Raw genomic sequence first — 72089 nt, forward strand, 5'->3', positions numbered from 1 at the left:
TGTACGTATCATAGGTGGACTCAGACAACATTAGTATCATAAAAAGCATGTTCCTGGAAAAACATAATGTCACGATAAAGGAAATAAATGCACAGTGGTTTTCATATGTACACATCAATGTCAATTGTAATTCAGGTTTGGTGTTAAACTTAATCTTCAAATAGTGAAAATACTGTGTCTTCATTTACACTGAGTTTCACTGTAACTGAGGCCTTTATTTAGTCCTTGTGTAGACTGCATATCTATGTGAAACTGTAAAGAGGAGAGAGATTCTTGGAATAGCTGGCAAATTTTGAGTCATTAAAGTTTAATTTAATTTAGTGGCTTTTAAACAAACACAGTGACACATGCTGACAACTGGTCAAGCTGTGGAGGGCTGAGTGTGTGTGTGTGTGTGTGTGTGTGTGTGTGTGTGTGTGTGTGTGTGTGTGTGTGTGTGTGTGAAAGTGAGAGACAGAGAGGGAGAGCATGGGTGGTAATGCGTAGAGGGCCGTGCCTGTACACCACCAGTGAAGACAGCTATTAAAGTTATTTTGAAAGTGACCCCCTCAGACTCGAGCTCAGCAGCGCCGCTGACCGCACACAGCTGTTCGGAATCATGACAAGAGATGACGGATACCGTTGTCGTGGAGGGACACGTTAAACTTCGAGATGGGAAAAAGGTCTCTAAACATCAACGAAATTATTTGTTCGGAACATGTTCAAGTAGCGGTAATGTCAAAATAACTATTAATGTTTCTTTTTTTGTTTGTTTTCTTCAAATGTGCAGTGGAGGAACAGATGGGTGGTTCTAAGGAAGCCTTCCCCGGTTGCAGGTAAGGCGCCAACTTAGCCTGCTAGTTTTTAAAGTTGATAAACTCAGATCGGAGTTGAAGCTGATCTGAGCTTCTTGATTTTCTATGCTGCATGTTTCATGTATTATACTAAGCAGGCTTAGCGGTGCTGTCGGTATTTTGTGAATGAAATAGATCTTTGGCATCCATATACCGAAGCTCGAATTTCATCCTCGTTCCACGTGGGTCAAGTGCGTCTTGCTTATGCATTTATGATATCTTACAGCTTGCAATAACATTACATATTATGCTGCATGTTTCATGTATTATACTAAGCAGGCTTAGCGGTGCTGTCGGTATTTTGTGAATGAAATAGATCTTTGGCATCCATATACCGAAGCTCGAATTTCATCCTCTTTCCACGTGGGTCAAGTGCGATTTGCTTATGCATTTATGATATCTTACAGCTTGCAATAACATTACATATTAATGTTTGTGGTGACGTAGACCTATTTTGCTTTTCTGATAGCCTAATTTGTTGTTTTAGTCGACAGACCCACAGCAGTGAAGAATATGCCAGAGACTATACATTTTCATAAATTATTATGAATAGCTCCACGTTTACCACTGTCTGTTTTGCTTTAGCTTAATTTATTTAAATGTGTAAACAGGACTTAAGTCTGAATTATCAACCTATTTTTACAAAACTGTAGAACTTGGGTGGCTTGCCAGTATGTGTTGTGTTAACTTGTCTAGTAGCTGTCAAATCTATAGGCTGTTCTTACATAATCAATGATGATACCCAGTGATGATAGCGAAGCGCAGGCACGCACACACACACACACACACACACACACACACACACACACACACACACACACACACACACACACACACACACACACACACACACACACACACACACACACACTCTCTCTCTCTCAAGGAGATAGATAGAGAGATACATATTATCTCTTTCTCTCTCTCTCTCTCTCTCTCTCTCACACACACACACACAGACACACACAAACCTTGTTGCAGTTTAATAATTTAGTCCACAGCTGTTTGGTCAGATCATGACTCTGGCCTGTTGTGACAGCTGTTCTTCCAATCTCATACTGTATTAGCAGTATTAGCCCATGTCGGATGACGTAGTGAAATATTCTGTGTCATGACGACAGACTGCGGCCAAAGCAAACAAACTTCAGCCTGTGTTTTTCATCAAGCAAGAATGTGAACACTTCTATAGAAGGCCTATTGGTATTTTTTAAGTAAAGACACTCATAGAAAGTAAAGGTTCTTTGGCTTTTCTTCGCAGGAGAAGCGTTGAACCGTTTTGTTATAACCGTTTTGTTATTACCGTTATGTCAGTCCTGCCTGGGTTGTAAGGGGAACTCTTACAGACTTTACTGTATTAGAAAGTCAAAGAATTCAAAAGATATTTAAACAGAACCTTTTCACAGAGATTTAAATTGGCATGGTTTATGAAAACTGTTTGTTTCTTTGCTCAATATGTCACTGTGTAACAGCATTGTTCTTTATTTTAAACGTTTTATCATTTTGAACTAAAATACCAAATTATGGAATAAGGAGCCTTTGAAGGGCACATAACTGCCTTTGGCACCATGATTAAGCAGGGACAACAAAACAGTGACACTGGGGCAGCAAAGGCAGTTGGGCACCCTCCATAACGTGTAAGCTATGGTTCAGGAAAATCAATGCCAAGTGCATGGCTTAAAATACTGAAAACTGAATACAGTGTAAATACAACTAAATAAAATGTTTCTTTTAATTGAGATTTACTGAAAAATACAGTCTTTCTTGCCCTGAGTAAACTATACTCAAACAATGTGGCACAAATGAGAGTGGGGTTGGTAAAGAGAGTGAGAGTGGGTTTGGTAAAGACTATCCCCATGACTGTGATTCAGGGCTATTCTTAATTTGGATTGTGTATCTCCTATCTTGTTCCAGACTGTCTGTCTCTGCTGGTGTACAAAGACAAGGCTGAGAGGCACAAGGGCCACCGTGAACGCAGCTGCGTTACTCTGGGGGACATCTGTGGCCTCGAGCCCGGCCTGAGCCATGAGGGGGTGGGCTACACGCTAGCCATCGTCAGCCTCACGCAGTCCGTGCTGCTGGGCTTTGACAGAAGGGAGAACCTGCTAGCCTGGGACCTTCGCATCCGCTACAGCCTGGGCGAAGGTGAGAGATGCTGGGTGGGAGCTTGTTGATGTGGAGGTGGATGCTGAGTCATGCTGGCTCACTGTGTAGGTAGGAGTTTTGGATGGATCAGTGTGGGAGTATCGTGTGTCCTAACTGTGGGGGTATGAAGTGGTTACTGTGACTTCTGTTGATATTGTTTTTCCAGTTTCTCTCTCTCTTTCTCTCTCTTTCTAATCTTTTCACAATCCAAAAATCTTGTTTTTCACCTGATCGATGCAACCTTGATGCACTTTTACCTAACCAAATCAAACCATAGATAAAACATACAGTGAGTGTGTGTGCATGTGTGTGACTTTCTTGGGATCCCACTCTTCTGAGTCGACCCAGGTGTCATGTTCTGCTTTAAGGAACACACAGCTAAGTTAGCACTTCAGTGCTATAGACGTGTTTAGGTGCAACTATGATATTTGTGTTCCAAACTTTGTTGACCCTCTACAGCAACTCTGATATGTTCAAGCATGTTACATTTCAGGGTCCTCAGTTCTGGAGCTTGTGTGCTTGTGTGTGTGAGTGTGTGTGTGCGTGTGGGTGTATGTACGTGTCATAGAGGTGTGCATGAATCCATTTAGGTTATGTTGGAGTGCATATGCTGTGTGTTTTTGTGTACGGCATGTGTGCATGTGGACGGGTGCTTCAAGTAAGTCACACCCCCAGATTCCGTTCACTGCAGCATGTGATGAAATCCTGGCCCAGCTCTACAGAGTGCAGTTAAAAATGGCTCCCGCAGGCGTCAGGGATCTTAACAGAGTTGGTCATTCCTCCCAAATATGCGTCCATTAAAATGTGACAATCTATTCCCAAAGTTGAACTACTGCCAAAAACAAAACAACATTGTTAACAGACTTACAAAGCAACAGCCTGTTAAAAGTATTTCTTTCAGCATGTTTGTGTACTGGTTTCAAATGGATAATCCAGTGTATAAAATCTGTTCATTGACAGTCACATGCATTTAGGATGCTTTGTAAAAATCCACTTGTAATGTTCTCGCCCAACATTAGCTTTGAGTTGTGTCTGGCATGCGTTTCACTGGACCTCACAGATCATGGATCAGCGTTATTATTAGCCCTATAACGAACAAAGGCATTCACACACGGAGGGGACCAGTCAGTCTGATATCTTATCTTATACCAGCAGTCCAATCATGTGGTAGGTTCCAATCGTTTCCCCATCGGTAGAATTTTGTTCTAAATCTGGCCGAGTGAAATTCAGGACCCAGGGTGCTCATGTGGTCTGACGAATGGGAGAAAAGCCCAGCTCCTCCTTCCCATGAAGCCACTGTCCATGTAGTTCGCATCACAGCTTATTTACCTAGCTTTACTTCTTTATACGTTTGTTTACTGACTTGTAGCAGGAAGAGACAGATGACAGATGGGATCCAGTTCAGTGGTGGGAGATTTCTCATGGCTCATATTGCTTCCATCAGTCTTTCACCAGGCAATGCACACACAGCTGTCACTTCTGATGCTCGATCAAGGATGTCGTCCCAATCTTATTTCACTTTTGTGCTAAACTGTAGATGTGTAAACTGTGGATGCCACGTGCTGTGTTCTACTGTAGAGACCTACGGTAATCAATCTACAGCTACTTTTTACTGTGCGCTGTGGAACCCTGTAGGTCGTTTCAGCCAGTCTCACATGGGTTTGACAAAGTTGGTTAGCAGTAAGCAGATATGTTTGAAAGAGATTGATATGCAGATGGAGAAAAATCTTTATTTTGACACTGTGATATGAATTGAGTTTTCGTATTTTAATGAAGGCACGACTCCAAGCTCCCTGACCTCCCAGATTCATTCTCCCCTGTGTGATGTTTATGCTGCTGAGGCAGGGTTCCACGCTTTTACACATCAGTTTGTTTACCCTCAGCATGCATAACATGCCATTAACATGTAGATTTTCTTACTGGATATTAATTTTTAGATTCGCCCCATTATGTTTTTCTGACATCAACATTAAAACGCGCAGTAAAGCACATGGATACAAAGGGAGCCGTATTGGCTGGAAAACACTTAAACAGTGACAAATGAATGTAGGCTTTTTTTCTAATGGTTTCTGGAAAAATGCCTTCTAATGGCTTCCCTCATTTATCAAGTCATATAGGAATAACATGTTGCCACTACTTAAATGATCAAATAGTGAGAGGAAAACAGAAAGGTCTAGTATGTCAAAGGTTCAGGCTATTGATTCATTGTTATTTTTGCCTAGCAACATTACCAAGACTCATTTAAAATCTTTCCTCTTGCTCTTGCTGTCTGGGAGAATAATGATGGGCTTCCGTTGTGTTTGATTTGACCACTTCCTGATGTAGTACATATGAACATGAGAAATAGAAGACATTCCATACAACCATTTCATGCAATCATAGAATCTAAAATTGTTCATTGATGCATTCAGACAAATCTATGGCATTCCTTGTTCCTGGCATTCCTTGAGACGTATCTGTGCCATTCATTTATCCTGTGCACTGAACTAGAGCGAGGTTCACAAGACAAGATTGTGCCGAGTCAAGATAATTGTCTTGTGAACATCTGATAACAGTACGAACTGGTTCAGGGGTTCATGTTGTTTAATATCTGCAATAATCTGTATAATCAATTTCCCCTTATAGGTATTAACCCCAAACCCACTGTCTCTCAGCCCACAGATTTAATGGCCATGTCCTCCCAGGAACAAAACTAGAGAGTGGACCAGCCACCCTTCATTTGTGTAACAACCTGCTCGTCATCACCAGGGACTTCCCACCTGTTGTTGCTGGCCAATGGAAACTCTCTGATCTGCGACGCTATGGAGCAGTGCCCAATGGCTTCGTGTTTGAGGGCGGGACACGCTGCGGCTGCTGTGAGTTACACTCATCTGCATGCCTGTTTTTAATGAGACAAACACTGAGTTTGAGATGACATGACTGTGTTATACTGTGTTAAATAATCAAGTTATTTATGGGTATGACGTGTATCTCGAGGTTTAGTAATGTAGCTGATTAAGTAATGTTTTCTTCTCCCCTATACGTCTCTTTTCCAATGTATTATTCAGGTTAGTTCTTTGTTTCTCTCCCTCGAGACTCAAGCGTTTCTCCATCTCTTTAATGTGAAAGGGAGTTGCAGAAGTTCCTCATGCAATGCGCTTGCTCAGGAATCGCCCTCATCTGCCATTCCAGACTACCTGACTCACTCCACAAACAGCTGTCCACCATTTGCCACAGTAGCTCACTTCCCCACCTGGCACCAGCCTTTCAGTCCACTGAATACACACAGCAAAGACTCCGCTAATACACAGAGCTCTGTTCAATCAGAAGCTGCCTAATTAATTTGTCGCCTGCATAATCTGTGACATTCAAAGAATCTACCAAGTGTCTGCAGGACCCTGTTCAGTATTTCAGGAACTCGAGGCAGTTTTATGCATTTAGGGAGTGGTGTTGGGCTCTCAGGGCCCCGTGCCAACTGGGATGCCCATAAATATGCCCTGCCGAATGCCAGGGCTAGCGGACAGACGGCATGATTACAGGCCACTGAGCAGTAGAGTGACATTGCAGTAATAACTTTCACCTCTTTCCTGTTCCTGGTGAAACAAGGCCTCTATAAATCGACCACAACTCGTGCTGTTAGACTGTGAGAGAGCAGGTTGAATTATTCATTGCTCCCTGCTAACACAATAGTGAAAGAAACAACAACAGACACTTCTTAATGAAGTTTCGCCTGTGAGAAATTTGCTGACGGTGAATTATACAGAAAGGAGAATTGGATTTAGACTCAATTTGTATCTGCCATTACTTTCTACGTTTTGTCCAGTGGCAGTGGTATTCGAAAGATAGCCCAGGGCCGCATCATTAATAACAGTAGTTACCTAGTCCAATTAAGATAATACATTAATGACCTTTGATTTGAAGAAGGATAGCCCAAAGCACCCACATTCAATTACCTTCCAAGGATGAGGTCATTACTGGGTCAAATTGATGTGTTTAAGGAGAAATTATCTTAATTCAAACGCTAGGTCAGGAAACAACAGAATCTAGTCCCACACACCTGACAGTGTAATGCAGTGAGGTGCCGTGGAGATAGAATTTCAATTTGTTTCATTGTGCAGCTTGATGTGCGTGGGGCTCGCCTTCAGATAAGCTTTGGAGGGTTATTTTGCCTGCTTGTCTCGAGTCGAAAGAGCAAGCAAAATAAATGCTTCCCTCCGCTACATATTTTAGTAACCTGGGACACAGCTCTACAAAGAATGCTCTGCGCAGACATTTTTCGAAACATAATACATATCTAAAGCACATCAGTGAAATTAATGATCCAAGCTGAAATGAAGGAAAAATGTAATATTCAGTCCTTTCCCAAAAAAGCTAATTTAAAAATCAGAGTTAATGAAAAGCTCTTAGGAGCTTCAACGGGACCGTGGGAAAGTCATATGCACCTGTGGGGCTGCGTTACGCCTTCCTCCTAAAGTATAATCCTGTCTCCGACACGCCGCTGTTTGGGGTGAGGGGTCAGAGGTGTGAAGGATTTCCGTTACAGTAAGTCATCCGGCCCAAATCATCTTAAGTCACGCTCCTTACAACACAGCATAGAAGTCCTACTCCAACACATTGTGCCTGCCTCTGTGTGTGTATGTGTGTGGGGGTGTGTGTGTGTGTGTGCACATATGAGTGTGTGCTTGTATGTGGGTTTGTGTGTATGCATGTATGTGAGTGGGTGTGCATTCCAGTGTATGTGTATGTGTGTATGTGCAGTAGACCTTTGCATTGTACTCTAAGGAGGGCATGGACAACCGAAACCCTAGATTACTCATTACCCCTAGATCATTAGAGAGGAGCAAAAGGGAGGAGATGTTTTGAGTGTCCATTTCACTTTCACTGGGCAAGAGTGCATCTCATATCAGTCACTATGTAGCGCAGGTTTGAAGCCAAGGTTTTGCCAAGATCAGGAGATGGTATCAGATCAGCAGTGAGTTTGGTACTGGTCCAGAAAGGTCTCCAAAAGCTACTTAATGCCCGCTGGCCATCCAGAGCTGACGAGGCGGGCGCCGTGGCGATAAGTCACTGAGGACAACCGACCAGCTCCAGACAGATCCAACTACAGGCCTTCCACACCCCTCAGTCAGCTATGAGATTGTCCGTCTATCATTACCCCAGTCCATCACCTTATCTCCCCAGCTGTTAATGTGTGTGTGTGTGTGTGTGTGTGTGTGTGGTTGTGTGTGTGTGTGTGTGTGTGTGTGTGTGTGTGTGTGTGTGTGTGTGTGTGTGTGTGTGTGTGTGTGTGTGTCTGTGTGTCTGTGTGTCTGTGTCTGTGTCTGTGTCTGTGTGCCTAGAAACACTCAAACATTCTGTACTTTTCCACAGCAGATTCCGTAGGGTCAACCGTGCTAACGTGTAACATTTCACTAAAGCACAGCTTTGCAGAGGTGCCATAGGGACCTGTGTGTCATGCTCAGAACCCCACATATATCTGACCTGTGTGTACTCTCAGATCCCCACATATATCTGGGTCTACACTAAAGTTAGCAGACAAAATGGCGATCAGCTGAGCTTCACCATCCCCCACTAAGTACATTTTATCTCTCATTTTACTCTCACGTCTTTCTCGTTGGTTTGTTTTAAAATGCAATTCTCATTAACACATACCTTAAACAGGCGGATATGCTATCTGTCAGCAGAGACAACACTCGTATTTATAGATTATGTTTTTGAATTATGAAACCTGGTGCATGAGACGTCCTGGCTATTTCGGTAAGCCTCTGTTACTCCCTATACCACTCTCTGTCTCGAGGCTTAAGGGAGCCTATATTTATCTTCATCAAAGGTTTCTGCTGACCTTCCATGGTCCAGTGAGGCAACTGAAAATAAAAGCCATTTATGAACTCACTGTGCATACACAGCTTCAGAACGCATTCGTTCCAACTTGAACTTCTGTTGAACCATTTATGATGAGCTGCACATCTCCTGACTTCCAGGCCTCATACTCAATGAATATAATCATTGGCTACGTGGCAAGTTGTAAAACATTTCAAATGAACCGTTCTCGTTGAAGGAACACACAAAATTGTCCATTTGCGTGAAGAGAGCCACAAAAAGCCGTGAACAAATTATTTTGTTCAATCTATTCCATTTTAAATAGGGTGTATAACCTGCATAGGTCTCCAACTTACACCGTTGGCAAATGCCTGTTAAGAGTACTCTGTCTTTGTATTTAACAAATAGCTTCTTTTGTGTTGAATATCAAAGGGGAAATGACTTGGCACATCACTGAAAGTGGGTTGGAGCTCAGGGTTGAGGCCAATTATTTTCAAGCTGAATTGGTATTCAGGTGGAATAAAAAACATTTCTGGGATTGATCTGTAGATAACAGTCAGGATGGATTGGGGTAAATCTGATTACAAACTGGTAAAGCTTGACTATTCACATGCAACACACTTTTATTTCTCTCTCTCTATCTCTCTCTCTCTCTCTCTCTCTCTCTCTTTCTCTCTTTCTCATTTAGGGGCTGGAGTGTTCTTTCTTGCCTGTGCAGAGGGGGAGCAAATTAGTTTTCTCTTCGACTGCATCGTTCGAGGCATCTCACCCAGCAGGAGTCCTTTTGGACTGCGGCCTGTCCTGCCAGGTTAATATATCCATATGTCCTCTGTTTGTGTGTGTGTGTGGGGGGGGGCGGGGGGGGGTTGTGTGTTTGTGTGTGTGTGTGTGTGTGTGTCTCTGTGCATGTGAGCATACTGTTATAAGGGGGTTAGATGTCAGTGGCGTCATGTCATCTCAAAGTTAACACGTCCTAGCACATTTTCTTGATTGTGTGTATGTGTGTGTGTTTTTTGTGTGTCTGTGAATATTCACATGACTAGCTCTGAATTAGCAAAGAATGGAGAGAGTAATTTTCATGCTTCAACTCCCCTTCTCTCCAACACACACACACACACTCTTGTTTTATTCCCCTCACTTGCTGTGACTAAATTAAAGTAAAAGTGTTCATTTATCAAGCCCTGCCAGTGCCTATTCACAAGACCATGCTCTGTGACAGCAGGAGCTTGCACTCCCACAGATTGTTCCGGATCCGGACTCCAGACCCCAGCAGGTCTGATGCACAGCAGCTTAATACAGAGGAACAGTGCAATTTTACATATGCCACCATTAATACAATAGTTGATGGACATTAAAATAGACCTTTTACTTTTAAAAGAACATTTTACTTTTAATAAACTGACTTGCTGGTCTACCCGGAACAGAAACCTAGACTTATCTGTTAACTGGGTAGGTGAAGTAGCAGATACTACAATCTCTCTGAAATGCTCTGGCCTGAGATCTATCACGTGTGTCTTCAGGTCACCAAAGAGGAGTAAGGGGTGTAATTCACAGGATTACGCTGCAGGTTTTGCGTGATGTGTATGGGCCCCACAGCAAGTTAGCAGTAAGCCTTTTTAAACGGAAACATTGATGGCTGTAAAAGTGCTATAATTAGCCAGGGAGGGGGGCACTGCTACTCGCAAGGCCCAAGCATAGTGAGAGGTTCTGGCATCAGTTACAAGGGGGGAGAGAGTGCCTCTGTGTGTGTGTGTGTGTGTGTGTGTGTGAGTGTGTGTGTGTTTACTGAGTGACCTACCTTTCTCTCACATTTGATACGATAACACATAAACAAATTCTTAAACAAAAATGTACCAGCTAGTCGTTGGTGTAATGCTAGCCTGCTTCCTGTTAATTCACTTGGAAGTCACAGCTCTAGCTGCCGAGGGAAGAGATTAATCCAGCTCTAATCAGAGGGAGGCTTATCGCATGGGGGCGCCTCTTGGGTGGAAATACAGGTGAAATTGGCCTCCAGGCCAGTCACCTGCACTTGGTTGATCTTCACTCAACCTAACCAATTGATAAAATGTTCATTCCAGTTGAGCCATTTTGTTGTGTCGGTTCCAGCAGTTCAGGGTAAAATTTGACTTTTAGAAAGTGCTCTTCACGTCTAAGATAAATAATGAAAACTGCACCAAAACAGCAATGTGCTTTAAAATGATGCCCTGTGTGGATATCTCTGATTGTGATTGAAGATTCTTCTTATGTAATCTAATGATTGATGCTTCAGTACATTGTAATCAAGCGCTTTTTTCAGTGTGCAAGAAATATCTTGCAGTTTGATTGAAAAACATCTTCATGTGATTTGTTACTTAGTGAAAACAGAGAAGAAAACAGACATTATCACATTAGCACCCAATTCATGTCTCTCCATGTCCATCTGTGTGTGGGCTTTACAAGCCCTTGGCCTGGGTTTGATTCCAGATCACTGCAGGTTATCTGTACATTACTTTGGAAAAAAGTGTCCGCTAAATACCTTTACCTCTTTTATTGTCATGAAAAAAACAAATTGTTCTTCTGTCTTGTTGTTTATTTAAATGCTAGGAATAGAAAGCATTGCTATCTTTGAAGTAAGCATTCCGAGACTGTCAGACATGTTTTAGCAGCTTTTGGTCCTTTAAAAAGGAAAAGCACCTCAGCAGTGTGTGTGTGTGTGTTTGCAGTTGCACGCGCGCCTGTGTGTGTGTGTGTGTGTGTGTGTGTGTGTGTGTGTGTGTGTGTGTGTGTCTGTCTGTCTGTCTGTCTGTCTGTCTGTCTGTCTGTCTGTCTGTCTGTCTGTCTGTCTGTGTGTCTGTGTGTGTGTGTGTGTGTGTGTGTACACTCATGTTCATGTATTTGTGGTAATATGAGCCTGAGTGTATGCGTCACCTGTATTGATGAGATCTCCAGTGCAAATCGCTCATCCATCAGCATATGCGGACTGTAAATACGGCACAAAATACAAATCCATCTGCTGTTCAACATTATTCTCTTTGCCACAGAAATGCATTCTGGGATTGTAGAGGCAGGGAGTGGGACATTTGTTATGAATGCAACTCATTTGTCATTGTGCCCTGCTGCTGTGTGTGAGGTGCAAAAATAGTGATGGTCAGTAACACTCTGTACCCAGCTCTGTGTCTGTATGTACTGGAGGAGAGGTGGCCTCTCTTGAGCCGCCGCTTGGCATGCCTGGGTGACAGGCCTGAAAAGATATAAATATCTGGCCCTGCCATAAACTTAGACACTTCAGAGCAGATCTTTTTTTTTCTCTCTCTCTCACCCCTCTCTCTTTGCCCCCTTAGTTTCTTTCTTACTGGTCTCAGCGCTTTTAAGAGTTTGGGTGCTGAAGTGATAAATCAATGTCTGTTACCAATCAATGCACAGCTCTCTCTTCTGTCCTTTCTCCTTGTACTTAACAGTGTGGCCGCTCTCTCTCTCTCCATCTCTGTCCGGTTCTCACCTTTTCTCATCATCTCTCTCTCTCTCTCTTGCTCTCTCTCTCTCACACAAACACACACAAACACCCCATACACAAACACAGCAGTCACAACTTGACTGTTTAGTACTTTTTGAACATAATCTTATATAATATCAGTGTGTTTGGCTCGCTGTCATTGATTCAGTGCTTCTGTCAAGCCACACACCTGTAGGGGGAAAGTGATTTTTAAATTGAGCTCTGGTATTTCCGTTTGTGTGTGTGAGTGTCTGTATGTGTGTGTGCTGTTTTCTCCAAGGGAGCTTGTGACTATGGTGTATGACATAGACTGATGAATGTATCCAATGGTCCCTGACTCCATACAAACACTTCCCATGTCTTTGGGCAATGTGTTGTACAACCAAATGAAAACACAAGCCTGCCTGCTGAGCAGCTGCCGAAACCTGCCGAAACATTTTGTTGTTTCCACAATGACCACCTGTACTGAAGGCAACACACCTGTGGTAGACTTGGCATTAGTATACAACCCCTAGGGAGTTTTTTTTCGTAATGATTGTTGTGACGCTTTTAAATATGTTGTATGTGCTCCCATTTATGGCCCCTTTAGTGTTAATTGAGGTTCCAAACACCTTGCAGGTTTTCCCTCATAAAACCGGTCCTTTCCACAGCTGCTAGTAATCCTGCGTGTAATTTGTGTGGCTCCCTGCAGACACGGGCGGTTCACAGAGCTCCTCCGAGGAGCGCATCCAGCAGGAGGCCAGTGAGCTGGAGAGACGCCTCAGCAGACTATCCACCTGCAGCCGCCAGAGCAGCACGGGTAAGACTACAGCCCCCCCTTTCAGTAAAAGTGTTCCAGATCACGTTAAAACATAAGCATAATCATACAAATAAGTGGTCAAATGAGTGCCATTGTGCTGGCATGGGGATTCGCCAACTGAGTATTGCAGAGCGTTCTTTATTGTATGGGACTGGAGGTTGAATGAGGCATGAATGAAATGCTACACTTCAGATAGAAAATACAGTCGATACCATTCTGGGAAATTGAACTTATAAATCCTGTAGCTGCAGGGTTGGATTGGGAAAGGAATTTGGCCCTGGACCTGTCCACAGTTAATGTAGTAATTCTATTGATTCCATCTCATTTCCTCTTTCGTCATCTGTCTCGTGTCCTCCACTCTTCTCTTGTCTGTCAAATGCACTCTCCTGTCAGCTGTTATATCCTCTCTCCACATCTTGCTCCTCTCCTCTCCTATCTTATCTTATCACTCTTTTCCTTTCTCAAGCCTCCTGTCCTCTCCTCCATCCCATTCTCTTTCTTCACTTATTTTTCTCCCCCCTGCTGTCCTCCACTGAGCATGAATATAAAAAAGTACTCCCAAAAAAAATCATTAGGGCAGGCATGGTGAATGTAGCAAACAATAATAACAATCAATACGGCATACTACAGTAGTACTTTATATACAACATTTAAACGTGGAACCACATATCCTTTGTATTATTATTATTATTGTTTTTTGTATTGGTTTTGCTGTTGTGTTATTGTTTTAATAATCCCATAAATGCAAAAGAAAAAGGTTTGATTGGCCATTTTGGTATACTGCAGAGATTTGAAGACAATTGCATTATTTGTATCTTTCATTTTGAAATGCATAGGCTTACAGTGTCTATGTATATAGCTCACTAGATTAAGTACCCTAATCCTTGATTGTAATGATATATTCTATATAGTCTATTGTTGACAAGTGATTTTGAACGTGTGAAGTACCCTGTGTCTTTTTCAGGACACTTTTCAGTAGGCACAGACTAGATTGTAACAAGTCATTAACACAAAATGCCTAAAAAAGTAACTAATCGCCTGTATGGATCTTTGTTGGAAAATTAGGCTATTGCACCATTCCTTACTGCTATGTTATAGTTATGTTCATCCTAAATGTCCAGAGCTGTTTAACTTTTAACTTTTACCTGCTAAATATACAAAGCCTGTGTCTTGACGCCTGGGTTTGTTTAATGAAGGAAACAGAAGTAAGTCTGAAGTGTGTAAAGTGTCAGGTAGAATGTCACTCTAGCTTGGTTGTGTGTCCTTGGTTATGTCCTGTGTGTCTAAGGCTGTCTGTTTACCTTATTTTGTGCTTATGCCGTGTTTTCCTGGCAGCGTCCACCTGCAGCTACAGCACCTCCACAGCAGGGGACGACTGCAGCATCTCCAGTTCCTCCTCGGGGGCTAGTCACTCCGACACCAGCCTGGGCAGCCGCCTAACCCTGTGGTCCGAGCCCTCCAAATGTCACACACCCTCGGGCCCCTCCAGCGTGGCGTCCCTGGCGTCCCGCACGTCCACACCAAACTCCAGACGCACGCTGACGCCATCGTCGAGTGCTGAGGAGCATCTCTATGCTGCAGTTATGAGTGGTCCAGGCACCGGCCTCCGCCTCTCTTCTTCCTCCTCCTCCTCCAAGCTTACGCGTCCCCGTGGGCTGCAGGACGCTGGGCGCCAGAGCTCCACGGACAGCGGCATTGCCACCACGGGGAGCCACTCCTCCTATTCCGGAAGCTTCTCCTCGTACACGGGTAGCCTGGACATGGCGTTGGGCGAGGCCGAGGAGTTCGGCTCTCTGCTCAGCCTCCCCTCCACGCCCAGTGTGAGCAGCAGCACTGCGGAGCTCAGTCTCTGCTCTTGCCCCATCTCCACCGTGACTGCGCCCACCTCCAGGGCCCCCGTTAACAGCTCGGAGTACCAGGTGCCCCCTGTGTCCAAAGAGCAACAGCAACCACATCCACAGCCGCAGCTCCTCTACTACGACACCCCGAGACGCCTCCTGCCCCCAAGCGCACTGAGGGGCTCTGGCGGACTTAGCTGGATTGTTGGGGATCCGGATCAAGCGCCAGAGCAGTTTGAGGCCCAGGCTAAGACCAGTCCACTGGCCCAAGAAGTTCTGGCTTCAGCACGACCTGCCAAAGGCTTTCTGGTCCCCCAGCCTATCCCAAGCACGTGTCCAGTGTGTAAAAAAGCAAAGGTAAGCGGCTCTCCCAACATGCAGTAGTGTCATCCAGGATATAGATCTAAAACATATAATGCCTTTCCACGCTGAACAGTAATTGTACAGTTAATACAACAGCAGAATTATAGATATGGAAATTCTGAGCGTGCAGCACCTTCATTTGTCATTAACACTTGTCAGTGTTAATGTCTTCTACGACCCCAGAAATGCAATGTATGTCTGACGTGATAGCTGTGTGCGCTTACACACATCTTGATCAGCCGGTTAAATGAAAGTGACTGAGAAAAACAAAGTTAAGGCATAATGATAGTATCAAGTAATAGAAGCGGTGTTAACATTTTTTAATAAGCTGCCTTTGTCCCCAAGCTGTAATTTTCAAGGTCTGCCAGAACAATCAGCAGAAGATGACAGTGATATTAGTTTTATTCAAACTGCCTTCTCTTAGCAGCCCCCTGCTCATCTTCCGGATGAATTTATCTTTCGGTTGAGTCATCGCTCTCTTTGGTTTGATTTGTGTAATTGTCTTTAGGCCTTCATGTTTTTGTTGTTGTTGTGAAACAGTGGCCAATCCCTCCCCTGCAGTCAGTATCTTAAAGCAAACAGACAATTTTTTTACCCCATCCAGTGCAGTCACTTATTTGACACTACCTTCATAACACGAGAGCAGTGGTTGTCAGCTAGGAGAAAGTGTACCTCACAGGTAAGAGTTATATTGGGTAGCGGTATGCAGCGGTCTGATCTCTGCATAACAGAGGGCCTCATGCAGGAACGGCACAATTAGATTTGTGAAAAAGGTTGCCTTGAACTATTTCCTTGAACTATTTCAAAGGAAAAAAATACAAAAATGTTCCTGCATAACGTCCAAAGTGTTGAACTTCCTCACTCAGTAACAATAATCTTGTTGATATTTCCTTACATTTTCAAACTGATGTGTTTGTTTCAGTGATATAACCTATATATGCATGTCAAACTAATACATTCTTGTATGGTTTGAGTGGATAGAAAATATTTTTACCAAAATTGTGTTCCTGAGGATTATTTTGGGGACATTTTGACAAACCTTTCTAATGCACAACAATATTTAGAAATGTAAATAATAAATAATCCCTTTTTATGCATCAGCAGATATTAAATGTCAAATTCCATTACACCATTGCATCACATCAAGCTGACTCTTGGATACACCACACAACAAAATAATGTTGGAAGAATGTGACCATGTCTGTGTTATACTCATTACAGGCAACAGGTTCTTTACAACTCGACGGATTGCCTGCACCAAAATTTCCAGGTCAGTGTTCCAGGTCTGAGATTAAAGTCATTTCTCCTAGTTTAGCCTACAAAGAAAAGACTGCATTGTTTTTGGAAGTCACATGGCTTTTATAGCATTCAGGAGATGGATTGGGGTATGTTCGGTTGAGTCTTTGCTGAAATGGCCTTCAATGGTCTTTAATAAATCCTTTGACTTAAAAAATATCTTTTCTTACGCCTTTCACAAAAGTCTGGTGTAAAGGGTGACTGTGTTCTCTGTAGTGTTTTACTGAGTTTCAGTTCTCCCCTCAACAGAAAAAACTCCAAGACAGATGCCTGATGTCTGTCCCGCTGTTGAGCATACGGGTGAAACTGAAATGGTTCCAGGAACCCCAGAGGTAATTTTAAACAATTGCTTGTTACAGCGCCGTTTTTCTCAATCTAACTGAAAACCTTACAAACAACATCACAGTTGGCACTGCCTACAGGCTTGCTAGCATCCTAACTCATGTGTTTTGGTGATATAGTTTGTATAGTCAATTTGTGTAGTCAATTTTCACGGGGTGTCCTGCATCCTGATTTTAGATTTTTTTTTAAAACAAACCTGGGTAATATGCACACTTGTGTATTAAACAAAATATGCCTCTAACAAAATTCTGTGGTAAGAACACTCTTATTCCTCAGTTATCCTAATCCTTAATGATAGTGTGTTTGAATGACAGACATACATGTCAAACCTTTCCTGGCAAAGCTTCACTCGTAGTTACATATCCTCTCTTGGTAGTTTGAAGAAAGGGGCCGGTATGAGTTGATGGGCAGCTATGCTCAGCTCCAGAGGATCTCTCGGGACACAGAAGGTATGTGTGAGCACATCACCATCGTCTTTCATCATCTCCATGCCAACATGTAAAATGGCACGTCTCTCTCTCTGCTTTCCAATCATGACACCTTTTTTTACTGCTGCTACAGAGTTGCTCACTTCTCTTCTCATTCTTTGTCACTCCTCTCATCTCTCCCCTACCCTTCCCTCTCTCTTCTGCTCTCCTCTCTTCTCCCTCTTCTCTCATCTCATCTCTCCCCCTACGCTTCCCTCTCTTCTCCACTCCTGATATCTCCCATGTCTCTCCTCTTCTATCTACACCACAGCCGGTTTGCTTGTGAAGCCTCCGTTTTTCATCAGCCCCCCGAGGCTTCCTCGGCAGTCCTCCTCCGTGTGCGGTAAGGACAGCTCTGAGCTGCTAAATCGGACGCGTAATTAGCACATCGCAGGAGGAAGTCCAAAGACTTATATCGTTCGTTAACTTTTTATGGAGGCTTGGGAAGGAAAGAACGCGCAGTGAAAGCTCTTGTTCACTTTCAAATAGGAAATGTTAATGATTGTCGTGTCATCAAATCCGCAGAGCCGAAGGGAAACTACGAGCGGATGATCTTAACCTCCGAGGCACAGCGCAGGAGTGACCTTCCATCTGGAGACTGTGGTGCGCTGTTAATTTAAATCACTACCGCTCTGCATTAACCTGCATGCCCAGAGCCAGACACTCTTTGTGCCTCTACCTATATTTTGATTTAAAGTGTGCACATTATTGTGAACATTTCTGATATTCCCCTTACAACCAAAACAAAGGCCTTTTTCATTGTTCTGTGGCTTAAACATCCTTAACGTCACACTGCTGAGTTCTTCATATTGAGTTAGTAAATTGATTATCAAATTGATACCAGATTTAATGACCGAATGCTATGTAGGCTCCAAAAGCAATTATACGTTTAGAACTAACAGTATTCATTTTGACATATTTTTACACGCTATTGTTTGTGAGAAACACTCGATTTCACAAGTAATGAATTTTACTTATTATGACCGTTGCCAAGCTTTTGATAAAAGGTTTGGACAAAAAATAATGCCCTCTTAAAATTATGCCATACCTGGTTTGACAGAGAGTGCTGTAAAATCAGAAGAGAAATACAATGTCAGGTCACCCTAAAACCGCATATTGCATATTGCAAACTCCTATACTGCTCATTCCTTGGTGATTACATTAGTCTGTAGATTTGTCCTCATGTAAAGTTAGGTTACTTTTACAAGGCCTATTGATAATTATGCACATATCCAGGACCCACCATGAACCACTAATTTGATGATGGATAAACTTGCCTACAGTCATGATGGGTCTAGCTAATCAATACGTGTAGGGGAAGACCTGTGCCTGCATCCATTTTAGTTTCCATTATGGTATTTCTTACCATAGTTACCATCGGCAGTTTTACAGGGGGAGAATGCAAACCACTGCCACTCGAGATCTTCAATGTGTGACATTCAAATGGTCTGCTAAATAGTGTAATGTTATAATTAGTATTACCTTATATTCATTAATAGGGGATGCAGGCCTGTACTTTCTCTGTGTGTCATGCACACCACATCATCATACTGTTTTTCCCATAGAGGTGACTCTTAATCTATGTTGTAGGTGCAGCATTGCCATCCCCACTGGACTGCAAGATGTCACCATCAGACAGGTTTCTTGGGGACGTCAACTATGTCAACATCCCCATCAGCCCAATGTCCAAGAGACAACTCCACTACATGGAGCTGGACCTGCAGGACCTGCAGGAACCCACTCCAGCAATCAGGGGTAACAGTAGCCTCCGCGTTCCTTTACTGTCCATTCTCCATTGCTTTTCTCTATTCTTGTCATGACGTTTATGTGGCATGATTTATTGGTATTGTCCTCACATTGAGAATATTGACCTGCTATATTACGTGTGAGGCAAAGCACACTGACACACATTTGATGGGATTATGTGATCATTGCAACCTTTTGATTTTTGCTAACTGAACGTCTGTCATTTGTCATTATTTGGCATGCTAACAGATGGTGTTTGTACTTTCTGACAGGAGGGGGGTCCACTAAATATGCCCAGATTGATATCAATGCCACAGAGACTGCCCAGAGAGTGGGTGCACAGCACGCGCTGGGACGAGAGGAACGCCTCCAGGAGCTGGAACAGAAAAAGAGAGGGACGATGAACTGAGACACAGGCACGCACTCAGACAAACACACACACACACACACACACACACGCTGTTCCTCTGACACTGATGCTGACAAGGTTGATTAGCAGATCCCTGGATACGTTGCCTAGAGGGGGTGGTGCAGTTGAGGTGATGTGGAGCCTGTTGGAGAATAATCGATCCACTTGCACCACAAACAAATGAAAGGAAGATAATAAAGAAAACGGTTGGAGGGGGAAAAAATGTTTTAATGACTGTGAAACAATGTTTTGCATTTTAACACTGTCTGGAGATCTGTTACACATTTCACGAGATACGTATTTAAAACATTTATTAGCTAAGCTTTTAAAAGGTTGTTAACGATTTCATGCCGCCACTGGACATAAGATAATGATGATAATGGTCTAGTAATGAGTTAATCATGAATAGCTTTCCTAGTGAAGCTATTGGCTCTGAAACTCGTGTTTTCATATTAGCACCGGGCCTGAAGGCAAGCTCTGTCTTCAAATTAAAGATGCATGGAAGACCTTTTTATGATAATGTGAGCTCTTGCATTATCTGAGCTGTACATGACTCATTTTAGCCTTAAAAAGACTGTTTATTACTTCAACTTTTTGTATGACAACGTGCCTGTACAGGGATCACCGCTAAACCATGGTGCAAATTGTCTATGTGCCTGTGTGTATGTGTGAAGGATGGAGGATTATGTATTATTCATACCTTTTATACAATAAGAAGATATAGCAGTGTCATATATACAGTTGCATGGACTGAAACAATACACATTTATATACAGTTTTTATTCATTCTTATTTCAAAGTGTGTGTTTGAAACATAGATGTATATTTTATGACGTCAGTTCAAATGTTTATCTGTATTATTTATAGGATAGAAAGAACATGTAATTGTATCACATGGATGAATGAGGAGATTGTCTACGTGAAGATGGAACATACACAGCATATACTGAATGCTTCTTAGGTGACCAATTCTGACTTGGACATTTGATTGGTACAAAGCTGTGTACAGAGGAAACTACAGAAGCTGTTAATGTAACTTATATTCTCTTGAAATATTTGTATTGTATTAAAGATTATTTAGCTATAACCATGTTATCAGTGTTTTTTTTTTATTTGTTTAGTAAACACTTAGTTGGCTATAAGAAAAACAACAGTTTTAAATTCTACATGCAAATGACATTCACGTTTGTACAGATTACAAGGAAATTACTGATACATTGTAAGTCTCAGATTTATCTCAATGAAAGTATTTGTCAGATGTGAAATTAAATTCTGGCCTTAGAGATCCTGGCACGTACAGCTCAGTGTTTCTGCAATCAATGAGAAAACATTTCACACAAACACACTGCCTTTCTGACATCCCACTGGTGCAAATGTTTATTTTCAGAATTATGAACAGGTAAACACCTTCTGGTTTACATTGTAATTATTTGCACTCGTTAGTACTGATTTCAGTATCTGACATACATGTTTTCCAGGGACTGTTGTTCACCAACACTAGAAATGATCAGGGCTGAGTAAGTCAGTGAAAACGGCTTCAATCGGCACCACTGGGATGAGGGTTTCATCAAGACTTTAAGCCGCACATCAGCCAAACTGGAGCAGCACAGGCAGAAGTCGACAACAGGGCCTTATATTCCCCACCTTCCAAGGACGTACTCACAAACACACACATCATTCCTGCAAAAGCGGTGGAAATGTTTAACCAATGATACAAAAAAGGAATCATGCACCACACATGAAAAACACATGACTATTCAGACTGTTGAGATTTTTTTATTGAGATTTTTTTCTTCCTCGATGGGTATCAATGGAAAATTGTACTTGACCAAATATAACAGTAGGCATGTGCAGAAGAGATGTTGAATTCGTTTGCACTTCAGGTTCCCAACAAGTCTAAGGAATGGTGATGAGAAAAACTGTACTGCACAGCACAGGCTGCCAAGAGCTTGATGATAGGTCTAAGGGCACTGGGCTTAAATAATAGATCCAAAAGGTGGGTTCAAATAAGTCTGGGTGACTTCACCTATGGTGCCTCCCTCAAAAGCTAATTCGTTCCTACCGAAAATGAAGAGAGGCTGCATCTCAATGTGGTCACCTTCTCAATAAATCTTTTTTTTTACCTTGGCAGGGCATTCTTTGACCAGAAAGCCTGAGGAATCGAACAGTGAAGCACTTCGGTCTAACCCTATATTCTATTTGAAGACCAAAAGGAATCCTACAGGAATGAGTCTACCCTCTAAAAGGGGGAAGGTAGAGGAAGGTAGGTCTTTCAAAGAGCAACCTCAACCTGCACTGCTAACTGATTGGACTAGGTTTTATTGAGTGGACTGCAGTGCACATTTTCTGAAAGAAAGTAGACAAGACCAAAAAAGTTAACAAAAGATGACAGTGAAGATAAACACCAATCGTATTATTGGATCCTGATTGACTTCATAGTGCAAAAGATGGAATGACTGAATCTACAAAACAATGTGAGGTTAGGCAAGAATTACGCAAAAAACAGTGACACGTACCGCACAATAACCATTACAAATAGATCTTTACATAATTTGTACAATCTTTCATGCCCCTTCATGTGTTTACATGATATGCATGTGCTTCTATCCTTGAAACAATTATGAGATTAAACAATGACTTTCTGGACAACAAGAAGAATGTCACAGACACATCTTCATGTTTTGACAGGCAACAATGGCATAACAACAGAATGATGAATATATATATATATATATATATAAAAAAAATGCCACGTGATACCACTGAATCATTTCTCTATAAAAGTGGAAAATCTTTACATTTCAGATAAGCTATGTACATAAAGTCGGAAAAATAATTACAGATGGGGAGAAAAATTAGCCAACTCTTCTGTTGCCATGGAAACAGAAAACAAAAGGGAGCTTAAAGTTCGTTGTGCGGGAGACCATCAGGGGAGATCTTATTGGTCAAGTCCTGCATGTGTTTCTTCATCTGGGAAAAGAAAATAAACCATCACTAGGTGTTATATTCTCAAGAGGTTCACAAGGCCTTAAACCTACCCAACCCCCCACCCTCTTACTATGGGCTCCATAACCACACTCCTATTGCACTGCATTACATTAGAGAACCTCTTCATGGTGTTGCAATGTTAAAGAAAATATTAGTATTTCAAACTGACTTCCTCAAGACTTAGACACCAACTGTTAGGACCACAGCTTACGTACGTGCTTTCTCAGTATTGTCTGTCACTCCCACATAAAGTGGAGAGTGTGAAGACCTTACAAGAAAACCAGTGCATCAAGACAATGTACCAACACATCTGTACGCACCTTGTAGCCCATCTCCCTGGTCTTCTCGGCGAGGGAGTTGTACTTCTCCTTGTTGCGCATGATGTGCTCCTTGTCCCCCAGCGCCTCCACGTGCTTGAGCTTCTGGTGGGAGAGCTCTAGCTGCTCCTGGTAATGCTGATGCTTCTCCACCTTTGTCTCAAAGTGTTTCAGCTCTTCCTGTGAGGACATTGGAGGGAGAGAGAGAGAGAGAGAGAGAGAGAGAGAGAGAGAGAGAGAGAGATGGAGCGGGGCCAATGGGAATAAAGCATGTAAAACAAAGTTGAGATGAAACGATGAAATGCCAATGAGAAGCAGGAGATAGAAAGGGAAAGGGGAATGAAAAAAGAGTCAACTCAGAATAGGCAAAACCACAAACTATGTGACCACAAAAGCTGAAGACTTTAAAGCTTTGGTCAAACCCAGAAATGTAACAAGGATTCACAATAACTTAGTAAAACGCCAGTTTCAGTCAGTACAACTGAAATTGAATTGAGGTAAATTGTCCACTCTCCCAGGAAGTAAGTTCATTCAGTCATACACAGACACACAAAATAATCCAAAGAGCTGTTGCTTGGCAACAGTAGGTAGCAGCTGCAACTTCTACCCGCTCTGGCAAATCGGACGAAAGCACAGGGGGCAAAGTCTGAGTTAGGTTTACAAACTTACAAAAAAAAAGTTGTAACTTCCACAGAAAACTCTAAAGGTTTAGTTAGGTTATAAACGCACCTTTAGAGAGTCTAGCTCATCTTCCGTGAGATTGGCTGTCCTTGCCATCTCCCACAGCTCAATGACTCTGGGCTCCCGGAACTCTGAAAACAGGAAACCACAAAAACAGATAAACAGAAGACAGCGAAAACACAGCTCTGTTAAAGCAACCACACTGCCATAATAAGTCAGACTCTATCAGAGGGTGTATTTTCTTTTGACCTCGGTACATTATCAATGTGAATGAAAAGTGCTAACATACATCAAAATAATTATCACAATCATGTTTTTCTCAGTTGCTTTTGTATATTTCTTGAATCATCCTTGACATTTTCAGAACAGTAAGTTCATTTCTAGAAACAATTTGTACAAACAACACCCAAAAGACCACATACAGCACGTAATTTGGCATGCTGCTACTTACTCATAGGCTTCTCTCATTGGCCTATGAGGTTCTACACTAACTTTTTGACTTTGAACAAACTGAATTAATCCCAATCGCATGTAAACAATCAAGGTTTGAAGGACAAGTCATTTTGCAAACATTCTAAAAATACCAAAGTCACTGAAACTGATGTAGCATTTGGATGAGGCATAATGATAAATAATGATAAATGGTTTACACCATTTGCATGTCACGACTTACACATTGAATAGATCCCTAGATGTTTTGGGGGGTAAAACTAAACAGCAGATGATTGAACATAGCCTTTTGGATGAATGTGCAAAAGCATTTGCAAAATGTTCAAAAGAATGAGAAATTGCTGTTATGACGACAAGCGACCTGACAATGTGGAGGTTAAACAAAACGTTATTTATAATTTTAAGTCTGATTTGAGAAATGTACCAAAGCAACTGAGGAATAACTGTAAATTGAATTGCATCCAACAGGACACGCCTCTCACCGCTGTCTTCACTGAAGCCCTCGTGGCTGATCTTGCGCAGGCGCTCAAAGCCGTTGTTCAGCTCTCTCATCTTCTGTTTCAGCTCTGTGTGCTTTTGGTGCACAGCATGCTCCTTCACGTCCCCCTCCAGGGGTGAGATCACATTCTTATGGATCTCTGGGGATCCAAACACAAGACACAACACCAATCAAAAGGGAGGAAGACGTCCCAGAGACCCTCTTTGCGTGTAAAAAGGGGATGAGGATTTATCAAATCAGCACTGAGTTTAGAAAGTTAATAGTTTCAGGGTTTCCATTTTCCCTTCCATTTTTCTGTCTGGAGCCAACACGCCTGCCAAATGTGATAGAGTCTGTGATGTGACGGACATGTTTTGTGCCTAACGGCCAGCCGGTGTCTGAATCTAATGGGCACACTGCCAAAGTGACAGATGACATTTCCACTGAGGAAATGGGACAGATCTAACCATATCACACCTGTGGAGAGAAGGATCCACAAATAAGACAAACAGGAACAGAGGGCCTGAAATGGCCAACACCTGCCAATCTTTTAAGCAATACAGTATGTGTGTCCAACTTGTTTGTCAACTCCAGGCAACACTGAACATGCCAATGATGACGCAAGATACAAATAGAATAGGGCAAATCCTAGCAAGTTTGTCAGCATAAGGTTGTTTAACAGCCACAAATTACTTTAAAAGGCTAAAGTCTTGAAAATGACCTTCAGTCCTGGTGACAGTATCCATAAAGATGTTGTAGTCGTGGATCTTGTCCTTGTGATGCTGGAACTCTCTGCGTAAACTTTGGAGCTCATCTTCAGAGAACTTTCCAGATGATTTTGCCTAGATGATAAACAGCAGCTGCCTTAACTTGTCTTTGTCATAACCAACTCAATAATTAATCTTTATATTCATATCATTGTATATACACATCTTTCCACAAACTTGTAAAATTAATTACTCTGCACTTAAAATCACTTATGTAATACAGAAAAAATATTTCAAAATGTCATTACTTTGTTCCACAGTTTGTCCAGCCTTGGGTCTTCAAACACATCTCCCTCTCTAATGTCATGGTCCTTCAAGTTGTTGTTCTCCAATGTCCTGGTGTCTTTTTTACCATCCATGCCATACTTGGCAAGAATAACTGTAACGAAAAGGAAGGAAGCAGATCATCAATGAATAAATCATAAAACGAATAATGGACTGCTAGGTTCACTTTCATTCTTTTTACAATCTGAAATTTCTTAATTCTGTGATACCTTGAATTTAGTTGTAGAATAGATTTACAATGTAGACATTTGTGTGCAAGAACTTGTTGTTTTTCCTATTAATTAAGAAGTGATTTTGATCCACAGAAAAAGTATAAGCTAAGACAATAATAATTAATAATTTAAACTTCATGTGTCTAGGCTTTATTGGAGGCAAATCTTTCACGGGATCATGAGTGGGTGGCTTATTCTATGCCATTAGTATTCTACCGTTAAAATTTCGCCGCAGCTTTGCCTCTCTCTCTCCGTTCTCGTCCAACCCCTCGGCTTTGTGCTTCTTCCACTGAAGCTCGTCCTTCTCCTGGATCTTCAGATCGCTGTGGAGCTCGGCCTGTCGTACAGGCGGCATTTGCATCTGTAGTTGACAATGGAGAGAAACGTCTTAATGGTTTTACATTACATTCAGCATTAGTCATTTCCACCATGTCTTAGTGGCATGAGAGTCTGACATGTCAGTAGAAGAACGCATACCTCTGCGGCATGCAAAATTGTCTTTCGTAAATTAGGCTGGATGTCAAAACATTCAAACAAATATGTGCATTCGCCTCGCATACCGCTACATGCATCACCTCCAACTAAATTAAAACATTGAATACACATAGAAATGTCATGGATAAGCCGAATTTGGTTACTCACCCGGATAGCTTTCTCCCAGACCTGATTCAGTTTTGCAATTCGGAATTCTATCGGATTCTTTCCATCTACAGAGGCATTCTGTTCATTAATTTCGCGTGAATACTTCCCTCCCAATGCACCGACACACAGGCACAAAACGAACCCCAAATACTTCATCTCGGTCACAATTACCATCAACAAACAGTTGATGTTTGGTAACAAATCTGGAAATTCACTTCTGTATAATATGGATGTAGGGAAGCTGGAAACCAGGAAGCTAGTCGAGAGCGAAACATCACGTGCGGTGCTGTGGTTTAACTTCGTCGCTGAAGGTGCATTGTGGGACATGACGTTTATTTACGAGATGTGACATTTGAAAATGAATAGAGAGATACATTTATAAAACTACAATTACAACGATGCTGCTCGTCTCGTTTTAGCGTAAACAGTTACAATGCGGTGCGAGCAAATAAAAAGTATCCACGCATCGAAATAACGGAATGGGGCCTGGGAGTTGCAGGGTCATGATGTCAAAGCAAATATTTCTGTTTGTGTTATCAGTCCCTGTGTTCATCCAGCGAATGGCATGATCTCACGTGTAAATAAGTGCAGAGGAAGAATGAATACAATTCCAATTCTAGAATTCTGAAGATAATTAAGTTTTGACGACAAGTTGTCAAAATAAATTATGTTTTGATCTTGCCTACCCTGAGTTATCTGACATACTTACTACACCAGAAAGAGATAAGTTATGCCGAACAACCTGGAATTAAGTCTGAATACAATAGATGTTCATGACAAAATAGGAGAATCACCCATTTTAGATAACAACCAACGGCCAGTGGTGTCTTACCAAGTTGCCGGACGATCGCTCCGCAAAACCGAGCAGAGAGACAAGCATTTGGCAGCAGAGAGAAAGGTCAACTCTTCAAAAAACAGATGGGTTAGTTACAAACACATTTAGATAGGCTAAAGTAGGCATTAGCCACGAGGGCTACCAAACCATCACAGCCTGAATAGGATATATTTACAGATAGGCCTATACTAAATTAGTCTCCATCGCTATTTTGTCTCATTCTATAGGCTACACAAGTAGATAACGTTAAGCCTAAATTAAGACCGTTTAGGGTGCAAGTTAATGGGAGTCACTTAGTAAGTATCCATACTAGGCCTATTTCAATACTGCCTTTATGAAATAGTAGTTTGAGAACTTAATGGAGCTCTTGTTATTCAGACTCTGAGATTTGTTGGATAAGCAAATTCCACCGTGTAGAAAGTCTTTCAAAGATTAACACATACCCTTGTTAAGTTGATCTTTTATCCTGTTAAAACGGGGCACCTTTGTTCAGGTCACACATAGGTTAAATCATTATCCTGCCTTCCAAACTCAACTTAAATTTGACTTTGTGTTGTTATAGACCTGCTTCTTGTAACATTAGATAGTGTTTTGACTGTATTCCACACACTCAGTATGACAGAATGATTTTCATAACTGTGGAATTGTGATTCACAATAATTTCAATCAATATGAGATAGTGTAGACCAGTGTAGACTCCGATGTCAGTCTATAGAGGCAAGGCACTGGTGTGTTAAAGGAAGCAAAATGCTGTTGTAGCATCTCTATCACCGAGATTTAATCTGATGGCGTAAGCACTGACCTTGAGTCAGCCTCCATTAAGAGGCAGGCAGCATGCAGCAGGTGTCCTTGCTGCTTCTGGCATCTTCCTGTGGCCACTCAAAGGCTAAATTAATATATTCAATCAGGAAACACTGAAGTCATTGAAGACACAAACATCACACTAAAGAGCTTTCCAATGACTTACATCTTCATTTGGCTATAACTAGAGAAACCCCAGGGGTGAGGTCTTTGCCATCTTAAATTTCATCTCATTTGGTAGGCAAATCTCTCTCTTGTGTAAACCTTATGAGCCATCTGTGCTGTTGCAAGAGTTTTGTTTGCTTTTGTGTGTATAACGTATTTCATATGGCAGTACAAGTAAACCATGCACCTATCTTCAACTGAATGTAAAAGCAAGGGTAGAAAGCAGTCATACTCATACTCAACCTCAGTGTTTTTATTACAAGACCTTTTCAGTGTGCGAGGAAAAGATGTGAGTACAGGATTACAGAGTTGGATGTATGCCTGACTGTTGCTTGTTTTTATTACAAGACCTTTTCAGTGTGTGTGGAAAAGATGGAGTACAGGAGTACAGGAATATATTCCATAGTTGGATAAATGATACACACAATCACAACCGTCACAAACATAACTTGTGGCATCAATCTGAATAGAGAAATGTCATGACAACTAAACAGTTCTTGTGACCATAGTGATGTTATTACCTCTGCTAATATAACTCAGACTGACTCTCTCTCTCTCTCTCTCTCTCTCTCTCTCTCTCTCTCTCTCTCTCTCTCTCTCTCTCTTTCTGTCTCTCTCACCAGGTGAAACAGCCCAGGCTAACACAAAAAAGTAGGCTAAAATTGAGGACCATTGCCACCAAGACCCTGAACTCTGGCAGACCAAATAACAATGTAAATGTGTGGACTGGAGAAGGGAAACTCAGCCAGTCTGGAAGATATCTCCAAGCGCCTGAGGACGAGTTCCTTGAGGACATGCTCTCTGACCAGCCCCGATTCCAGAGCAACTCCCAGGTGAAACCCATGAAATACTGGGAAAAGGCTGCTGCCACCATACCAGAGTACTGTGGACCCTTGCAACCAGTTGTGGAGACCATGCCCCCAATGAACTTTGAGTTTTACAGTTAAATTTCAAATGCACACCATGTCGATTGTGGTACGAGTTGTAAATGGAAACTTGCCACAAGTGGCTAAACACTTATGCTCAGTATTATATACAGTAAAGACCGATATTTGTTTGTATTTGTTGTCTATTTTTATCCACATATTGAACCTGGTTATACTCAATACTCAAGTAATACTCAAGATTTGCGAGACACGTTTCATTTTTAGCCTGACTATTCCCTAAACAGCTTTAGGCAGATGTAGCCAGTTGGCAGGCATGAAGATGTGAATTTTCCCATCCATCTCTAATCTTAATCATGTTGGAGCTGTGGCCTGGTTTACCAGCAGAGGCCACCAGAGATTCCTGAGGAAGAGCGAGAGAGAGAGGGGGGGGTGAGAGGTGGTGGCAGGCTAGAGGTGGGGTGGGGGAGGTGGAGTTGTGTTATTGAGAGTGAAAATTAAGGGGAAAAAACAAATGAGGAGATAGACAGATGTGGTGCCAGTGAGAGGTCACTGACCTTACTATCCGGAAAAGTCAATTCCAGCTGTCTGAGAGAGCAGACACGTCCCACTTGCCCCTCAAAACCTTGGCGCTGGATAATGGCTCCCACTCTGGCTCCAGGACACTTACATCATACATAAGTAAGGATTTACTGGGGAGACCTGCAGAGTCTACTGAGCAATGTGTCTCTCCAGCTACCATAGTAACAAGGAGCTCTAAACTATTCACTGGATATTGGTCTGTGAAGTGTTAGGTGAATGTAGAATAGAGGCATATCCTATTGGGCATTCCTGCTCTTCAACCCTTAAGTCTTATGTACCCAATGAATGTGCGCTAGGTTGGATCATATCCACCACACCAATAGAAATCCATGGACAACATGAACAGTTTTCATGAATATAATTCACATTTCATTGCTCCTTTCAATATGAAAGCTTTTGATTAGGGGCACTTCGGACTCGGGCTACTTTGTTTAACATGTCACTTTTGTCTGTCATCACCTTCGTCTTTACAGCTACCATGATAGGTGGCATTTTAATAGAAAAAAGAGATTCACTGCAATGATACTGCCCTCTCTCTCTCTCTCTCTCTCTCTCTCTTTCTCTCTCTCTCTCTCTCTCTCTCTCTCTTTCACACACACAAACACAAATACGCAACACATTTTAGGTTTCAGTGGCAGAAGTATTTCCAGTTGATGTTAATCTGTAGTTTCAGACGGTTGACAAAAACCATGAAGATCAGCAGAGGGGGGATTTTGTATTCGATTTCCACTCTGAGGTCTTCGGCAACCTTTATATTGTGGGCTTTCTAACCACCTGGCTTCCTTTGATGTGATGCCCTTACTCTGTGTGATTTGATAAGAGCGGCTAATTTTCAGAGAAAGGCCGGGTGCTTGACTGCAGAGGCCCTTGAGGCATTACTTACAAGGAGCAGTTGCAATGCAATCTTGTTTTGTCTTTATTGCTGCAGTCTATCCTGTCATTGAAAAACCCTTGAAAAATGTCAGCATTACACGCTACTTTCTGGTTTTTCTCCCAAGCACTTCAATAATATAGTGAAAATACCATAACTCCCACTGGAATGAATAGTTTAGATTGTGTATTGAAGAAGAGACAGGGGGTTGGAAGTAGGGTTAGCAGGATGTGGAAGGGAAAGAGTCTTAAATTAAATATTTTGAAAGGTAGCAGGCTTTACCTTGAAAAACACACATACACACTTTTTTCTCTCTATCTCTCTTTCTCTCTATCACACACACACAAACACACACACACACACACACACACTGACACTTACAATTGACAGGCAACTAGAAGCATCACTTGAATGAATGAGCCATCATATGCTACAAAAAAAGGGTGAAACGTTTCTGTGACCTCCACTGATGATAATACAACAGGACTGAATGTTGGCCATGGTCAACCCCCATACTGACTTTGTGTTGTTAGCGCCTCACTTAATCTACATACGATCGGACAATATCAGTATGCAGTAATGTCAAGATTAACCACCAGATGGTTAAACATAAACTCGTTTGTAGTCCCTTCTCTCAGTTTGAACATCTGCTACAACCAAAAGTCGTGGGATGTGCTGGAGAAGAAGGCACAGTGTAGAAAAGAAAAAAAGAGTCTTAACCAATAAACCTATAGACAGGATTCTGTATAAAAGCTGGTTGAGTCCTGTATTGATGTAATTGATGAGGAGTTGTGGTTGCCCTGTCATTGAGCAGGCCAACTAATCTGGTGGAGCAGGAGGTCATTAAAGAGGAATCTAAACATAGGCATCTTGCCAGTCAGGCTGATACACGAGCGGTCAATAGAGGCAATATACAAAATGCAGATCTAACTTTACCGGTGCAGAAGTGGAGGTACTGTTGCAGGATGTAGATGTGTCCATTCTATTCCACTATGGCTATTTTAACTCATTTGAGTGACGTGCCTATTTATTTATTCACTTACATTTGCAGTGTTCGTGTACATTTACATTCACATTTAGTCATTTAGCAAACGCTTTTGTCCAAAGGGACGTACAAGGGAGAGAACAGTCAAGCTACGAGCAATAGAGAACCAGTGTAACAATGAATACTACTTTACATAAGAAATAGAAAAACGAAATAGAAAATAAAAAAAGAAGTGCAGGAATGTAACTGCTGTAAATGCAAGTTAAGCACTAGCCGAGGTGCCAGTTAGGAAGGGAGGTGCTCTTTGAAGAGTTGGGTCTTCAAAAGCCTCTTAAAGATAGAGAGGTACGCCCCTGCTCTGATAGGCAGTTTGTTCCACCAACGTGGAACTACAAATGAAAAAAGTCTGGATTGCCGTACTTGCACAGACGGCAGTGCCAAACGACATTCACTAGACGAGCTCCGCATCCTGGTGTAGTCCTTTTATTTATTTTATGACATCACGGTGCCTCGTAGAATCATGACTATACATGTGAAACATAATTGTTAATGATACAAATATTTTCGTATTTATTATTATAATAATTATTTTAATATGAGGATGTATGTAGAGTTGATGTGAATGCAATCACCAACGGTTTCTCACAAATTCAACCACCAGGGCCATCTTGTGGTTTTTTAAGGAATCATATTTGAGAAAACTCTGACCAATTTACGACTGCTATTTCGCGTTCTGAAAGACTTCTGTATTTCAGAACAAATCCCAGATGAGAAAACTTTCATGAATGCCAAATGTTTTTTCTAAATCCACCGGAAGTGGAGTTCTGAAGAAATTCCTTCTTAATTTCTTCTCAAATGCGTTCGAGAATGAGGCCCATTGTCTTGATACCATGACCGCCTTTTCACAACACTTTCACAACAAGCTATCTTCACGGGTCTCCACTGTAAATAAGGTGCTACTCCTTTGTGTGCATGTGCATGTGCGTGTGTGTGTGTGTGTGTGTGTGTGTGTGTGTGTGTGTGTGTGTGTGTGTGTGTGTGTGTGTGTGTGTGTGTGTGTGTGTGTGTGTGTGTGCGCGCGTGTGCGTGTGTGTGTTGAATAAATTGCTTCACTTTCTCCCAGCCAGGAAAAAAATGATTACAATTTTTCTTGGGTATGAATACCGTTATGGCCTCTATCCCCTTTCTCTGACAGTACTGTAAATGGGAAGTAATACTGTATTTCGAGGCGAAAAAAACAACTGAATTGCATGCTGATATTATATCATGCGGTGTTTGGACCATTGACTAATTTTTCATCATTTGAAGCTCATATTGTTTGATTGCCAATGCTGTAACTCATGAAACACTGCAAAGCTCACAGAGTTATGCTGCTGAATAGGCAATAACTGCTATAAATGGAAGAGATAGAAAATGCTAATCTTGCCACTGAACAAAAATACCACCCCCAACGGCACCCAGCATTTTGTCTGGAGGTGGTTTAGCTCCTGTGTGACTGCACTCAGAATAAGAAATGCACTTAGACGCTTTGAAATTGGGTGCTGGTTTTGAATATGTGAATAAAACCATATTAGAGACTTCAGAGAGGGCCATCCTAATCATGCATAATCATGTGAATTTAATGACTGTTTTTAGAACAGAGGTGAAACCATTTGGTCACCCAGCACAGTAATAGCCCCCGACCAGCACGCACTGCATTAATGGGTGGGTGGAAGGGTCGCCTGTAGTAGTGGTGTGAGGGGAGTTGTGGGAGTGATGAAAAGCTGTCCATTTTCTAGAAAGGGAAGGTGAGGTGAAGTGGCACTTTGTGAAAATATGGAATAAAAAAAACAGTTTTATTTTGCAGTGTGCTGTTCACTGACACATAGATAGAGAGCAGAAGAGAGATCCTGTGAATATTAATAAGAGCATTTGCAATGCAGCCACCTGTTGCTTGCTGAGGAACTTGCTCTCCTCAGAGCCGCTCTCTAAAACTCTGGAGCCATACGGGATGCCAGCATGAAGTCCTAGGGAGGGAACCACAGAGAGAAAAACTCCAGTCCACCACAAATTCTCCCGCTTCTAACTGAGGCTTAATTTCCTTATATGGCCTTTAAATGGTCGGCAGACTGCATTGCCTCTCTTAGCACAGAGTACAGATAACAAAGTTGACTAGTTGTACCTGTCTAGCTATCTATAACCCCTGCAGTATACATTTCATGACACACCTACATGCATGACACACTCAGATAGAATACCAATATGTAAGTCCAAATTTAGTCCATAAACACATCACTCCAGCTGATAATTATGATTTAATCCCTTTGACTCTTTTGCCCAGCAACTGCCGGAAACACCCATAACCCTTCGGGTCCACTGACAGAAAAATAGAGTTACTAACATTAGATACAGTACGCCTGGCCCCAGGAGGGAAGCGAGGAGAGGAGGAGAGTATTTTCCCTGATGAGGAAAAGGGTCATGAAGCTTGAAGGTGGGTGATTCATCTTTTATTCATGGAGCACCTCCTGGACTGTACCAGCTCAGAGCCACACGGCTGAGAAAATAATTAAAAAAAAGAAAACATATGGATGGACTAAGGAAGAGAGAAGAAAAAGAAGGATATAAATAGTGTCCTTAGAGATGTGTGATGTGCGAGGGGCATCCCAAGATGCACTGGGGTTCTGTTCCAGCAATGTATGCACCTTCTAGTCTAATGGTAGGTATTTGGAAGAAGAAAAAAAGGCCTGTTATAATGAATGCCCCCTAGAGAATCTTTCAGGCCAAAAACAAAACAAAACAACAGCGGCAGCTTCAGTGACACCCATGTAATGGTCTTAATCATAGCTTCTACAATCCTGAGAGCAACACAAATGCGAGGTAATTGTAGCAGAACAGAGTAATGGACTGCGTCTCTACATCATTACCTGACCTTACCTAACATAAGCCAAAGCTAGTGGCATCATTTTGTGTGTTTTCTACCTTGGTTGTTATGTGTCCCTCAGTCTGTTGGCATGGAATGGGTTCATTTTGATGTGGTGCCATTTATTTAAAAATAGTGTGGTGCCAGGTCAGACATCACAGCAAAAGTTATGAAACTGCGAAACTTAAAACAAACTTGATTTAATTTCACAGATAACCATTTGCCTGGCCCACCTGCTGCTGTTTAGGAGGACAATTTTCAGGAAAATTGTTATTGGATTCCTGATAATTCCTCAGACAATTTATGGTCAATGCATAAACAATTCTGTCACGACAACATTTTAATTACTGATGTTTAAAAAAGATCTGCAGTTGTTGAAGGATAAGTGATAAATCCTTCTGCATCAAAGGAGTGTCCTTCTTCTGTTATGACCTTGGCCAACAATAATATGGCAAACCTGCTGGCCTGGAACAAACTGTTAATTTAGGCTCCCAATCGCATGTAGTTAATTAGCATAACAGGTAACTATATGCCTCCCTTTTCTACCCCCACCCCCATAACCCCTAAAGTCCAGAACAACCTTCTTGGATGACCCCCTCCTCAACAGTCTGCCCAAGAGTCCCAACAGATACAAGTAAAGGCCAGCACAGCTGCAAATGAAACAGGACTGCAGTTACACTGAAGGGCAACTCAATATATTTAATTTAGATGAGAAAAGGCTTCTACTTCAAACCGCAATGGACAATTTCCTCCATGATCACAGGCAAATAAGGTTGCTGATATTCTTCTTTTTACCAGTACTATACAGATTAGCATCACTCTCATGATCTGTTGATGATGAAGCCCAAACAAGGCAGTCAGTCAAAACCACATGGAAAGATCTGCAAGAATTTGTGGATTACCTCAGGTTTTACAATTATTTTATGACTGCTCTTATAGTCATTGTGACTTCTACTGAGTCTACTGAGAAATGCTCTATGCTCTATCCAGATGGGATGACCATGCAGGGTGCATGTGGAGAAGATGAAAGGTAAAATCAATGGTAATGGCAAAGACCTGAATAGGAGGCACTGCTCTATTGTGCATTCATTAGCATGCATTCAATGGAGGCAACTCACTCTAGTATGTATTCATTGGTGGCAACTGACTGCCCGTTTATTCTGGTATGGATTCAGTGTTAATGGCAAAGACCTAAATGCATATACATAAATGTCAATATTGACAAACAATAGTGCAATTACACATGTAAGCATTGTTAGACTCATTCATAAACATTAGCAGAAAGCACCTGATCTGAAGTAATGTAACAATTCTTGCAGTGTAACTACAGTCTCCAAAACCAAATATGAAGCATCATTGATGAAGGTCATTCATTAACTGTAATAACTGCCATAATAGTTAAAGACTGTTATATGGATGAACAGTAACTGTAAGTGCAGTAGTCCTTAAGGCCTTTATTGTTGTTAGAGTCTAACATGTCCGTAAACATACGGCAACATGTGACCTAAGCAGGCATTTGCCATGTGTTTCAGCTCTATAAACGGTCCACCATTGGTTCATGTTATCAGCATGCATTGAACATATTCACTGTGGCCTGACTGTGTGAAATCTGTCGATGGTTTTTATTTCAAGCGCATTGAGCTGTGCTGTTCTTCTTTGTGCCATCTGAACAGTCGCCAGTTACCTTTGTACATGCAGTTGTTGTCGGAAATACCGTAGTAAACAAACCTTTATCACCAACTTCACTATGCCTGGGGGAAAGAGTCCTCTGAAGCTTGAGGCTGTAAAAATTTCAAACATGCAGCCACAAACACACACACACACACACACACACACACACACACACACACACACACACACACACACACACACACACACACACACACACACACACGTCTCCTAAATCTGTTTTGCTCAGTAGGGCTATCAAGCCCTTGGGATCCTGTGGAATAAAAGGGAAAATATATGTAATTGTCCAGTCATGTCCTATGGGAAAAGGAACAAATAAAATGGCCACGTTGTGCAGCCGTAATCAATAAGAGCAATAACACCAGCCCCTACGCAGCAGACAGCTCAATTCCCAGGACTTACAAAGTAGGTGAGAGGGTGGCGACTGGCGAGGACAAGTGGGAAGAAGAGATGGTTTCGGTGGTTTGAAAGAAACAGTGTGATGTCTCGCACACACTCTGAATCCCTGACCAATCATCATGCCAGCCAAACATCCCCCCGCCACAATGATAAATATTCACTTCACACACAGTGCTCTGGTTAAGACACACCAGGCGCTAATAGCTTTGTGTCTGTTCAGATAGATATAAAATAATGACAGTGTGTGAGTCAGCCTGTCAGAAAAAGATGTTATTTTGGACAGATTGCCTGTCCCTCTGAGAGGAGTGTGTGTAAAACTGGGAGTCGCTGGTTGTCTTCTGCAGCCCAGTAGACTTGATTAATGCACAGGGTGCAGGGTCCCAGAGGAGAGCCATAAGGGATGGTTGGTATGCTGTTTTGAGATACTATGGAATAACTAAGAATATAGTTTGCCCATGAATAAACATGACAGGACTCACACGTGTGTCTGGAGATGCGCCTTGTGATATTTTCACTGGTTGACAAGTAGGGGATCACTTTGCATTTTCTAGGCTAAGCATGAACTTGATGGAACTAAAGGCGAGAAATGAATGTGTGTGAGTGTGAGTGTGAGTGTGAGTGTGAGTGTCAGTGTCAGTGTGAGTGTGTGTGTGTGAGTTTGGGTCATCATACGGGCTCCCTGATAAGGTCCTTGTCTGTGGATGTTGATTGTTTATAAATGTTGTATTGTAGTATTAGTTTTCAGTATCAATAGGTTTAGACAGTTGCAGACTTTATGAGGACAAACTGGATTCAAAACCCTTCTAAACCTCAGTTTGAATTGTCTCCAGTGGCAACAAGCTGCGGCATGTTTCATTTGTTTCCCATAGATTGTGGAATGAATTGCTCATGCATTCTGATTAGTCAGGCCTCGTTTCCCTTGACCGTGTAGCTATTGTTTGTGTAAGCGCTCTGTGCCGTGCTGTGTTGTGCTGTGTTGTGCTGTGTTGTGCTGTGCGCTTGTCTTGTCTTCTGCTGCCATGGATGGCGTGTTTGTATCCAACACCTTTTAGGCATTAGCCAATATGGTTTCATTTGGTAGCTTGTTCACCAGGCTAACATACATGATGGCTTAGGAGTGAGAATGATGAGCTCCATGTACAGGAAGAGAAGCTAAGGTCGGCTATAGTGACTATGACTCGTAAGTTTTCATAGAAAGCAGCTCCACAACATCCAGATTGGGTCTATATTATCATCCCCTATGTTGCTGATGGTCGGTGTGCCATGCAGATTGGGTCTATATTATCATCCCCTATGTTGCTGATGGTCGGTGTGCCATGCAGATTGGGTCTATATTATCATCCCCTATGTTGCTGATGGTCGGTGTGCCATGCAGATTGGGTCTATATTATCATCCCCTATGTTGCTGATGGTCGGTGTGCCATCCCTTGTGGCACCTTCCCCCAAGGTTTTTCCCAAATGCATTTTCTAGTATGTGCTGATTGCATCATGACTAAGCATACTATCCACATAGAAATATCAGCACTTAAGAATCAAAGACATACAAAGACAGGCACAACATGTTTCAGCTCACAAAGGCATACGATTAATACACGTTCATACTTGATTAAGGTCAGAGTTCCATATTCCTCTATCAATAACTTTTACTGAATGCATAATGGATTATTATTTCATATACACCTTTAATGAAGAAATTATGGAATTTTTTAATTTGTTACCTGAAATGAAAGAGAGAGAGAGAGATAAACAGTGAGGTTTCAAATGTCTGTACTTAAATATGCAGCAACCATAGTTAACAGCCATGCCATCTGCTCAGGTTGAAAATTCAGAAATTCATCTTAAACGCCTGAGCATTCACACTCCTGTCTGCACCCACATTTAGGATGCTTTTGCCTATCTGTGTTTGACCCCTGAGGCACACAAGCACACACATGTTTCATCAATATCCATTTGGTATTCCTTTCACCTCGCCCTCTCAAAGCAACACCTCTAAAAGTGCAAGAAAATAGGCTCTTAAAGGACCCCCAGGAGTCTGAGAGTATTTTCAGACACATTTTCAGATTTTGGCATGCTCTGATAATGTTGTCAATTTGAACAAATTTAAGTAGTATTTTCAAAGTCACATTACTGTTTTGTATTCAGTACAAGTTCAGCTACAGTTATATTTAAGTACTATGTATGTCATGATTGTACATTTAAAAAACAGAATGACCAGTGAAAGCTATAACCCCCTCTCCAAATTTCCCTACCTGTGCCTGGCTGCAACTAGTAAAATCTTTGACACTCGTTTGTTCAGATGTCTTTTCTAAAGGCATAATTTCCTTCAATATTTCTTTGTTTTTCTACTTCAATAATGAAATTAATTTTTACCACTGATGACTAATGAATGTGGAGCTCTACTAGTGTGAAGAGCCTCATCTTCAGTTATGGTCAGAGGGTCCTCTATGAAGATAAGGAAAATATAATCATAATCATATTCTCAGATAGTCAGGGACGTGCACAGGAATTTTGAAGGGCCATTGCTCTGACGCTCATGTTTGTAACCACGCCAAGCCCCCTCCCCTGCGCACATATTCTGCCTATAACACTTTCAACTGTGAAATTGTCAGGGGGGATCACTAAGTTGTGCATTGATTAAGTGACACAAGACAACCGTGACGTCTCCCTTTTTTTTTTCTTCAGAGGGGCAGCTTGAGTTGAGGAGGGCAGACGGGCAGTTTCCTGGGCCACCTTAATGATTACATGAAGCTATTGAAATCCATGGTTTCTGAAACTGACAGTCAGCAAATCCCCCAAAATCCCCAAAATCATTTGCAAATCATTAGATTTTTGCTATGTGGTTAATGGACATACTGTTAAATATCCCTTCATAATAACATGATCTGATAATTCTGATAGGATGCACACTCATTTGCAGTGCGCATTCTATGTACACCTTAAGTCATTTATTTCTCCTCCACTTGGGAATGCAAGCAATTACAATACAGTAAGGTAGACATTAGGGTAAAATTACATGAACAAAGATGGGATATATGGAGCAATCAAAACTTATAAAAGATAGAAAGAGGGAACAGAAGAGAAAGAGAGGAAAAAAAAGAGAGATAGACAGCAAAAGCGAGACGGGGGGAATTAGAGAAAGAAAATACAGATTTAGTTAATCTTGCTGAACAGTCTGCTGGGAAATGAAAGGCATGCGGGAGCCATGCACTTAACAAAGCAGCGATTACTGTAATTGCAAATGAAACTGAGAATTAATTCGGCAAAGATGCACCTCATCATGGGCATAACAGCAGGTCCAATGGGAAGCACTATTCCATGGATTTGCTAAAACCATCTTCATTCAGCTGGTTTGATATATTTGACATATGTATCAGTGCTGTCTACTTCCCTAGAGAAATCCTGTCTACTGCCCAGACAGTGTGTTGTACTCCCGTTTCAGTTTATTCTTCAGTTTTTGGTAAGGACTTACATGTACTTACATCCAAAATATATAGAATAAAAAATAAATAAATACATAAAATGAATTACAAAAAGTACAACATCAAACATCCCTATCGGATATAGCCTTTTATTATTATTATTTGGGTATGTTTGTAAATGCTGTGAGATTTGTTTTGCAATGAACAGGCAACAATCCTTACCCAGATTTACACGAGGTGGCATAAGTAAATCACACATGTTGGTAGGACAATCCTGTTATTGAACAGGTCACATGTTACTCACCAAGAACAGCTATACTTACCAATCCTGTTATTAAACATTACATTACAAACGTCACATTACTCATTAAGTACGGCTACATTTACCAACAATTTACAACCATTGTGAGCTGACATTTCATTGTTCCTCTTCACACTTCCTTCATTCCACAGAGACAATGTTTGCTTGTTGCACGGCACATCCAGGTATGCTGCTGTTCAAAAAGAGAACTGGCCCTTTTTCATGTTTACACAAGCTGTTCCTCTCTGAAGCCATCGCGCGCAGCAGCTCCATCCTGACCACAGTCCCCAAAACAAGCACTAGGGTTCTGATGCATCAGCACAAAAGCTCATGATTTGCCTGTCAGAAACCCACTAAGGCAAACTTAACAGCTCTAGATAAGCTCATACTGGGACGGCAAGCTCTATATGAGACTTCTCCAAAGGGGGATTTTAAGTAGATTTCAAATGCATCTGGAAAATGAAGGTTGGCACGTGCTCCATTTTAATGCACCAAACGATTGGATTTTCCAAAGGCATGCACCTTATGAGGTGTGGACTAGCCCCCTGCACTGTGTGTGTGATTGAGTGCTGCGTGAGTGGGAGCCAGGTGCACGGCTCCAGCCGTGGGAGCTGAGACTCAGCACTGTGGAGAGACTCTGCACCATCAGCACACTTTTAGATGGCAGCGCTTCAAAGCCCACTAGAGATGACTCCAGGCTGCCCGGTTCACTGGAGGTGTGTCAAAAGAACAAAGAGACAGACAAACATGCACACAAAGACACACACACACACACACACACACACACATAGAGAGAGACAGACACATACAAACACACACACACACACACACATACACACACACATACACACCGACAGAGAGAGACACACACTAGTACACACACACACACAAATACATGGAGCAGGGTTCCTCATTTGCTGAATAATCACCTTTTACTCTCACACATATTGTGTGTTTTGAACACAGAAAAAGCTTTCATATCATGAGAAGAGAGAAATAGGCTGTCAGAGGTGTTCTGAGCCCTTTGCCTTGATGTTTTGTCAGAATAAAGCAACATTTGATATATTCTTCATTAGGAGTGTGAGCCCAAGTTGATTATATCTTCTTTAAGGCTGTAAGAATGTATTGCAAATTGATAATGTCATATGTAAACATAAGTGAAACCCAAGTTTACGTGATAGTACATACAGAGAGAGAGAGAGGGTCACTTAGTCACTAGGGTGCCACAGGACACTGTAGACATTTCTCTCCCCTCCCCGACTCACCCAGACACCTCACTGGGATACTGCTGGTGCTGAGAGCAAGCCAGTGACATGTCCATGGGAGAAGCAGAAGGCACAGATGGTGTGTGTGTGTGTGTGTGTGTATGCATGTGTGCGTGTGTGTATATGTGTGCACGTACGTGAGTTTGTGTGTATGTGTGTGCGGTGTGTGTGTAAGAGAGAGAGAGAGAGAGAGAGAGAGAGAGAGATGCTTTGGCAATGGTGTATTGCATGCAGACAGGCCAATAAAGCCAATTGAATTGAACTGAATTGAATTGAGACAGGCATATATACAGAGTAACACAGACATGTACTGAGGCACACAGAGAGAGAAAAGGAAGAGATACACTGCAGACACACAAAACACAGGGTGAGAGAGAAAGAGCGTAAGTGAGAGCACAAAAGGGAGAGAAAGAGACAGAGAGAGAGAGAGAGAGAGAGAAAGAGCGTAATGCTCAAAGCTTAATGAGTTCTTTCCAGAGCAAATCACCACCTCTCCTCTTGGGTCCCATCACCTGTCTGTTTCTACAGCCGAGCTCTTTGGGTGAGAGAGAGAAGCAAGAGGGATTTCAGAGAGCAGATACGATATCCTTCCCACCTTCCATTTCACTTACAATTTCAAAGTTTTACTCCTTGTAAAACCTAAGACTCTTAAGCCGCAGGGCCGCAGCACCTAGACTAAATAGAAATCTCGTCCGCATTCCAAATGTGTTTGTTTAGTCGATGCCATTGATACACAGATGCTCTGTGGAGGGCAAGAGCTTGGGGAATCCATGAAGCCTCTGTGATCTGTGATAATAAATCTACCTACAGCATACTGTATAATGCACACGCACACACACACACACACACACACACACACACACACACGTATACATACAGCAATACTGGATAGCTGGACTTACTCCAAACGACACAAACATATAGGACTCACGCAGAGGTGTAAAAAGTACTGAAAAGTTGTACTCAAGAAAAAGTACAATTACTTTGATGAAATTGTACTTAAGTACAAGTAAAATTACCCATCCAAAAATCTACTAAAGTAAAAGTAAAAAGTACTTAATTTAAAATGTTCTTTACTGTAAGTAAAAGTTATTTAGTTACTTTCAACAACTTACTGTAATGGGGGACTCTCCTTTAAAGTGCAAAAAAGGACAAGGGGTCATAAATCCAATACAAACCTCACGTCACCTTGAAAATCATGTTTCCATTATTGCAACACTCTTAGTTGTCATAAGTAATCATGTTCAACAAAACGTTGCTAAATAAACATTATGCATCAGAGGTGTTGGCTCAGATAACATACAGGCATTCCTCAGTATTCAAAATTGAAAACGATCACTATAATTTTCTAAACTGCATGCCATAATATATATGTATATCATGCATATGCATATGTACAGGTATATGTCTATGTATATGTATATGTACTGTATGTAAATGTACATCTACATTATTTAAATGACCTTAAAGCAAAAATAAGTCAGATGGCTTGACTACTGGCTTAAGTCAGAGAAAAAAAGAGAAAACGCTATTTAGGTTTGATAAATGAGGTCAATGAAAAATGCTGAGAAATCAATGACCCATTGAGTGACTGTGAATAACACAGCCTGAATGCATTTTTGGTGTTATGTGGGGATTATACCAAAGACCGTTGAATGATTGCTTAACTTGTGAATGGTAATTCAGCTGAAGTAGATCCTAGGAAGTTTCTGCCTTTCGTTGTGTTTTGTTGTTGTTGTTGTTGTGGTTGCTGTTGTTTTTCACTAATGAAGAGCCAGTGCTAGAAGGTATAAAAAGTGCATTTGTTTCATCTTGGTCTCTTGGGGGGACCTCCCCCCATCCCTCTTTCTCTTTCTCTCTATTTCTCCTTCTAAGGCTTATTACTTGCATTACTTAAAGCAACTCCACAGTGACCTTAAGCTTTTTAATTATGTGATCATCTGTGTTACTCACTCTATCTCTGTCTCTGTCTCTCTTCCTCCTTTTCTCTTTCTGAGACTCTCTGCGCTCTCTCTCTGCTCTGTCTCAATCTTTGACCCCTGCACTTCTCTACTGAAGATGACCCTGGACCATTTGATTCTCTCTCTCTCTCTCTCTTTCCTCTATTAAAGGGCAACATCAAAGCAAGGCCTGCTTGCAGTACCAAGACAAAGCACTCTGAGTTTAAATATGTTACAATGAGAACCTAATTTCAGTGACAATGAAATCTGAGTGTGGAGGACTCATTTCAGTTATAATAACACCGGCTCCTTGCCCTGCATAAAGCCCAAGGTTCAGAGAGCACGCAGAGCAGACACAAATGAGGGGAGACAGTGGTTAAATACCAGGAAGTCAAGCAGATGGCCTTAGCATACAAACTGTGACTTCTAGAGACACACACACAAACACACCACACACACACAATCCATAGATTTGGAACTGACACTGACACTCATATCATGAGGTGATGTTCAGGACAAATGCTTACCATCATGAGAGGGCTTCAGCCTTCCTTAAACCAAGCGTGAATCCTGGTCATTGTTTGTCTCCTCAAACTCTACAAGATATTACCCTTTAATGAAACCGATTAAATGGAAGGATCTAAAGTCCCATACCAAAAAATGAACACCGTGGAGGTTTGCTCATGTCAGTTTTTATGCAGGTCTGACCCTCATGGAGCTGCATTCTAATGTGGTGCTTAATGGCTTAAATAGAAGCCTTAAGAAAGAAAATGTGTCCTACTTAAAAATAAATTACATAAAGCAATGCGTGCCTTTGTGTGTTGGTATTGATTCAGGTGGTGCAAACGAATCTCTTTGCGCATGCCTGAGTAGGTACAACATGGTTTGAAGTTGTAAATAAGCTCAGCTGTCCAGTAGTCAGCAAGCACTACATTCTCTGGTAATTAAAGTACATTCAGATCTAAGGTTGTTAAGAAGCTCTCTGTCTAAGGACATCCTGCCTTATCTGTAGTTCCGCCTGTCTAGTTAACATCTGGAGACCCAACTAGTAGCCAAACCTCCTCTGCCCTCTCATCCCTGACTGATGACAGCTGTCCTCACCACTTTACTTCACTGCTCCCTCTCTCTGCCCATCTCTCTCTCTCTCTTTCTCACGTCTACAGCACTAGCAAACAGCCAAGCACCTAAGATAGCTTCACATGAAACACAAACAAAATAGCTGCCAAACACTGGAGAAATTGCCTACTGTGACAACGCAACCACAGTAAAATGTAACAAGAAAACAAAACAACATAGAAAAAAATAAATAAACGTTCACTGCATTAACACAAACTGGCATCTGTCAGAGATTGGGTTATGGTTTGATACCACAGCAGATGAGCCAAACACCAAAGGCAGAGTGGAAAATGAAGGCAGAGGTTCAGGGACACCTCGCTAATGTTTAGGTAATGGTGGCTTCCTCGGAATGCTGATGAGAATGCTAATGTCCTCGCGTGGTATGGCACCGGAACCTACACTTCTCAACAGGGGAGCCCATTCTGTTTTGCTTGAGGCATATTTGGGACAGACCAGCGGACTTGAGGAGAAGATGGAGGTGCTGTTTGATGTCATTTTATTCCTCTTTTTCTTTTCATTTCAGCACAAAAATTTTAATGTTAGAGAAATCCCTGTGGGGATGTCGGAGCATATGGAGACTAAGCACTGAACTTGTTCATATGCTCAATTTTTCTACAACAAGTAGGGAAGTAGTGTGGCAATAACTTGCTAATACTGACTTTGTGCTGGGTTCTCAGAACCCAGGGGGGGGGGGGGGGGGGCATTTGCCCTTACAAGAGCATTTAAGTAAGTGGGAGCAGAATCAACAATCACTCTGTATGCAAGACATAACTTGAACTAAATGTGATCAGCTACAGGCAGCCAGTGATTAGAACTTGAAAAAGCAACCAGTCAAATCTGCCAAACGGACCTTCTATCTATCTGATGTAAAGGCAATAAAAATAACTTCATTTATGAGGCAAATTGTCAGCTGGCATTGATAACAAAATAATATAGAATTGCAGAGTGTGGCAGTGGCTATATTGCGGTGGGGTCAAAGAATGAAAAATTCCTCGGTTGTCTAGGAGTTGCAGAGGGACCAGCCTAGTATTAAACCAGGTAACCATGGTGTCTTGATGGGCAGTTGAACAATATCTCAAAATAACTGCACACACAAATAAAAAAAATCCAGCATCACACCAAGAAGCCACTCCTGTGACCTTTGGATAAATGAACCATGAGTTGATGCATGCCACCGTGCCACTATATGAGACAGTCACATTTCTGCATCACAGATAATTGCATGGTGTTGATTGAGTGAGAATGCTTTCTATTCATAAAGTTAAATTCTACCTCTGACGATGGCCAATCACTCCAATTACTTTGCAGCTCTTGATGCATATGGGATCTGATCTTGGATCTTGGATCTTGATGCATATTGGATCTGACATAAGGATGATCATGTGCAGTCTTGACCAGTCTGCCGGTTTGTATTTGAGGCCCCCAAGGTACCTCAAGAATTTTGTATTGTACTCTGAGAAACGCTCAGTTACGTAGCAACGCCCACTGCCACTGTGAGCTGAATACCTGGAGCTAGAACAAACGACATCCAATCAAACCTAAAACTGATGGCTAATTCTAAACACAGATTCTCCAAAATTATTATCTACACTGGCTCAAACGGTTTCTGCTTATGGCAATCGGAATTCGCCAAGTTAAATTTCATGTGAGTTTACTCTCAGCAAGCAGATGCCAGCCTTGGTAGTGTGCTCCAGTCCAACATTCATTAATCGGATGAGATGTATAGCAGATTATCATCACTCGATCACTGACTATCAGAAGGGTGCCCATGTTATGACGCAGGCTTTATTGACAACTGGCAAGCATTCTGAATGAAGCATGGGCTTCTGGAGAAAGATAGCATTCAACCCTCCCAGGGGGGTGCCAGTCTCCTTTCTAAAAACTAACATATCGTCAAGACAGATTGATGACAATCCAAAATCAACACTAGGAGGCAGAACTACTACCCTACACTAACCTCTGTTGCCCCAATAGTCCTTCCTCCCTTTCTGCTGCAGTTTATGAGACTGATAGGGAGTTTTCCTCGCCATTTTCGCCATTGTGCTTGCTCCAGGAGGGTTTAGGCTCTGGGCTCTGTAAAGCGCACTGAGAACATTTGATAGTTTTAATAATAATAATAATAATAATAATAATGCATTTTATTTGTATAGCACACTTTCACATACAAAGATGTCTCAAGGTGCTTTTGGCGCCATATAAATAAAATTGAATTGAATTCTTCCTCTACATGACCTGTATTTAATTAAGATTGTTGAGTAAGAATAAAAGATTAAAACCAGATGAAAAAAGTATTTGTTGCACAATACATCACAGTTTTCCAGGGCAATATTAATCTGATTTATGAAAGGGCGTTTTCATTAAGTCATTGGCTTGAGGCCAGTCTCAAATAACACAACTTTGGAAGATGAAGTATCAGTGATAGGTTCATTATAATAAAATCTTATTGTTGAATTGTAATTACACATATTGTTCATTTAAGGGACATAACATTTAACCTTCTTTGGTTGCATCTCACTGGGCTAATGATCCTTCTTGTGTGATATTTGATTTGTTTCCACGGCCAAATGGATAATTGTTTTCCTTCTGTGCAAAGCGTAACACTCCTCTGCTTTCACATATGTAGATTGTTTTTCTATCTGTCATGCTGTTTGTTTTATTTGTTGAGTGCTCATGAGGGGAAAGCCCTCTCCATCTGCTAAGACTGTTTATTGTGCTGGCAGTGCAGGGGAACACTGTATGGAGACAATGGGACTGGATTCGCCCGACTGACGCTAGCTGTATTTACCTCACTGAAGAATCAAACATATGTTCATTTAGTTTTTGGTTCATTTTCTTCCAGAGGCTGCCTGTCGAAAAAATAAACATCCCACAAAACAACAACATCCTGGGTAATTAATTTGTCCTCAGCCAAATGCAGGCAGACAAGGAGATGAGAAGGGACCAAGAGAAGGTGGAATGACTGACTTTCATATGGCTGAGCCTCGTTTCCTGGGCTGGGGTCCAAAGCTCTGGCTTAGGCTGATATCAACCCATACCCCCCACCTCCCTCTCTTAACCGCACCCTGTCGACGCCTGTGATTTTTTTCCGAGTCAGCTCAATTCCCTTCCTCTGTGGCTCTTTAAATCCATCCTCAATCTGCTTTGGGCTTCTTTGAGTCATGAGTGAGGAGATGGTATACAGAAACCCCCGTGCCTGATGGATTGTCATGGAGGTATTCGCTCATCCAGTCCCCATCATTCCACATCACATCACTGTACCATTCTGTCAGAGAGGCTCCCCGCTGTGCAGAATCACAGCCCCATCAGACTGGAGTGGAGATGGTGCAGAGTGCGGGGATGCTGGAGGGGGCTGGAAACAAAAAAGATTGGAGAGAAAATACGGAAGCCGAATCATCCTCATCATTCAAAACAGATTGAGCAGGCCTCATAAATCATGTTCCCGTTCAGGGCTGTGATGACGTTTTTGTGGTGTTTATCTTCAGCAGTTAGCAAAACCAAAATCCTCAGACCTCATCCAGAGACATGACATGTAAAAATAATGAGGGTTTGTCCATCGAAAGGAAGATCTCTCATTTGAGTGTATATTTCACAGCTATTCTTCCACTGATTGTCTTCCATGACACAGTCTTGTTTGAAAGCCCCTTTACAGATGCAGTCTAACTTGAGCTAGTAGATCTAGTAGTCAGCCCTTAGGACAGAACTGTGTCCTTTGCTCTCACCTCTCAATGACATCCAACTCTTTGGAAATCCTCTCACACGGTTCTTGAGCCGAGCATTTTGGTATGAGTGCTGTCTGTGATATTGTCTGGCTTACTGTAGTTGACTCGCCCGAGGCAGAGATTCCATTCTGCCGAAGCAGCAAAACAGCAAAGGCTCCCCAAGGTGTAACCCCCTGAAGTGCCACTTATTCCAACCTGAAGAGGCTGTGACTTGACAGGTGATGCTCAAATAAGGGGGAGAAGATTGTTTCTGCTCTGTGGGGGGATTCATGGCCTATTGAACGGCCAACCAGGCAGAGACGGCAAGAGACAACGAGAGATAGAGAGAGAGAGACAGACAGACAGACAGAGAGAGAGAGAGAGAGAGAGAGAGAGGAGGGAGGTGGAGATGGTTTTGTCACAGTTGGAGAGGGAAAGTGAAGGATTGCAAGGGAGACTGAGAGGGAGGAGTGTCACAGTATGGGGGAGGGAAGAATGGAGAGAGTGAGAGCAGTGGATTATGACAAGACTGTAAAAGTGAGCTCAGAAGCCCAGAGTGTGGTATTCTTGATGGAGAGCTGCTTTCAGATCTCATCATGATGTTGACTGTTTGTTTGGGTATGACACGATTAAGGGCAAGCCAGCAGACCTCTATCAACAGAAACTGCAAAACTTTCCACCATCCAAGATTTTAAGTGGAGTAGATTCTGGGATTTAATATTTGCCACAGGATTCAGTGGCGCTCAGAAATATCATGTATGCACGAAACTAACCTCGCCCAAAACTGGAAACAAGTTAAGTGAAGTTAAGTTGAAGCTCAGGTTCAAGAATTTCAAATGAATATTCAGAGGCAATGCAGCAATAACTTTGACAAGCATATGAGCGTTTGCTTACCAAGATGCATCTATTTTCCATCAGCAAAAGCCAGTAAAATCCAGTAAAAGGTCAGTAATCAGCAAATTATAGCAGGAATGCCAAGGAAGGTCTTTATATAAGTGAGACCTGAATGCATTGTACACATATGCAATGCAAATCAGGGTACTCAGCTCCCAGATGAAAGAGAGGATAAGAACAGATAATGAGGGCCAACATGAGGATATGAGATGCTGATCTAGATTGCACCTTATTAAATGACTTATATGCCCATGACCACACACACACACAGAGACAGAGGGGGAAAGAGAGAGTGGGCCAGAGGGAGAACGAGATAGGAAAATACAGGGCTGTAAAAAGCTTGGCTTTTGGAGTCATAATCTGATGCTTAATTAAAATACAAGACTGAGGCCTTGGTTTTGTCGGCTTAGAATTATTCTGTTGATGAGCCATAGGTCTTTAGTGAATTTTGAACTGCCATCGGCCTTGAACTTCAAACGGCCTGTCCAGCATTTCCATAATTCAATATTATAAGAGCATCTTTTGCAGTGTTAGTGGAGCACAGAAAAATCACACGACACGTACAAAGGCCAGTAATGTTCCAGTGAGACAATTCTAGGGTGCTCAATAACCCCCCACCTTTCCTGACTCCATCCCTGAAGTAATCACTGAGCTGTGTTGAGTTTGGGGGGTCTGGTAGCAGCGTGCACTCCGAGGCTCATTACAGTGCTGGTGCTGGGCAGGCGGGCTGACAGTGGCCATTACTGTCTATGGAGATTGCATTCTGTCTCATAGTCAGCACATCAGAGCACCCATCAAAACAAATGTGGGTGCAGGAATATAAAAGCCCATGCTGTCTGGATTTGTTCAAACACCACCAAAATCTCATATCACTGGGATGGCAGAAGCTAATGTGAATCTTTTTACTGAGGGAAGAGAGAAGGATTATAATACTTTTTGCCAGAAAAATCTTTTATCCTCTTTTCTATTATCCTGTATATAGCTCTCAGTCTTCACCAAAATGCCTATTTCAGCCAACTATAACAATATAAAGAAAATGTATTAAAGTTTCAAATGTGTGCGAGGGAATAGGGACCAATGTTGAACTGATGTTGATATAAAATGACTTTTGCACCCTTGGTTAATATTGAATCAACACTGAAATCATAACTAAACATCAGTGGGATTTCAATGGTATTTCAACTGATTTTAAACCATGGCAAAAGGACCAATATGTAATATATTTACTGTACTAAATATATTTAGCATAAATTCAACAGTATACTTGTAAGTGGAATACTTATTTGCCTCGAGTGTAGATTTGTTTTGAGTATGTGTTTAATATAGGAAACGTCATCAACCAAGGCCTTCTCTGCAGTCCTTCTTTTGATCTGAGTTGCCTAACATAACAAGCTTACACGCTTATCATGAAGCTAACGTTAGCTTACGAAAAGTGCTGCTCTTGAACAGTGGCGATGCCAGAGATTTTTTCTGCGGGTGCTATGGGGGTGCTCAGCGTTTTACCGAGGGTGCTATGAAATTAGGGTGATAGCATATGAGTCTCATTTTTCTCTACTACAACACCTCCCCACCATATCGTCACATATGTTTACACGTTTGTCTTTGGGGTCCATAAAAAGCGCCATTCAAATCGATCGTATTATTATTATCATTATGCTACTTCCGACGGACGCGCACAAAGCCGTGTTCATCTGCGACGGTCACTGACAAAATGCATGCAGCATGTTATAGATTACGCAATCCCAAATACTTCACTTACTTCAGTGTGGATTAAAGTTTGCGCCAGATGACCACCAGGTCACCACCATGTGCGACAAATTAAACGTAACATACATAGTTCAATACACTTCTAACTAAAGAGGGCCAATTAGAATATCAGATAGAATTAACAAAAACAGGCAAAGAAATACTACTCTTCCGGGTTAACTTTTTAGGGTTTTCTATGAAAGATAGGCCTATGCTTGCCTTTCTGTTTCTCTCCCTTTCTCCTGCTCTCCCTGCACTCTTTGAAAGCTATTTGAGAGAGAGGGCATGCTTTGAGGGAAAACATTACAAAATCTGAGCATGAAATAAATAAATAACCCTCTCGAATTGAAAGAGCACGCTCTTGATTAAAGATAAATTAAAAACCCATAGTGATGGCCCTGAAGAGATTCATGGAGATATCCGACCCTTGGAGGAACCAGAGAATTTCAAAACCCAACTCGCTAACTAAGACATCAGAGAAACGTAGAGCCCTTTTCTTCCACACAGGCAATTTGTCATTCTTATCACCGCTGAGTCTCCTCTGTACTCCTCATTAAAAAGGGCAGGCGAGAGAAAATAAACAGATAAATGTGATGGCTGGGGCGGAGTGGAAACTCCACGCCAGGCGGTTGAAACACCCTGAGGCAGCGTATTGATGAAGTTGTCTGTGAGAAGAACCTTTTCCAGGTCAGAGCAATGAACAACCTCGGGAGAATGAGAAATGTTATTAAGGACAATCAGTGAGCTTCTTGCCTCACACGTCTCACACGCCTGTCACTCTGGGGTGAGAGTGGGATGAGAGGAGAGGGGTGAGAGAAAGACATGGATAGTGAAAGAGGAGGTGGAGGAGTGTTTATATGGTGAGAGAAAGACAAGGAGAGTGAAAGAGGGGGTGGAGGAGGGTTGAGATGGTGAAAGAAAGACAAGGAGAGTGAAAGAGGAGGTAAAGGAGGGTTTAGATGGTGAGAGAAAGACATGGAGCGTGAAAGAGGAGGTGGAGGAGGGTTGAGATAAGGAGTGCAGCGGGAGGGTGAAAGAGTTACAGACGGATCGCGAGGGAGCTTTCACACAGTCTGACTCACATGATAGGAGATGGACAAGGGTGTTGCGTGCTTTTGCAAACTTTAGTTATGATTTGGCTTGATTAGCAATGGCCCCAACTCCTACACGAGTATGCTCAAACACACACACACACCCACACACACACACAGAGAGAGAGACAGAGAGAGAGAGAAAGAGAGAGAGAGAGAGAGAGAGAGAGAGAGAGAGGAAAGAGAGAGAGAGAGAGAGAGAGAGTCAAACAAACACATATTCACAGCGCACAAAGCAACAGCTGCAGGGAGCAGGTTTTGTGCTTTTGCAGGCCCAGCTATGAAACATAATTGTCATGCAGTGAGACAAAACTAAATACAGCCATGAAAACAGCAGCAGAAACACACCAACCACACACACACACACACACACACACACACACACACACACACACACACACACACACACACACACACACACACACACACAGACACACACACACACGCAATAGCCCTGATGCCCATAACCATGGAAAGCTGTGACAGGCCTAGAATGGGGATGTGTTCATTGCGGAGGTGAGGCCCCTAAACTGGTGTCTGTTCCTTCTTCGAGTTCCCTCGTAACTTATTGATGATGGCTCTCTCCCATACCCATCTCTCAGCCTTGGGAAACAAAGGCTTAAGTCGAGTCCCATAAATGCGGTGGAGAAGTTTGGGGTGGAGGAGGTGGAGATGTGGTGAGGGGTTTAGGGTCAGGGGGGAGAGGTGAGGGATGGGGCATCACCAGTGGCTATTTTCCGGGTGGTTCATTATTTTCTCATTGCGATTCACCGAGGAAAGAAGCAGTCAGCTCAACTCAACTGTAAATGGCATTTTGTTATTTTTCCAAATTTGACATCCCATGATTAGAGTTCAATCAGCCAGTCTGCGGTGAGACGAACAAAGGCTTTCCTATTAGAAGAGCAAGCTAATCACAAACAATTTCCACAGCAACACTAAAAAAATAAAAACAAAGAGGTGGTTTTAAAGTTGGGAAAAAAATGGCCTCTGCTCAGGCCTCTGCTTTTCAAAAATAATTCCCCGGTTGCTTTTGTAATTGCAGTTAATAGAGAAGGTACAGATCTTCCAATTTCTGGCATGGCAGTACGATTGGCTTCCAATAGAGAGAAGGGCCAGTGATGCATTAAAGCCATTCTTCAGCACGAAAAAGATAAAGTCCTTCTGCAGTTTACTCCTAACTGTTTGAGTGCAAAATCGGACACTGCAACTCTGGTTTCGGATCTTAGGTGAATCTCTTTCTCAGTTTGTGTTGAGATGCAAAGAGTGAAAGGTAACATTTCAACTTGTTTTGTGTATTTAAGCAGCATTATGGAGCTTTGGTCTAAAACTAGCCAGTTCCATCCTGGACCACAGAACCGCATAGTGCATATCCTGGATGGCTGGTGGGAACAACAGGTGGGTTTACAGCACATTAGCCTAAGTCTGATATCACACATTTGCCTCAGCTTTTGCCCAGCTTAATGATGCAAACTTTCCATAATGTTCTTTATCAAATTAGCAAATTAGGATTTCTCCCCCCCCCCAAAAAAATGCATATAACAGCTAATCTCGGCCACATGCTAACCGCAAAAGAAAATATGTGACTCAGCAATATATCTACAGGAGGCTAATTAGTTAAACGTTTCACTCTTCAAACAGAATTATGAATTCTCACAGAAAGATTAGCGACCAGTAGCATTCCTGTAGACAGCTAGTAAGTCTGCCACTCACGCAGGACTTTCTGTTTCTTTCCGAGTACTTGCCCTTTTCCACTTGTGATTTAGGCATGAGAACCGATAATCAAAAAACAAGCTACTGTTAATATTTATTTCCCACAAAAGTCATTCAAGGTCTGATGGAACACACACACATTCTGCACCCATTCAGAATAATTCTGCAACTCACTTTTGGGTTGCGACAAACCAGCTGAGAAACAATGATGTAAGACATGATATTCAATGTTTATGAGAAAGCTCTTAGCCCACTGAAGCGGATGTGGGTGTTAGAGACATGTCAAAGCACTTTTGGAAATTCTCTCTCTCTCTCTCTCTCTCTCTTTCTCATCCACACACACACACACACACACACACACACACACACACACACACAAACATACAACACACACATTGATGTGGCTTCTCTAAGCATGAATACAAACAAAAGCATCAAACAACAACATGATAACGGGAAAAGAATATATTATAACAATTTCACAATAAAAGACCACAGATCACAGCAGGATCGTCTACAAAGATGGAGCCTGAGGATTTTTGCTACGGCCAATTACAGCAGTGCTCCGACTCATGCAAGTTCATCGAGACCAGCTTTCTCCCTCTGTACTTCATCACACTCAGCGGAGTCGACCCTTACCTCAAACCCTCCACTGAATTATTCAAACTTAGTTCAATTATTTACCCGCGCAATCATTTGATTATGGTTGTGTACCAGAGAGGCAGAAAACAAGATGGCTGAGAACCAGCAGGACCACATTACTAAGATATAACTTTCATCTTTCCCCATAGACCAGATATATTATCACACAACCAGACCATCTAGTTTGGGCAATTAGCATACAGCATTAGCCAGTCACAGAGGAGGGGTAAGTCAAAGGCCAACAATAAAAGAACAGGAGACTGTCACGTGCAGCTCCAATTACACATACACTTAGCTCTTCTTTCTGTGCCGGGGCCTTAATGATCATCCATAGGCTCTGAAATCTATTTGGAATGCAATGATGCATTTAATTTATCTACTGATTGAGGGTCGTTAGGGGCGTCTGCGTGACAAAGCTGAGACTGCCGAAACCAGGGTCTTGGAAACAGTCTGTGTGGTCAATTCGCATGCTGATTTAATTTGGCAAAAGGAGTAGGATCACCGGGCAAACATTGATGGGGAAAATAATAGAAAGCCATGTGGCAAAGTGAGAGCTGAGGCAGTGGGCTTATGATGAATTTCACTGAATGTCTGATGTGTTGCTTTGTGATTATTGACCAAAGGAACCCTTTGAAGTAATAACTCATTATGCCTTTCCTTTGGCTGTAATTACTGAATTGTGAAAAATGACTTGTCTTGAAAATTGAGGAAGTGGCAAACCATTAAATGTAAGTTTAAACTGTGTTTATTCAGGCTTGTAAAACACTCAACAAACAAACTATCTCTGTGGATTAAAGTGTTGCCTTTTTCTTGTTATGAAGGCATGCAGTGAGAGTGAGTGAGATGAATACTGTATGCACTTCTGTGAGGTGGCTTTGGTTGCCTTGTCCATGGTGCTGAAATGGGGCTGACTGGAATGGGTGCAACAGGCTGATGGACAAGAGTATAAGGATAATTTGGTACATGCAGATACACACACTCACACTCACTCACACACACACACAAACAGACACACTGCCACACACACACACACACACACACACCTACTAAGAGAGAGAGAGAGCAAGAGCCATATAGAGAAAAATACATTAAGGGCAGATCAATCTCATTACACATTTGAAGATCACTATCCGTTACTGGTAAAGAAACTGACACACACACACACACACACACACACACACACACACACACACACACACACACACACACACACACACACACACACACACTTTAATGATCTGACTATGGAGATCTATTACACAGTTCATCAAATTTCCCATTTGCTTTCCTAGCTGAGCGTGGCAGATAAATATGCATCACTATCATCATCATATGAGACCCGCAGCACTTAAATGGTCAGGCATGTGCGTGTGTGTACGTGTACGTGTGTGTGTGTGTGCGTGTGTACGTGTGTGTGTGTGTGACTTTGTATGTGTGTGTCTTTGTGTGTGTGTGTGTCTTTGTGTGTGTGTGTCTTTGTTTGTGTCTGTGTGTGTGTGTGTGTGTGTCCACATGAGAGAATATCTGTATCCATCTACTTCATTTGGAAAGGACAGTAGATTTTAAATAGGATTTCTTTAGTGTTTCTTTGTGTTTAGTCAAATTGGGAACCAGATCAGGTCTCCTGTCACTGGTAATGAAAGGTAATGAAAACACAAAAACCCACACATTACACATAGCTGAAATCACACAAATCTAAGACAGGACATGTTTACATGACACTATCCCGCTACCTGGAATACCTGTATGTCACCATGTACAACAGAATTACTACATTTTGTTTTTCTTTATGTGCACAGTGCGGCCCATCTGCACACCTCGAGCTCCACAGAGGAAGACAGATCCAGCCATAGTGGGTCTAAATTATTGGAGTGTGGTGTTGGTGTAGAAGGGACAGTTTCCATGTTGCCTTGTGCTTTCTCGGGAGCCACAGTGGTACAGGAGGTAGAGGAGTCGTTTAGTAATGGAGAGGTTGGAAGGGTGCTAGTTTCAATTCCCCACTCCTCCTTACCAAGTGTGTAAGTGTCCTTGAGCAAGATACCGAACCCCTTAACTGCTCCTGATGTATAAATGCTAAATTCCTTGTAAGTCGCTTTGGATAAGAGCGTCTGCTAAATAACTGTAATGTAAATGTTCTGTCTGGGGCACTCAATGAGTTTTTTCCCCACAGGCCTGCTTACTAAGCCACACAGTGGGCCAGCCAGCCTCTGCAGGGCGGCCCACTGAGGACCGCAGTCAATGCAGGTTCATACAGTGCAGGCATATTGCTCAGGGTGAAACATCTCACTCTATTTTAATGTCTGAAGCTAGAGAATATGTTTTGTTTAATCTTTGTTCAAACTGACCACTGTTAACCATTTGCTTGTTTGTTAATTCGTCACTACAATTTAAGTGTTATTTTACTTAAGTATCAAGTTTTTACAAGAGGTTGTAATTCCAACTCTACTTTGGTTATTCGTTTAGTTTCAGAGAAACCTGTGAACCACCTTTGAAGCTACACTGCAGCCTTTTTTTTAAAGAGGCCACGAGAATGTTTGGCATTCATGTTGGCCTCTGGCAATTTTTTTTATTTCCTGAATATATTGTTCTTGAGCTATGTGTGCATGCTTGTGGAAATATGCTTAAGAGTGTCAAGGTGAGTATCTGTATGCGTATGTGTGTGTGTGTGTGTGTGTGTGTTTGTGTCTGTGGGTGTGTGTGTGTGTGTGTGTGTGTGTGTGTGTGTGTGTGTGTGTGTGTGTGTGTGTGTGTGTGTGTGTGTGTGTGTGTGTGTGTGTGTGTGTGTGTGTGTGTGTTTGTGTGTGTGTGTGTGTGTGTGTGTGTGTTTGTGTGTGTGTATGTGTGTGTGTGTGTGGTTGTGTGCATCCGTGTGGGTGCTGCTTGTCTCTATTTCTCTGTACATGTGTATATAATTGTGATGCTGGAGGGGAAAGAGTTTGGGGCATTCTGTGTGCTTTCTCCCTGAGCTGTCTGGTTGGGTCTGGCATTGCACAGCGCCTGGTGAGAGCGACCTGGACATCTCCCCTATAAGGCCTGTCCACTCCTATCTCATCACTGGTCGCACCACTTTGGACCGAGCTACACAGGGCCAGACAAACAAAGAGAGAGAAGTGTTGGAAAACTCTAAATCGGCAAAAATCATAGAATACAACAGTGTTATTGTATAATACAAATACAAATAAAAATAATAATAATAATACATTGAATATTTTCTGGGGCTTACGACATGAATTTAGTTGTGAAGGGACGATACAAATAAATACTGAATGCAGCTGATCTTGTGTAGTCTGTGCTGCACCATTGCCATCATAAACTTTGGAAAGCCTGATATGCATATGACATGTGGGTGTTCAGGACATTGCATTGCGAAGTTCTCACATTAACACTTGACAACACACGCAGATGTACACACACACACACACACACACACACACACACACACACACAAAAACACACACGGAGTGGGCCCACTAGCAAATCCTCCCACGAACTTGCACCTCGTTCTCTCTCTCTCTCTCTCTCTCTCTCTCTCTCTCTCTCTCTCTCTCTCTTTCCGTCCTGGTAATGATGGGTATTAGCAATTAATATGAACACGAACTGCTGGAGGTACATACAGTACTTCTCTGCTTCACACTGGTTGGAAAGATTATTGTTTTTCATTACTCTTTTCCCTTCTACTGTTAATAAAATCCCTCTCTAACGCTGTTTAGCCCTGGCAGCCTTGATATACTTGTTTAATTTCCCATTCCTTCGACATTACGCAATGGGACCTCAACATGGTGACCCAGGCAGTGAGGGAAGTAGCTCAAATGAGAGAAAAAAAATGGAAGTAAGAAGAAAATTGGAAGATAGAGAGCAATAATGAAGGCAGACAACTAAAAGGGCATACAAAGTAAATAAAAGGGGTCAAACTACGAGAATAGAATGGAATGCCTTCCTTGTCTTTGCACATTATTGCACAATAAAATGTCCTGTCCAGCTCCTAAAACGAAACATATGCAAACCTGCACACAAAAATAAATAATAATAATAAAAAAAGGATAAATAAAAAAGTAATTAAAAAGAAGTGGCATAATAAAAGCTACTATTGTGATACTTGGGGGCAGTGTTTAGTGTTTAGAGTGTGTTTAGATGGCTCTCGAGGTTCGGGTGTTTAAGGCACTGTGGAATCTTCCAGATGGCAGAAGGGAGATAAGATGATGATAGGTGTGGGTTACATCCTTCTGGATGCTGCCGGTGCTGCTGAGGCAGCATAATCTAAAGATGTCTTCCAGTGAGGGTAGGGGGAGTCCCATGAATACGGTACGTTGGTACACTGTTTCAGTTAAACAGATTGTATCCATTTGACTGAGTTTACGAGGACAGAGAGAGTTAACCCTATCTCCAGCTCAGGCCCTAACCTTGCACTGTGAACGAGTAAGTGAACTTCTGTGTTTGGAGCCAAAACTGAGAAAATAACATGACTTTAGAAAACTAACAGTAATCACAAGCAATTAAAACAAATCAAAAAGACAAAAAAATCATAAAACTCCAAAATAACAAACTAACAGAAATCCACTCTGTCTTGAGGCAAAGTTCAAATAAAGGCATGAAAAGGCAAAACAAAACAACACATGATACTAATCACATAGGCCCTGCACACACACACACCATGCATACGAAGAATAAATAACACATACAACACATTCTGTAGAAGTGCATGCACTGCCAGAACCACTTCACTGCCCTCGCCATTCAGACGCACAGAATGAAGAAACAAGATGGGTTTGCTATGGAATATAAAACAGTAAGCAGTGCTGGCCTCTGTAAATTGCCTTGTGACAAGTTTATTGTTTTGGCGCTATATAAATACAATTTTAACTGAAATTGAAATTGAAATTGCTTGTTGTGGTGGAGTGTAGGTGGTTGTCATAGAGGGCATTCCGCAGCCTTGGAGCAGTGATAGATAAAGGTCATGTCAAATGTATATTAAAACAATATTGTAACCACATTATTAGAGGATAATGTTGGTGTTGACAAACAGGAAGCACTTTCATATACAATGCAGTTACAAAAACATGGCTATCATCGTCAAGTCTGAAGAAATAATGATCCATTTCATAAATAATTATGTGGAGATGTGCTTAGAAACAATGGAAACGATGTTAAGGCTCATCTTCTCACTGGGTTCAGTAAGGTTAACCAAAATATTACAGTACACATTCATGTTCATAATGCTGTGCTCTGTGTTAAAACTGTAGTAAGTAAAGTAACTGACAGGGGCAGAGTGGGGTGCCGATGTTCAATACTGGCCGTTTCAAAACCCTTTTAATAAATTACGGACATAAGGTGCATTAGTGCAATTATTAGTATCCATACTAATGGTCACACCATCTCCGCAATCCAGCGCGGTGTTGTAGAAACCATGCCAATTATCTTGTGTACCACAGGTTGTTCTTAGAGCATGGCATGATTAGCGCTGACACTGATTTGATGGCAGGGTTGCCATGGTTTCGCTGTGCCAAAACTCATCGAGACGGTGTTCCATCTTTGGCAGATGCAGCTGTGCCAGACTGTCCTCATACAGGAAGGGAACTGAACACTAAGGACTAAGAAAAGCTATACATTCTGACCCAGGCAACGGAAGGGAACATAAAATGCTGTATTTTCTTACGAAGGAGGCAGACATTTTTTTCTGATTGGGCAAAAGGGACAAGAGGGAAAAATTTAAGTTTTTTTGTTGATTGCCTCTCCACTTTGTATTGGGGGTGTAGTGCCAATGTGGAGTCTATTCATTGCCGCCAGCCATCCATTCTTCTTTAGTGAACTGTTAGAATTGGGAAAGTTGGAAATGCCAGGAGCAGGATTGCTCTTGGCACCACTGAAAGTAGTAAATGTTTTATATATTGGAGCATTATCCTTGAAGCCTATAGTAAGGGCATTATTTTCTACAATGAACTAGTCTTGTATAGAAACAGGATCATTGGCAAATATGTATCTATCCTTTCAGGCAGTATTACAGACCACTTAGTCATTGTACTCAGGAACACACCAGCGGTGGCATCCTAACAAGAGAGCCAAGGGAAAAATGTGTTGACAACACAGGTTAAAGCACCTATTACTCTGACTGCAATGGGAGGCAAAGTGGTGGTGGAGTGTCTCTGTTGAGAGGCTTTACAGAGAAGCCTACAGAGCTGGCCTTCAGCTTGCCAAGGAAGATGGAGTTCCAGCACTCCTCTTGGGTCAGCTTTAGAAATGACTTTGTCCTCCAATAAATCCCTCTCTGCTGGGTTCTTTTATGATATATTTCACATCATGGCCAAACCAGTGTATAATCTGGAGACAGAGGCTTTTCAGCAAATATCAGCAGTCTAACCTAAGTGTGTGTGTGTGTGACGGGGCACCTGAGTGACCCGCCACTGCAGCTTGAAGGCTGCTGCCTTTACTGAACTGGATACAGGTGTTTTGTGTGTTTTGCATGTTCGTGTACATGTACAGTTTATATGTTTCGTAAACAACGTATTTCTGTTTAAATAACCACACAATTTCAATGTCTTGTCATAAATGTTCCGTTTATTTAGTTTAAAATCATACCTCATATTCTCACATTGCGTCTGTCTTACTGTTGTTTAAGTCTTGTCTTGCGTGCGTCTGTTTGTATGTGAAGATGGCGCGGTTAAACGCGAGAGTTATATAACGTTGTGAAGTCCGGGTTAATCTGAAGTAACCCGTGATCCATTGTTTCTATATTATAATGGCTGATTTATCATGTGTGGCTATGTCGTCACCGAGCCGTGTATACTATGTTAGTGTAGTCCCTTTTCTTTTCCCAGCTACGTGGGACATTTGTTTGTTTGAGTATGGCTGTTATGAGCCACAGGTGTTGGTGCCTGTGCCGATGACATACCTGCTGTCTATATTGGTTTACTTTAACTCGCCTTTTGCTTTGTTCGAGAGAGTGGCCTGTTTAATAAGACGTTAGTCTTAGGTGCTCTCACTGGACTAGATACCATGGTCCGACTCCTTTTACTTGCTTTTCTTTTGATTTCGAGAGTGTTCGTGTTAATAAGGTGTAAGCCTTACGAGCTCTTCCATCAGACCAGCTAATGTGGTCTTTTAGGCATAGTCGACTATTTATTGTGTTTATTTGTATTGAGGCTCTGATGCCTATTGCTATGTCTTTTTGAAAATTGTATTATTTGTATTTATTTATTATTGCCATTGTTTTTACGGCCTTATGGACCTTATTTGGGTAACAATAAAAACCCATCATTTCTAACATCTTTTCCCTCCTGAGTCCTCTATGAGTGTAACATTGTAGCTCTAAGCGCGAAGGCTATCTCGACCTTTGACAGTGTGGTGCATTACATTACAATGGAAAAGATTAGAGCCTTTGGCTCATACAGTATATTTTACAGAGTTACAGCATCGGCTACGAGTTTGGTGAGTTTGTTAAATGTCAGGACTACTTATCTGACTCTCTCCATGAGTTTGTGTTGGAAAATGAGAGCTGTGAGATCCAATGACATATAATGTTGAGTAAAGTTATAAACAACAGCAAATCTATGTTTGTGATTAATTATATTTGTCCCAAGGGAGGCTGCGGTATCATCAATGGCCAAGGGAACAAGGGACAAAGAAAGAGAAAAGGACAAGATAAAAGAAAGACAAACCCTGAGAAAGGAATGGATTTATAAAAAGCCGATGATAACAAGGGAGATGAGGAAAGTGTCTGACAGAAAGGTGTTGAGGAAAAAAGTCCACCTCTGATACTCAGTCCTCTGGGGCAAATTAATTCCTGAATTACCAGCATGCGTAATCGCTGCCACTTTGGGATGTGCACTGAATTGTCATTAATTTGTAATGCGCTATCGCTGAAGGAGTGTGATTACTGCTCAATGAGGTCTGCAGGGACAATGGGAGACTGGGAGATGTGCCGAGATAACACACTAATCCTGTTAAGCTCAGGTTGCACAACCAGAGGTCCTAGTTCTGCAGCAACCACGTACGAACATATTGCCGCTATTTTCATATCTAACAGACAGTATGGCTTTACTCAGAAGACTATAGTCATAAAACTGCATAAATGCTGATATTCTTGCACATAACATCAGCACCACGGTACTACCAGTTGTTCACTGACCTGTCTTGTAAATAGGGTTCTCTGTGAAGATGTTGGTTCTGAGCCGCACCTTCTCTTTGTCATATAATTACATGAAACTAGAGAGCAAATATAAGGGAGCTCACAGGAAATAATAAAGTTGTGAAGCTTTTTCTTGCAGCCATTTCCATGACAACCAAAGGTCAGTGATACCATCCATACTTCTACATCCTGTGTGGGTACCATGGTGGCAATGGTCATGTGTCTCATTTCAAAGTGGTAAGCTGGTTAGTTCTTTCAGATCCTAGAGACTATTCTCCTACTATTAGACTACTATTCCAGAGAGAGAACATCACAAAGATGTCTCTGTGGTGCTAGAATACCTGGTCCAAGAGGGATGTTTAACTCTTGTGCTTGGAGACTAATTACGAGCTTGTCCACATGAGTATTCACAACACATACTCTTTCTTTTCCTCGTTCTTTCTTTTTTCCTTTCTTACGGCGCTAGGCCAGAAGGGATGTATCATGCAATGCCTGTCATGAATCATTTTGAGGGTCCAAAAAAACCAAATTAGTTTTATTTGCTCTTTAAATGCCATCCAAACACATAAAATACACTTGTAAAGAAAGCCTTTGAACTAAAAAATGCCATGGTCCATGGGTCTGAAACAACAGCGCCGCTGCCAACTTCACATCTAGCCTATGTGTTCTAACTAGGCTGATATTGCGGTGGGAATATTGGAGAAAAATAGGGCCAATCCAGATAAAAATGGCCAGGGTCGAATTTTGCTCCCAGTCAGACCCTGCTCTTGTCCATCCCCAACCTCCACCAATTGGATACTAAATGAGGGGAAATCCACACACTGTGTCTGTATGGCATGTGTGTATGTGTCTGTATGTCAGAGAGAGAGAGAGGTCTCAGAGTAAGGTCTCAGAGCCCAGAGCATTGATTTCGCCATAGATGATACCAGAGTAATGCCGAATTAATGTTGTCTGACCTTGTGTGTTGTGCGCCCCAAAAAATATCCACCTTGAGAATGTCTCTGTGGTTCCAATAAGGCTCAGAAGGGGATTGAGGGATTTCTGTGGCTGGTTTATGTTTACTTCTCCTCTCATCTCATCTTCCCATATCACATCGCTTGAAGTGTTGTCAAATTCGGTCCTACAGTTACAGCAAGGAGCCCCTCTCTGACCTTGAGTTAAAACATTAAGATTAAACGCACGTGTAAGAGTAACAGTATGGAAGCTAAACCACTCCCTTGGAATGCTCATTATAGCCTGCTAGTAAGCCAACCATTTGCCACTTACACTTGTTCAAAAGAATGTTGAGAGACCATGTGAAAGTGAAGTTCTGTGATAAATAAGTTAGGGTAAAGCTTGAAAGAAAACACTGGAAACAAAAGATCAGCGTTAATGCCAAAGAGTAATTAAAAAAATTAAAATGTATTGATGTATTGTAGGTCTGTCAAGAGCTTTAAATAGGCATTTTCCACGGGGGAAAAATTAGAAGATAGAATCACTGAGGAAGCATTCACTGACTAACCTTGAAATGCTGACGTTTTAGCTTGACTGAGTGGCATTCATGGCAATTTCTCATCTCCCAGGAATGAGGGAATCAATTGCGTCCCGCTTTGGTTTGCTGTTTTCTGTCAAAGCAGTGTCATCAGGCTGCCGTCTTACAGTCTGTGTGGAGAGAAGTTGAGAGACACTCTAGCTCCTTTTGAATTCTCCAGGCAAAAAAAGAACTCTCAAGATGCACTCCCAGAACATTAAAGTGCTGTCATTTTGACATTGATATCATGTAGACGCTACTTCTAGATATGACAGAGATCACGATGCAAGATGAAAAGGTAAATTTTTGCATCTACACATGGGTTTTATTCATGTTAAAACTAGTTACAGCAGCCAGTTTAAGCTGATCATACCAAAGTAGTATTGATATGGAGCATGGACCATTTGAGTGAGTGTGTGTGTGTGTGTGTGTGTGTTTGCTAATCACAAATCTAGGCCTAGATGGTCCAGGGGATCTTTACAGTGACCATACGTGTTTTTTTATTTTTCTCAAGTAGAGTCATTCACATTCTCACTTTCTCTCTCTTTCTCTTTTGACATATAAGACATCTCTCTGTTTACTATTTTCACTGCACCCCTTCCCTCCACACAAGATCTCAATGTCCTGCGGCTCAAGCACTCTATGGCTGCACACACAAAAATCAGAAAGAAAATAGGAATTCATTGACAGCTTAGAAGCACTTTCTGCTTTTGTATTATCACTATCAATTAATAAAAAAAAATATCCACAGAGACCTGTATTACAACAACAACAAGCAACCGAGCAATAAAGAATAATAAAAATAATGCCTCTAAGGTGGAAATCGAATACAAATTCAGAGACTTTGGTCTGTTTAATTAACAGAATGAATATATTGAAGCTAGCTTAGACTATGAGAGACTACACAGGGCTTAGACGATAGGATAGGATAGCACATTTATACTCATTTAGAAAAGCTAATAGTTAACAGCTTCGGTTGAAATTATGCTGGCAATGCAATTTACCAGTCAGTATTTAGGATGCCGCATGTAATAATCAGTTGCTTGATATGGCTTTAATAGAATTACACAGCAATTCATTTTATTGTGTCTTCTTTGACCGTGATCACCCTTAGCTATGCCCTTTGTTTATAACCTTGTCCCCTCACTCACCTTAACTGAAGCTCATCTCCTCATTTGCAGTCAGGTCAACTGCCCCCCCCCCCCCCCCCCCCCCAAAAAAAAACCTAAACTCTTATGACTTGCGTTTAAGTAGTTCCTCTCAAGGACTGAAAATCTGTTGGCGAGATAAATCGTTGTAAAAGTAAGTGGCTACAAAGAAAGCAGAATGTTTATGTTTATTGGTAAACGTTTAACTGTCCATAAATAAAACTGTCCATGTTACAGATGCAATGCTGTAGCCAGCCTCTCTGTAAATACTCCATTGGTGTACTGAACTTAATGTCCTTGATAATGAGCTCAGCCAAACATTACTCATTATTGATGATGTCCATCTATGGTTAGTTACCACTGCTATACATTAGATTTCAGACATCAACACAGACAAAAGTCAGTAATTGGAGCTTTTGGACCTTCAGATGCCCTGTCTACATTCTTCAAGTTTCTCATTTCCGGCTTGTTGCATCTTGTGAACCCGCAGGGGTAACTACCAGTTCAGTCTGGGAAAAGCATGGAACGGAATTTTCTGGAATCTTGATGGCAGTATCTTAAATCTGTTTTAATGCAAACAATCTCATCTTGTCGACTGGCAGAGACTTAGACACATTCTCATGAGGTGAGATGCGCTCCTGTGCACTAAAAGAGGTATTCTATCTGATATCTGGTACACTAAATGAAGGATTAGATTTCTACACGACACAACTTCATTGTGGACTGAAATCCAGGTTGAATGTGATGTCTGTTGCACAAACAAACCTCCACTAAAAGAGGAATGCTGTTAAAGGTTACATCTAACTGAACATTTGATTAATGTCTCTATTATGAATAAATACATTTGTATTTATTTATCTATTTCATCATAGTAGCCATGCAAATATAGTACAGCTCTAGCAGAGAAGTTTGATACACAAACAACATCAATGTAACACCACAGCTCATTAACGCCCAGACCACGCACCATTACTTTTAAAGTGCATCTTGCCGTATAAATTAATGTTGATCCATGTCCATTTCACAGACGTCAGTGAAAATAAGGAGGAGGGACACTGTATTGCAACAAATGTGAGTAATAAAGAGAGAGAGAGAGAGAGAGAGAGAGAGAGAGAGAGAGAGAGAGAGAGCATTAAAATGAAAATAAAAAAATTATAATGAAGAAATCTTTCTTTAAACGCTTCCATGAGTCATTGTTGATAGAGCTATCCTCCACAGCCTACGCCAGCAGGTCAGCTCAGGGCAAGGCCATTAACATAAATAATGTGTGAATGCATACCCACACTGGAGTGCAACACCTACACATCCCTTATGAATTACACTTGGCAAACACGGACTGACACACACCAAAGAGGAAAAAAAACACTGTCCAGATCAGGGGTGGGCAAACTTTTTGAGTCTCGGGCCACAATGGGTTCTAAAATTTGACAGAGGGGCCGGGCCAGGAACAGATGGATTGAGTGTTTGTATGAACTAATATAAATAACATGTAAAAATCATCACATGAAAGGATTTGGCCTTTAACAGGTAGCAAAGCATTTATTTGCAAGGCAATTTAACAAATTGCAAGAACATGAACAATACAAAAACATGTCGTAACGTGACTGATCAAACATAATGAACACATCTGAGGCCTGCGCCCAAACCAATTGCCTCACTTGAACTTCTTTATTATTTACATTAACAGGTTAGAGCTGCCACTCAGGCTCTGTGCGGCATAGAGCTGCAACGATAAGTCGACAAAATCGACGATGTTGGTTTGTTTAATGGACACACACACATAGTTAAAGTTTCCTGATCAGAGGCAGATGAAATACTAATTGGAAAAAAGGCACAGGTTTCTCTCTCAGGTTCACCCTGCTATCTATCTCAAACGACAGAGCCATTTTCAGCAACAACCATGTGGTACAGCCCAGGATGGCTACAACCCTATTAACCTACACCTCTCGCCATGTTTCTGCTTAATGTTTCTTCCTGATTAACTGAGGTTTTTTTTGCCATTGTTCTTGCTTTAATGGGGGTTCAGGCACTGGACTCCATAAAGTGCCTTAAGACAATTGTATTGTTTTGGCGCAATATAAATAAAATTGAATTGAATTTCAGAGGTTTTTTTACTCTCAACAACAAAAGTGTGCCCTCTACGAATGTCATTTTTGATATCATTGCGTAGGCTAATCAGTCATATTGTTTCTCTTGATCAAAAAGGAAATTACGTTCCTGTCTGAGCTGAACATACTGACTTAATTTGCTCAGGTAATAATGCAAAGCAACACTCATATTTCTGCCTAAGTAATTAGTTATATTTTCGCCTCAAATATGGAACAAAAGGCCCGGTGCATGTCTGCCAAAAACGTGTTGGTAGAGGCATCGGGACAGGAGAGGATTCCCCTTCTTGTCCTTTACTTCCTCTTTCCTTTTTGACTTCCATAACCTATCAATCGCTTCAGTGAAGCATCTCCACATAGGAATGTTCTGCCAAGCTAAAGACTGGCTTTGGATTCATCCTAAATGTATGCAGCTGCTGAGGTGGACCTGAGCTGTAAATTAAATAATAAGACAAACTGTAGGTTTAGAGTTTGTGTGTGTGTGAGTTTGTGTGTGTGCGAGTGTGTGTGTGTGACAGAGAATTAGACTTTAGACTATGATTTGAACATAGATGTAAGAGAAACGTTTACTCTATGTTGTTTGTAACTTTGATTCAGTTATAATTTTTCATATATTCAGGATAGTCATTTGTTTCAAAATGCTAGTGTGTGTGTGTGTGAGAGAGAGACAAATGACACACAAGGAGCAACCTGAGTGGGCTTAAGGCAGGTGACGGAGATGCATGTAAAACTGATATGCACTGATTTAATGTGACTATGTGAGTATGTATTGCATTTGTGTGTGAGTGTTTAAATGTGTACAAATCTGTACACAAATTTCTATTCATAGCTGGTGATTGAATGTACTGTATCAACAACACACCCAACTTTGAAACAGTTCATACTTTGCATTGAACCTGTCAGATATTCTGGACTTTATAACCAGTTTCTTCCCTGCTTTGGCAGGTGTACAGCAGAGTCTGATGTTCATGTGTATGAAAAAATGAGATGAAAGGAAGAAACGCCTGTGCTTCGGTTGTCCTTGCAAAGACTTTATGGACTACTGTATTACTTTGACAGTGACAATGCAGGCTGGAATCACATGGATCGATCACACATGAAGGAGAGTAGCTCTTTGGATGTCTCCCAGCAGCACGACGGGACTGAAAGAGACTGAACTGAATGCATGCTGGGAGAAGTATTACAGCTACGGAGAGAGAGAGAGAGAGAGAGAGGGATGGAGAGAGAGAGAGATGACACAGAGAAAGAGAAACTGATAACACAGAGGAAGAGAACAATCACAGTGGCAGTCGGGCCTAGATGGGGAGGCACTTGTGCTGCTGTACAGTGTGCAGTGTGTTGGCAGGTGTGGGAGGGAGAGAGAGAGAGAGAGAGAGAGAGAGAGAGCCAGAGCAGAGGAAGCAGCAAAAAAAGGTAGAAAACAGCAAAGGATATGAGAGTGAAGGGAGTGAGAGAAATGCGGCCTGGCACAAGAGAAAAAAGGACATTAAGTACTGCAGACAGGGCTCGGATTCAAAAGACATTTAGTACTGCAGAAAGTGCTCGGATACAAAGACAAGGTGGCACATAAGAAGGCACCTGCAGCGTAAGAAGTATGTCAGAACAGGGCTAGAGAACAGGCAGAATGCACTCAGAACCTAAGCGCTGAGGGGAGGCATGTTTTTACCAACACCTGCCATGTAGCAACACTACTCTCCTCCTCACCCTCGCTCTCCTGCTTATTCCCTTTCACTTGTTTCCCTCCTTCCCTGTGGCTCACCATCCAGAGCAGAGCTACTGCGGCCAAATGGCTGGTGTGAATTCAGATCAGCCATTGATCCGCCATTGATTTTCCTGCATGCCACAGGCCCAAGGTGCCACTGCTGTGGGGTCTATCCCTCCGCAGGTCACATGCAGTGATTCATAGGGGATGGCAACATTTTCTGGCAGCCATATGTGTGTGTGTGTGTGTGTGTGTGTGTGTGTGTGTGTGTGTGTGTGTGTGTGTGTGTGTGTGTGTGTGTGTGTTTGTGTGTGTGTGTGTGTGTGTGTGTGTGTGTGTGTGTGTGTGTGTGTGTGTGTGTGTGTGTGTGTGTGTGTGTGTGTGTGTGTGCGCGTTTGTGTGTGTGTGTGTAAGTGTGTACATTGCCGGTGCATGTTTGGCACTGACTGTTGTAAGTGGATAGTTTTGAGATGACTACTAACCAGCTTGAGTAATAACATGCTTCCCACGCTGAGTTTAGTCACAGCTGCAGAGGTGTAAGCTTGACACTATGTGTGTAATTTGAAATACAAGGCTGCCTTTTTGCCTTATACTAAAAGGTTGAACGTGCTCTTTACCCCGCTGATATTTGTGCAAAATGCACATTAAGTTAAACAGCTAACACAGAGAGTTTAAGAGGATATGTGTTTGACACTGGATTAAAAACTGTGCATTTAAACAGCTGGCCACCAAACTGATTTATTACACAGTGGGTGCTTTCATGGAAAAGTAAACAGCATCCACATTAGAGAGACTGACTCTCTCCCTCTCTCTCTTTCTCTCTTTCTCTGTTTCTGTCTTAAAAAGGCTGACCTTCAACAAAATCAGGTGACACATATGCCACGTAATGACTCTGAAGGAGATGACAGAGAGAGAGAGGGGGAGGGGAAACAGTAGGCTCAGAACATCTAAGAACAAAGGGTAAGGGCCAGTCCACACGAAAATGGTGAAAATAGCAAAAACAGGTTCCAGTGTCAAGACGTTGTAAAACCTAACTCTGAGCTTTTTGAAATAGATGACATGTCCCCAACGTTATCCAATCATGTTTCATTCTCTGTAAAGCTTCAGAATAAGCTGCGCCCTCCAAAGCCTCCACCACACCCTCAGTGTCAATGGATGGATGAATAGAAAGAATTAATCTATTTTTGATTGTCAGACAAATCATGATTATCAGCCAGTTTGTTCTATTTTTACGAGGAGGGCGTAATCTATCGGAAACATCAGTGACCAAAGCTTTTTCTGGGTTACTTGATATAAAGGGAGGCTAAATGCTAGCAACCTGTAGCAGGGAAAGTTGACTTGAATTGGGACATTTCGCCCAAACCACGTTTTGCTGATTAAACGATTTATAGGATTCATCTTGTCCCGTTGTGCCATTTTGACCTAACTAGCGACAGGATTTTCACTCGTTTTCACATTTCCATGTGGATGGGGATGAGTTCTCAAAATGTTGTCATGTGAATGCAAAACCTATTGAAAATGCAAAGGTAAAATGTTCAAAACACTTTGTTGTTGAGTGGATGGGGTCTAAGACTGTCTTGAGCAAGAGAGAAAGAGAACCAAAAAGGAAACTAGACAAAGCATTTTATAGTTGTAAGAAAAAGGAAGATTATTTTGTGGTTGATGCATCTGTCTTTATTCAGGCAAAGTGCAGCTACGAAGCACGCGGAATACTCCAGATTCAGCGTGCAGATCTGGGCCTCGTTTCCCGATAACGACGTATCTTAACGGCCTACGTGGATTTTCGCGACATCGTAGACTAAGTAACACTTTCTATTTACGTGCGTTTCCCAACCATCAACTTAAAGTCAGGTGCACGAGCGCAACGTGCACGAGTTCTTAAGTAGCTCTTAGGAGCTGTTTACGTCACGTTAACCTGTTTATGTTAATTGCTGTGAAATTAGCTAGCCTATGCGTGCATCGAACGTGCACTGTGCACTGAATTCGGGGCGGGGATAGTAACGCCATCTCTAGCAGAGTATTTAAACTGTGTTCCCATTGTAAGGACATGTATTACGATCTGTCTGAGAGTGGGCTGTCAAAGCTAGCATCATCGAAGTCATACAGTACAGTAGGCTACATACATTCAATAAAATTAACCTACATTTGAGTCCAACTGCATGACCATTCTTACCCTACACTTACCCTTACAATAAAGAAGTGATCCTATTTCAACCATAACTTCATTTTAAATAATTTCTTTCTTTATGACATTTAGTTTATAGTTTAGACAGCAACGTTGACATCTATATTCAACTGCATCCACTACATAATCTCAAACTTTATTTGTTGGTAACTCTCCAAAAAGGCTACCATTAACACATTTCTTAATGAAAAGGAAACATGCATCACAATAATACTTCAGTGTAACCTGTACCTATGTGGAGTGCAAATATGTCTTGCCATTACACTACCCAACATCTCTATGTCTGCTAACACTACAGAATGCATAATTCCTACGGGCACTGCACTAGTTTTGTATAGCCTAATCTTTATTTTCAAATACTCAATATTCTTTATTTCTATTTTGATGGGAATAGGCAGGTGAAACAATGACATTCTCATGATGTGCTATACACAGAAACATCGTTTGGATTTCTTCTATAATAGGGCGAACGACGCCCCTGGTGGATTGCATCGCTAAGTGTGAAGTTACTACTGGTCCTGACCACACGTAGAATTCTTCTCAACGAAAGATACACTTAAGCTAAGTGCCGAGTCGGGAAACCCGTCTGCAACGTAGGATTCCTCTTACGAACGATTTCAAGTGCTTTTTAGGCTAAGTGCGCGTTCGGGAAACGAGGCCCTGAACAACAAGCATTTTCAACTCAAGCCATTATAAATGTACAAGGTTTAAGACAACTCCTAGGCTTTTAATGTAAATGAGCTAGGCTTCTAATGCAAACAGTTCTGGCAACCGTTTGTTGTTCTGTATGATAATCAGGTTTCTCTGACCTGCTGCCTGAGATGGTTCTCAATGGCCTTCCCCCATTCCCATACTATGATTAGTTGCAGTCACTCACATCCTAGTTTGCTTCCTGACCCCAGGTGTCTGAGTGTGGGGACCAGTGTCTCATGTTCCCTCACAGCATATACTGTAATGTCTAACACAGTAGCCTACATGGGATCAGTGCAAAAAGTTATTTTGACATAAGGCATAGCTCAATCCTGATCATTGTATGATGCTCAGCCCCTAACCAACTCA

The 72089-nt window shown here is 41.8% G+C and overlaps 2 protein-coding genes across 4 annotated transcripts; one reads left to right on the forward strand and one right to left on the reverse strand.

The window, feature by feature from the left end:
• Positions 1–557: 557 nt before the first annotated feature.
• On the forward strand, positions 558–20596 carry dok7b (docking protein 7b). 3 transcript variants are annotated; one of them, XM_080837376.1, is made up of 15 exons: positions 558–662; positions 770–815; positions 2745–2975; positions 5630–5830; positions 9463–9582; positions 12938–13045; positions 14381–15240; positions 15851–15925; positions 16468–16516; positions 16792–16874; positions 17261–17333; positions 17623–17694; positions 17877–17954; positions 18942–19106; positions 19370–20596. In XM_080837376.1, exons 1-15 carry the CDS (start codon positions 609–611, stop codon positions 19504–19506), a joined length of 2352 nt encoding a protein of 783 aa, XP_080693502.1. In that variant the 5' UTR covers positions 558–608; the 3' UTR covers positions 19507–20596. The 3 variants fall into 3 exon arrangements, with proteins under 3 accessions (XP_080693502.1, XP_080693504.1, XP_080693503.1); XM_080837378.1 differs by lacking the exon at positions 17877–17954; XM_080837377.1 differs by lacking the exon at positions 15851–15925.
• Positions 20597–21291: 695 nt separating this feature from the next.
• lrpap1 (low density lipoprotein receptor-related protein associated protein 1) lies at positions 21292–26550 on the reverse strand. Its single transcript, XM_080837384.1, has 8 exons — positions 26327–26550; positions 25901–26045; positions 25436–25566; positions 25142–25262; positions 24425–24580; positions 23541–23623; positions 22815–22991; positions 21292–22476 (listed from the first exon to the last, which is right to left on the reverse strand). The coding sequence occupies exons 1-8, from the start codon at positions 26498–26500 to the stop codon at positions 22408–22410; spliced, it is 1056 nt and encodes a 351-aa protein (XP_080693510.1). The 5' UTR covers positions 26501–26550; the 3' UTR covers positions 21292–22407.
• Between the last annotated feature and the right edge of the window lie 45539 nt (positions 26551–72089).

Source organism: Sprattus sprattus (assembly GCF_963457725.1).
Source record: "Sprattus sprattus genome assembly, chromosome: 4".
NCBI classification, from domain to species: domain Eukaryota; kingdom Metazoa; phylum Chordata; class Actinopteri; order Clupeiformes; family Clupeidae; genus Sprattus; species Sprattus sprattus.

What these genes read in the sequence shown, in the direction of transcription:
- lrpap1 (XM_080837384.1), bottom strand. Translation starts at nt 26,500, where the DNA reads ATGGTAATTGTGACCGAGATGAAGTATTTGGGGTTCGTTTTGTGCCTG. An exon ending in TCTGGGAGAAAGCTATCCGG is followed by an intron (nt 26,046 to 26,326) that starts GTGAGTAACCAA and finishes TGTCAACTACAG; the next exon opens with ATGCAAATGCCGCCTGTACG. An exon ending in CCAGGGAGATGGGCTACAAG is followed by an intron (nt 22,477 to 22,814) that starts GTGCGTACAGAT and finishes TTCTTTTCCCAG; the next exon opens with ATGAAGAAACACATGCAGGA.
- dok7b (XM_080837376.1), top strand. Translation starts at nt 609, where the DNA reads ATGACGGATACCGTTGTCGTGGAGGGACACGTTAAACTTCGAGATGGG. An exon ending in CGGGACACGCTGCGGCTGCT is followed by an intron (nt 5,831 to 9,462) that starts GTGAGTTACACT and finishes TTTCTCATTTAG; the next exon opens with GGGCTGGAGTGTTCTTTCTT. An exon ending in GCAGTCCTCCTCCGTGTGCG is followed by an intron (nt 17,695 to 17,876) that starts GTAAGGACAGCT and finishes TCAAATCCGCAG; the next exon opens with AGCCGAAGGGAAACTACGAG.